This window comes from Bufo bufo, chromosome 1, assembly GCF_905171765.1.
Source record: "Bufo bufo chromosome 1, aBufBuf1.1, whole genome shotgun sequence".
Classification (NCBI taxonomy): Eukaryota; Metazoa; Chordata; class Amphibia; order Anura; family Bufonidae; genus Bufo; species Bufo bufo.
In genome coordinates this window covers 54,366,034-54,438,122 of record NC_053389.1, presented here as the reverse complement: position 1 = coordinate 54,438,122, position 72,089 = coordinate 54,366,034, and the positions used below count along the sequence as shown (strand labels likewise).

The 72,089-nt window shown below is 44.1% G+C and overlaps 1 protein-coding gene across 1 annotated transcript; it reads right to left on the bottom strand.

The window, feature by feature from the left end:
* Positions 1–61,093: 61,093 nt before the first annotated feature.
* ZNF865 (zinc finger protein 865) lies at positions 61,094–67,492 on the bottom strand. Its single transcript, XM_040424149.1, has 2 exons — positions 67,192–67,492; positions 61,094–64,308 (listed from the first exon to the last, which is right to left on the bottom strand). Coding segments are annotated over exons 1-2 (2,838 nt in total). The 5' UTR covers positions 67,194–67,492; the 3' UTR covers positions 61,094–61,472.
* Between the last annotated feature and the right edge of the window lie 4,597 nt (positions 67,493–72,089).

Genomic DNA, 72,089 nt, shown 5'->3' with positions numbered 1-72,089 from the left:
CAGAGGGATTCGGCAAGCAGTTCCATCGCCGGAACTGCCTGCCGGATCCGTCAAACCGCATGTAACCCTACAGTTTTTCATCCCCTGTTGCCGGAAATAAATACCGGATCTGGCAAACCGTATGTAAACGGAGATCGTTTTTACTGGATCCGTCTGACGGATCTGTTGAAATAGCGGATCCGTCTCATCCGTTTTCAAACATAATGACGGATCCGGTATTCAAATTTTCAAATATCAAAGAGAAGCAATTTCATATGCAAATAGTACAGTGGCTATAAAAGACAACCGAAGGTCACTTACCCCTCAGAAACTCCCTCTGAAGATTGCAAAGATGATGCCGGACCACATTCGGTTTGGATTTCAGGCTCTAATCCTTGTTTCCCGCTGGAGAAGACGTCTTAGAGCCAGACGGCGTTGTCAGCGTCGCTATTGGGTGCATCCAATAACTTCTGCAAGAATAAGAAGGGGAGCTTTTGAAATTCTGTTTCCTGAATTGCAGAATTATCCAGACAAGTTTTTTAATTTCTTACGGATGATCGTGGAAAGTTTTGATGATCTGTTACAACGGGTGTCACCTCACATCCAAAGACAGGACACCACTTTCCGTTGCAGTGTTTCCCCAGCAGAACGCCTAATGCTGACCATAAGGTAAATTATATTGTTAATTTTTATATATTGCTAATTTTTTGGGTATAATGTTTAAAAGTTGATTTTCATAGTTTAAAGGTAAAATCTGAAATATTTCCTAACCCCATGAAAAGAAAACTCCTTTTTTTAAATACATTACTCTGCTAAGTGCAGAATTGAGCAGGCCAAGGGCTATGGAGGCTCTGCATTAGTATTGTTCACTGTGACTTAAACATCTTGTATGGTCACGATTTTACCCATATATCGACCATTACAGACGTTAAAAGCATGGTGAGCAATTCTAGTCATACGCATACGCCTATTGTTATCCAAGGAGAGCCTGTTCCATCATTGCTTTGGCCTGTGAAAATTACAATGGAACAAATGAATGGGCAGTTTAAGGTGCCAAACAATTGATATAGCTTGTATAGTATTTTTTAGTAAAGTATTTTAAATATATTTACCCTTTATTTATTTTTATTTTTTAGATGTCTGGCAACTGAAGAAAGTTTAACTTCACTCCATTATCAATTTCGGCTTGGGATGTCAACAGTTTCCATTATTGTGAAGGAGACGTGCCATGTTTTGTGGGAGCAACTGCAAGTGGAATTCGCCAAAAGTGGAGTGAAATTTCCGAATTATTGGGAGGTCTGTCAGTTTCCCAACTGTATTGGTGCGGTAGACGGGAAACATATCAGGATTATCAAGCCCCAAGGCACCGGTTTCGAGTATTTCAACTACAAAAAATATTTTTCAATCATCCTAATGGCCATTGCTGATGCCCAATATCGTTTTGTTGCCGTCGATGTTGGGGCCTATGGACGCACAAATGATTCAATGATTTTTAAAAATTCTTAGATGGGGTTAAGTCTATATAATAGACAATTTGATTTCCCACCTCCCATGCCGTTTGTGTTGGTTGCTGATGAGGCCTTCCAAATGTGTGGAAATCTTATGAAACCATATTCCAGCCTTGGATTAAATATAAAAAAATGCACATTCAACTACTGCTTGACCAGGGCTCGAAGGATGGTGGAATGCATATTCAGGCTTTTGGTTGCCAAATGGCGAATTTTCTCTAAACTCATTCATATAAAAGGTTAAAACGGTCGATAAGGTTGTAAAGCGTGCTGTTGTGTTACACAACTACCTCCTTACAAAAGAACCCCAAAATGTGGAGCAGATGCCGGAGGACAGCGAGATGGCCAGCATTCAAAATTTTGGACTGCGGTCAAGTGTAGCGGTTGCAAAGATGAGAGACTCTTTTGCAGATTATTTCTGCTCTGATGCCGAAAGGGTGGACTGGCAACCTTGATTTGTCTAAATGAAAATTAATGTGATTATGTTTGGTTGCCTGGTTATGTAGGTGGGTACAGTGGGGTGTATTGATCTAGAAAACTTGTATATTCCATTTTTTGTTTAGTAAATTTTTTTGACCACCATACATTGAGTCTTGTTTCATATATTTATGTCCCCACGCTGGAGGAGCAACACATACTTGTGTCGCTCCACCGGCACTAGGAGATTATGTCAGGCCTCTTCGACACACTACTTGTCTACCTAATCTCCCCACGCTGGAGGAGCAACACATACTTGTGTCGCTCCACCAGCGCTGGGAGATTATGTCAGGCCTCTTCTACACACCACTTTTCAATCTAATCTCCCAGCGCTCCGCAAGCGCTGTTTTTTCACGTTAAAAAAAATACAAAAACAAATACATTTTCAAAACAAATACATTTTTTATTAAATAACATTATAGAAAAAATAAATATATACATAAAAGCCAAAAACAAAAAAAACTTTAATAAAGTTGCCTGTATGAAGGCCTGAGTGGAGTAGAAGGTTTGGGGGTGGAGGGCAGATAACGGTTTGGTCCCCCTCTGTCCTGTTCTTGTGCCACTGTGGACATATAACTGCATGTTGGGGAAAGTGCAAAAGAGGGAGTGTGTAATCTAGAGGATGGGGCAGGAGATGGAGTTTCCCGAGCAATTGTAGAGGGAGTGGTCAAAGTGGTTGGAGGAGAGGGAGAAAAGTGTTGAGGAAAGAGCTCGGGGGTTTGGGAAGGGGGGTGGGGAGGCTGGGGGATGCGGAGGTTGGCATGGGGGATAGGTAGTTTGGGAAGGGGGATGTGGATGTTGGGATGGGGGATAGGTGTGGGATGGGGGATAGGACATGGACGAGGGATAGGTCTGGGGCGGGGGAAGGGATAGGGGCGGTGTTGCACTTGCCACAAGACTCTGTTCACTTCTCTTCTGGCCTCAAACAGCCGGTTGGGCGTAAACCGTTCCATCACGGGGAGTAATGATAACCAATAGTGATGCACCGGACCCATCTGCAACGTCAGCACCACCCCCTCCTGCAGACGTCTCACATTGTCCTCCAAAGCGGCAACTCTATTGGTGAATCCCATCAAGGACTCGTAAACAAGCCTTGTGAGATCCTTGTAGTCCGCCTGATGGCTCCTACCAGTCCTCTGGCGATGCATGAGGGCCTAAAATAGCGGTGCTAATGTAGCCATCGTTGTGTCGCTAGAGGGCACAGGTAGGGGAACATTGAGGTCCTGACCAGCTGCTTGAGCAGGACAAGAGGGACCCGCGGTGGACGGCTTTTCAGGGACTGCCTCCTGTGCGACCGCCTCCTGTTGGACTTCACAAAGAGCCTCGGGCGCCCGAGTACTGCTTGATGTTCTGCAAAGCAAAGAAAAAAATTATAGTTTAGCAATTCTAGAACTTCTGAATAGAAGCGAGCAAAGGGACTTGGGATGCTACATGGAAAGTTGCATATAAAAAAAAAATCATACTGTACCCATACTTTCTATTAGTGTACAGAGAAATGTCTATGTACAGTATGGTTTTTTTTTTTTTTTTTTTAAGCAACTTCAAATGTATCATCTGAAGCACACTTTGCTCATCTCATCTCTACTCCACCAAATACTATGTGGATGTCCCGAACAGAGTGCCAAATGACAGTCTACCTGGGCCACACACATACATTGGAGATCATAATTCATAATTTGTATAAACATTATCTTAGGAACCCCAATGCGGCCGCATAACGGTATGGCCGCTTGCGAGTTCCTCCAGACCCACTCGGGCGCTTAACCTCCTCGTTGAAGTCCTTCTTAAAGCGGTCCCTTATTGACCACCACCGCACCAAAATTGTTGTCCCTGGCACAAAGAAAAACATAAAAATATGTAAATTAGTCTTTAAAATACATGATATTTGATTGAACCTGCCACAACAACAAAAAATATATTGTTGTGAACTATCGGTGGCAGTGACCCACTTTAACCAGACGGAAAACCACTTTTGAGAAATAAAGCAGACGTGTATGCTATATACAAATTAAATACGATATACTAACTGCACTCATCCCGTTGACTTTCATTGAGGTCGTCCCAATTTGGTACAATTGGCTACAGATTTGTGAGGCAGAGGAGCCGGGTTGCGTGATGGTCTGTGTTGTCCCACAATGGTGGTCGGTTCCCTACCATCTGGATGAGGAGGTCATTGTCGATCCAAAAACCGCTGATGTCCTCCTCATCCGTTCTGGTGGAGCCTCGGGGACCCCAAAAATAAACATAACATTTTTAACATAATGTTCTATATTTAAGTACTGCGCGATGACCTCCTGTTTCCCTCCCTGAGTAGTAGGTGCCAGAGGAAGACAACAACAGAGTACACTTTGGCTCTACAAGCTACGGATTGGTATTTACCTTTTCCTGGGTTCTTGTCTGTTTGCCTGTGTGTCGATGGTGTCTTCCTTTTTTCTGCTCCTGCATCCAAAGTGAAGGGGATATTGGGAGGCTGGACCCTATTGTGATTAGTTTTATGCTGAGCCTGCCCCGGCCGACGGCAGTGCTCAGTTTCAAACTCAGCTCGCTCGCACGGAGCGCTTGTGTGACGTCACAGTAAGAGCTATGGATAGCTGGGAGGACCAAAAAGTGCCCCAACGCGTTTCGAATAAGATGTTATTCTTCCTCAGGGATACTGGAATGGATTCCTAGTGTTGTTTATATAGGTCCATGTCTCCTCCTTCATTTAACCCCCTCTTGTCCTCTGTGCTTTATAGTGTGTTCACTCAAAGGCAAATAGCTCTATTTCTGAATTTAATCCTACTGGTGCCAGTGTGTTTAGATGAAAAATCCAGCGGGTCTCTGCTCTCGACATTTTTTTAATAAAATCCCCCCCTCTTTTGTCTTTCTTCACTATCTCTATTCCACTGAATGTGGTGCCATCACTATTCCCCCCGTGTTTATCTTTGTAATGTCTTGAAAGGGGGTGACCTTCATATTTCCTCCTGATATTATAAATATGCTCCCCTATCCTTTTGCTTAGAGTTCTTTTAGTACAACCCACGTATAGTTTCTTGCAGGGACATATTATTAAATATATAACCCCCTGACTTCTACATGTGATGTGATCTCTTATCTTCTGAGTAGATACCTTGGCTTTCCATTTATTGTTTATTTGCGTATTGATTTGTTGTTTTCTACTTATTTTTTATTTTTTACATACTCCACATGTGTCGCATGGGAAAAAAACCTGCTTCTAATTTGGTTTTTATGTCCTCAATTTTAGTCTGACTCTCATTGCTTTTACTTTTTTTGCTTACGCATTTATTGGTAGGGGCTATTGGGCTACCCACATTTCTTGCCTTTCTATATATGAATTTTGGATTCTTAGGGATGAAATCTCCTAAAATGTTATCTTCTTTCAGTGTTTCCCAATGCCTCTTAATAATATTCCTCAGTATTCCTGTCTGCCCATTGTACTGTGTTATGATCGATGGCATTTCAAAGGATTCGCCTTCTCCATCCTTTTTTTTCCTGTTTTTTAATCTTTTTGTTCATTAGGTCATGTCTGTTTACCTTCCCTACCAGTTCTTTTTGGTATGTCAATTTTTCTTTATTATAACCTCTCTGTTTAAATTTCTGTTGCAGTTTGTCTGCTTCTGCTTGGTAATCATCCTTTTTTATACAATTGCGTCTAATCCTCATGAACTGGCTTTTTGGGATGTTTTCTAACCATTGTGGCAGATGACAGCTATCCCATGAAATGAAGCTGTTTGTATCTGTGGGTTTATTATATGTTCTTGTCTGTATTTTTCCGTCTTCAATATAAATGGTAAGGTCCAAGAAGTGTATTTCCCTATTGCTGAATGTCGGTGTAAATTCTAAATAAAATTCATTTTTATTAATTTCATTAAAAAACGTCTTTAATTCTTCCCCCCCCCCCCCCCAAATAAATACCACGTCGTCTATAAATCTCTTCCATAGGACGAGATTCGCCCGGAGCTCGCCATTTGGGTGGATAACCTCCTGTTCCCACTGACCTACATATATATTAGCGAACCCAGGTGCGAATCTCATCCCCATCGTGGTACCCCACTGCTGTATGTAAAATGTATCTTCAAATAAAAAATATTTTTTCTTTAAAATAAACATGATACAGTCTCCAATAAAATCAATTTGGTTTTGTTCCAATTCTCCCTGATTCTGTAAGCACAATTTGACCGCATCGCACCCTTTTGTGTTCTCAATAACAGTATATAATGATTTTACATCTAATGTACCCAGAATGTAATGCGATTTCCATTTAATTCCATTTAAAATATTTAAAATGTGTTGGGTGTCTTTTAGATATGTCGGTAGTGTTTTTATACAAGGTTGCAGGAAGCAGTCTATATATCTAGATAAGTTACTTGTTAGGCAATCGACTCCCGACACTATTGGTCTTCGTGGTTCTATAAAATTTTTATGTATTTTTGGGTTGTGGTAAAATGCAGCGATTTTTGGTTGTTTTATTTCCACAAATGGCTTCTTCTTTGCCCCTCTTTACCAATTTGTTCAGTTCTTTCTTGAATACTTCTGTGGGGGTCATTTTTTTAAATATATTATAGGTTTTTTGGTCCCCTAGTATTATGTATGCCTTCTTTAGATATTTTTCCTTGTCCATTATGACAATCCCCCCACCTTTATCGGCTGGTCTTAGAATGATATCTTCATTCTCCTGCATTTTAGTTATTGCCTCTTTTTCTACTTTAGATATGTTTCCCGTATATCTTACTTTCTATTTTTTGGGGCTTTTGATTTTTCGTTACCATATTCATGAAGCTATTCAGAGCCTGTGAATACTCCTGAACTGGGTGGTATTTAGATTTTATTCTTAAATCCGTATGTTTATATTCATCACTGTTACCTGATTCATTATCCTTTATCTTTAGTTTTGCATTTTCTCCGTCATCACATGACTGTTTTTTGTCCTGTTTTTCCTCCTTGTTGCTACACCTTTTTTGTTGTTTTTTTCATAAAGTATTTTTTGAGGGACAGTTTTCTCATGAATTTCCAAACCCCTATAAATGCCTCAAATTTATTAAATGATGTGCTAGGTGCAAATTTTAGCCCTTTTTCTAGGATTTGTTGTTCTCCCTTCGTTAGTATGTACTTGCTTAAGTTGAAAATCTTCTGTCCTACCCCTGATACTACTTCCTTTTGTTTTAATTTTTTCTTTTGGTCGAGTTTCCCTCCTCTACATCCCCTCGTGCACTTTTTATTCTCAAGAAAAAATCCTGTTTTACTGTTTTCTTTATGGTTGTCTTTTTTTCCTTTTTGTTCATTGTGTCCTCTTTCTTGTTTTTGAGGTCTGTCTCTTTCTGTATTGTCTGTTCTTGTTCTCATCCTTTGATTTGATGTACTTGGTCTTTCTTTATTTGCATTATTACTATTGTTCATATCCCTCCTTTCTCCCCTCTCTTTGTTTCTCTCTCTATCCCTTTCTTCCCCATCTTTCTGTGGACTTTTTTCTCATTCTCCTTTCTTCTGTATTTTATTCTGTTGGTATCGTGGAGATGTTTCATTCTTCATTTTCTGTTTCACAATCTGCTAATACCTCATAGCGATTATTCATTTGTATGTCATTGCTGGCAGTATCTTGATCTTGTCTCCTAATTATACTGACAGGGGTTAGAGGTTGATTTAACCCCTCTCTCTCTTCTTCCTCCTCATATTCCTCATGTGTTGTTAAGATGGATTTGAGGTCTTCAGCTATCTCTCCCTAGCTTTCTCTACATTCATCTATTGTTTGAAAAGAATTCTGGGTTGTGTGTCCTGTCGGGTTTTTTGGGAGGACGTCACGGTTAAATTTCCTGCTTTTCTTTTCTCTTATTTCATCCTCTTTGAATTCTTCTTTTTATATTTTCAACTAACTGAAAAATACTAGCATGATCTTTCCAGGGTCTTAGTCTCTCAAATGTTGCCATGATTAATTTGTTTGTTCTTCTTAGCCTTTCTCCTCTTTTATTAATAATTAATTTAATTGCATTGCGGGAAAATTCATGAAACATACGTTCCCATTCATTAGTTATACTATTTTCTCCCATATCTCCTGAGAGTGTTTTTTCAACCTTTAGGCCCTTTGGTATGATGTCCCATTCAAGGTATTTTTCAAGTGAGGTAATCTCCCACAGGTCTTTCATCTCTAAGATCAGGAGTTGTTCCAGGTCCCTCAATATATCCTTGATTTGTGTAAATTGTATGCCATTATCTGTATTGAATACTTCTGATTGTCTTTTATATGATCCAAAAAAGGTTAGCACCTTTTGGATTCTTTCCTTTCTGTCCCACCATAGTTCTGACATCTTATTTATTTGTTTATTTTTATTTTTATTTGTAATTTTTTAGTTTCTTATGCTGCTTTATTTATTAAATGTATGTATTTGATATTCTGGTGTATAAAGATTTTTTGGTATATAAGTTTTTTGGGGGATTATTAGATTTCTTTTTGTTATTCCTATTTACCTTATGTAAAGCTGCCGTTATGTATTGCTATTTAATTGGTTAGTGAATCACTCTTTATTGTTTACACAGGCGCTCTTACACTTTAAAATACTAACGCTGCGGTACTGCAGCGGTATCGCCGCCGCTGCTGTTTCACAAGTGACCAGTATGTTCTATGTTTAAGTACTGCGCGATGACCTCCTGTTTCCCTCCCTGAGTAGTAGGTGCCAGAGGAAGACAACAACAGAGTACACTTTGGCTCTACAAGCTACGGATTGGTATTTACCTTTTCCTGGGTTCTTGTCAACGGGACAAGATGACTGTAATAAAACACACAAAAAAAATTGAATTCACGAACATCCACTAACATGAGAGAAAAAACAAAACAAAAAAAATAACTACCGCTTGCTGTCCTCCACCCCCAACTTCCTCCTCTCCTGCCGTTGCTTGGCCGGGAAGCACCTCCTCCCTAGATGATGACTGCGGAAAAAAAAAAAAACACTGGGGAATGCTTCCCAACTTGACATACTGTATCACGTTGCCGACGTAGTGTAGGAGGAGATCTCCCAGCCTCACTTGAAGATGTGCCTGTAGAAACAAAAAAAATTATTTAGATTTGAACTTTACATAATACAACAGAAGACCCACGAAAATATTACTTACTGGACATTCTGATCAATTATTGACGTCCCAAGGAGGCAGGCTGGCTGGCTTACAGGCAGGCTGGCGTGCAGGCTGTTTAGCGGTAGGGCAGGCAGCCTTCCAGTTCTTTTTTTTTATTTTTATTTTTTTATATTGGGCTACATTAGAAAAAATATATAATAGGAGTGGTTTTCAACATTTTTAAGATAAGACTACTACTCCTGTCATCCACTATGCACTTATACCACCTGCGGTCCCTATGCAAGAGTATATAGGAACTTCAGGTGGTATAAGTACATAGTGGATGCTAGTAGTAGCAGTACCAAGGACTACTAATCCTATCATCCACAATGCACCTATACCACCTGCAGTTCCTATGTACTTTTGCATAGGGACCGCAGGTAGTATAAGTACATAGTGGATGCTAGTAGTAGCAGTACCAAGGACTACTACTCCTATCATCCACTATGTACTTATAACCAGTGTTGGACTGGGGTACCTAGGGCCCACCAGTTAAAATTTATTTTGGGGGCCCACCGTACGCATATATTTGAATATAATAAATAATTTAACAAGTTTTTTATATAATCATCGGCTGGTGGAGGTGCTGTACATGGAATATATGTATGTGGTGCAGTAAATATAATGTGTTATGTACCACTTGTGCAGAGGGTGGGAGACTAGGGGCCCACTTTGCTCAGGGGCCCACCGGGGATTACCCTGTACCCCTGTGGGCCAGTCCGAGCCTGCTTATAACATACAGCTCCTATGTATAAGTACATAGGAGCTGCTTATATTTTATTTTCCTATTCAAAAAATAAAAAAAATAAACTTTATACTCACCTTCAATGACGTGCTCCCTTCTCCCTCGCAGGCTGGAACGAAGAGACAAACCGGAAGCTGCACCACCAGATCCTCCTATATCCTTGCGCAGGCGCAGACTGAAAATCCGGATCCGTCAACGCGGCAAACGATGGAACTCTTTCTAACGGATCCCGCACTAATACATTTCAATGGACATTAATGTCGGATCCGTCATTCCGGCAAGTCTTCCGACATTTTGGCCGGAGAAAAATCCGCAGTATGCTACGTTATTTTCTCTGTCCAAAAAACGTTCAATGACTGAACTGATGTGTTCTGAACGGATTTCTCTGCATGGGGATAAAACTAATCAGTTCTTTTCCGGTATCGAGCCCCTAGGACAGAACTCAATGCCGGAAAAGAAAAACGCAAGTGTGAAAGTAGCCTTAGGGTTGTTTTGAGACTTCAATGCATCTTGGAAAACCTGAACCTCTTTAAAGGTAAGTCCAGACGTAGAGAAAGAAATACAGCTTTTCTGCAGAAGAATGAGCATCCTGCAGATTAGAGAATCAGCGAATGTGAATGCTCTCCTTTTAGTGCCAATTTTTTCCCCAGATAGATTTGTTTGGCATTTTTTAAATAAAAACTGGATTTGCAAACCAAATCTGCAGCAAATTCAACATATCTGAGTTAACTTTTACTGTGTGACATTATACATAGAGATGGCCTTACAGTTCGCCCGGCGGTTGTTTTGCGGCGAACTTTGCTCGTTCGCAATTCGCTGAACATGCGAACATATGGCGATATTCGCACGTGCCATATTTTTTTCATAGCGCCGAATTTTGACTCATGATACATCCATCAGGTGGGACAGGACAGCCAATTGAGATGTTTCAGCACATGGACATACCCCCTACCTTTATAAATAAACTTGATCTGGGCGCCATTTTACATTGTGTTTTGCCAGTGTAGGGAGAGGTTGCTTTGTGGAGCAGGGACAGGCTGTTAGGGACACCAAACGCTAGCTAATAGGGCCACAAAAGTCCTTTAAAAGGACTGATATAGGTGTGCTATCGATAGGTGTGACATACTGAGGGGTGTAATATACTTATAATATACTTTCTAACATAGAAAATAAATTATAGTGCATTTGTATTGTGCAGCAGTTGTGTTCAGTTCTGCTGCGATACTGCAGCTATACAGAGGGGCAAAGGCTATTGGAACAAATAATTTCAATTGGTGTGATATACCAGTTGCCCCCCAAAAAACCTGATTGAGGCAGGGGTGTGATATACCTATAATATAATTTCCATATAGTACATTTGTAATTTGCAGGAGTTGTGTGCGGTTCTGCTGAGATACCCCAGCTATACAGAGGGACAAACACTATTTGAAAAAATTATTGCAACTGGTGTGATATAACATTTGCCCCCTAAAAAAAATGATTAAGGGGTTTGATATACCTGCTTCCACAAATACTGCTCTTCTATAGGGACTTTGTCACAGGGTCATTTTGAAAATGACAGGCAGAGAAAGAGGCCAGCCATTCCGCAGGGGTGGTAGGAGTCGGGCAGGTGCACCAGGCCGGAGCCTAAGTGGGAAGTTGGAGAAGATGCGTGCAATTACGTCAAAGGACGCACCAGAGTTGGTTGAGTGGCTTACTCAGCCTTCCGCTTCTACACCCTCCTCACTCTCTGCTGTGTGCACCCCCAAAGACACTACTAACACCATAGCCCCTCCACTCGAGTCAGAGGAATTATTTTCCCATCCATTCCCAGACCTTACCGATGCGCAGCCATTCTTGGCATCGGATGAGGAAAAGGAGGTAGCAATGGCCGACACCCAGCGGTCTGATGACAGTACCCAGATCAGCCCAAGGAGGGTGGTCCCTGCTGTTGCTGCCTACTCCGAGATCTCTAATGGCAGTGGTGGTGAAGGTGATGATGATAACGTGTCGATGGACGTCACAGAGAGGAAGAGGAGGGGAGTTCAGAGGGAGAGACGGAGCAGCAGATAAGGAAAAGCAGGCAGAACTCGCAGTGCACAGGAGGCAAAAAGCAGACTGCAAATGTATCTGGAGCGAGGACCCCGGCACATGGCTCCGCAGTGTGGGCTTTTTTTTAACTTGTCAGCTGCTGATAATAGTGTTGCCATCTGCAGCCTGTGCTGTCAACGTATAAGTTGCTTTAAGCCCAACACTCACCTAGGGATGACCGCCTTAAGAAGGCACCTGGCCTCCCATCACCGAGCCCAGTGGGAGCAACTCCGTCAGAACCCACAAAGCCACACTCCTGGTGCTCCACGTCCTGCCTCTTCTCCTTCTCCTCTCTCCTCCCATTTGTCCTCCACTCCACCTTCCACCGTGCCGTGTTCACGTTCATCTGGCACAAGGCAGGCTTCCATGGCCCAAATGTTCGAGCATAAAAAGATGATGACGCTAGATATTCCTCTTGCCTAACGGCTGACTGCTGGCTTGTTGGAACTGCTAGCCCGCCAACTACTGCCATATAAATTGGTGGACTCGGAGGCCTTTAGAAAATTTGTGGCTATTGGCACACCACAATGGAAGGTCCCCAGAAGGAAATATTTCTCCCAGAAGGGCACCCCAGAGCTATATGGCCACGTGCAGGCCTAAACTTAGTCATGCAGCGATTCGTTACTAAATACCCCAGGGTCCAGGACGTCTTGCGGCAGGCCGGGAAAATCTCTGCCCATTTTAGAAGATCTTACACGCCCATGGCTTGCCTTGCTGATGTTCAGCGGCGACACCACTTGCCCATCAGACGTCTGATTTGTGACTGCCCGACGCGCTGGAACTCCACCTTGTATATGCTTGATAGGCTGCTCCAGCAGAAACGTGCCGTTAATGACTACCTGTGCAGGACAGGTTCTGGGGAGCCATCGACCCTATGTCAAGATCCTTCTCTTTTACAAGCTTTAAGGATGTGACGGGGAATACCTAAGCCAGTTATCCATCCACAGACAGCTGTTTCGGGGTGTTGCCCCTCATCAGTGTGGAGTAGGATTCTGGCTAACCGGGAGCAATGCCTTGGAGTCTACTTAATATGGTGGATTTGGTGATCTCTGTAATGGGGACATCCCTTTGCTCGGTTTTCCCTCCTTTGAGGGATATCTGGCTTTCACTGTGTTGAAGACCCATAACTGGGGCTCCACTGTTATTTTGCATATCACTGTTTCCCAGGGAGCTTTGCACTTTGGATTGCTGTGTTGAGACTCTTAAATGAGGCTCCACAGTGTTTTCTGTAGCTGGTCTCCCTAAGATCAGCTATTGTTTTGTTTCTGTGGGTGTTCTGAAGAGATCTGTCAGAGTTGCTGCACGTGACTCGATCTGACAGTTTGTTTTGTTGTGGATTTGAACTGAATCCCACCTCCTCCCAGGTGTTGTTCTTTAGGTAATTGGTGAGGCTATTTATTCCTCCCGCTCCCTATAGCCTTTGCGGGTTAAAGTTCTGCCTTGTGTGAGCTCTGGAAGTTTGGTGGATCGTCTGCTCCAACACATCTCTAGATAAGTCCTTTTCCCTTTTTTCTTCTGTGTATGTTTTTACTAGGCCTCTAGGGTGACGCTAGCTCCTTCGGTTGTTGAAGGAGCTGGGTGTCTCTTTCCCTCTTCCCTACAGCTGAGGGTTTGGTTCAGTGTGTTATAGTCTTAGGTACATGGGCATGTGCATATCTACCATCGAGATATGCACATGGGCATAGCAGCTTAGGGAAAGTGTTTTAGGGATTGCTAGGGGGTGACCCCCTTGTTCCCTAGCATTTGGGGCCTAGTCAGTTGTTTTGTTTGCCTTGTCTTGTTCTGTTTCCTTCCCTTATCTTACCTACCGTGACAACTACACTGGCCTGCAGTAAAATTGATATTGAATGGCCGTCTAATATACAGTACAGACCAAAAGTTTGGACACACCTTCTCATTCAAAGAGTTTTCTTTATTTTCATGACTATGAAAATTGTAGATTCACACTGAAGGCATCAAAACTATGAATTAACACATGGGGAATTATATACATAACAAACAAGTGTGAAACAACTGAAAATATGTAATATTCTAGGTTCTTCAAAGTAGCCACCTTTTGCTTTGATTACTGTGCTTTGCACACTCTTGGCATTCTCTTGATGAGCTTCAAGAGGTAGTCCCCTGAAATGGTTTTCACTTCACAGGTGTGTCCTGTCAGGTTTAATAAGTGGGATTTCTTGCCTTATAAATGGGGTTGGGACCATCAGTGGCGTTGAGGAGAAGTCAGGTGGATGCACAGCTGATAGTCCTACTGAATAGACTGTTAGAATTTGGATTATGGCAAGAAAAAAGCAGCTAAGTAAAGAAAAACTAGTGGCCATCATTACTTTAAGAAATGAAGGTCAGTCAGTCAGCCGAAAAATTGGGAAAACTTTGAAAGTAAGGGCTATTTGACCATGAAGGAGAGTGATGGGGTGCTGCGCCAGATGACCTGGCCTTCACAGTCACCGGACCTGAACCCAATCGAGATGGTTTGGGGTGAGCTGGACCGCAGAGTGAAGGCAAAAGGTCCAACAAGTGCTAAGCATCTCTGGGAACTCCTTCAAGACTGTTGGAAGACCATTTCAGGGGACTACCTCTTGAAGCTCATCAAGAGAATGCCAAGAGTGTGCAAAGCAGTAATCAAAGCAAAAGATGGCTACTTTGAAGAACCTAGAATATGACATATTTTCAGTTGTGTCACACTTGTTTGTTATGTATATAATTCCACACGTGTTAATTCATAGTTTTGATGCCTTCTTAGTCATGAAAATAAAGAAAACTCTTTGAATGAGAAGGTGTGTCCAAACTTTTGGTCTGTACTGTACCTCCAGCCACATAATCACTTGATCATTTATGTACGGTGAATGCATAATTTTTGCTGCCTGTAATCTAACTATCCAACAGTAAAATTGTTATACGGTGACCACCTAATGTACCTCCAGCCACATTATCAATTGTTCTTTTCTGTACGGTGAATGAATAATTTTTGGGGCCTGTAGTCCACTGGCCTGCAGTAAAATTGATATCAATTGACCGTCTAATATACCTCCGGCCACATAATCACTTGATCTTTTATGTACGGTGAATGCATAATTTTTGGGGCCTGTAATCTAACTGGCCAACAGTAAAATTGATATTGAATGACCTTCTAATATACCTCCAGCCACATACAGGGGCGTAGATAAGGGGGGGGATAGGGGGGTTCAAACCCCCCCAGGCGTGCCGCTGACCCGAACGCCCACATACTGTATAACTGCGGCGGGGCACGGGAGTGCATAGCTCCCTCTCCCGTCGCCTATCACCGCCATAGGCTTCAGGCCTTGTAGGCCTGAGGCCTATGCAGTAGTGAAATCCCGGCGCAGGCGTGCGTGATGACATCATCGCGCGCCTGTCTCGGGACGCATCACTGTGACGCGCCTGACTCATCCCGCCTTCCTCTGCGAGCTAGCGCCTGGCCCTGGACATAGGTGAGTATTTAGCTTTAAATTTTTGGTTCATTTTTATTTTTTTTATTTCATGTGCCTACTTTGGGGGGACGACGACACACAGGAGGACATATTAGGGAAGATAAATCGAGTAGATGATGGGGGGGAATGTGGGGGCTGTATGGGGCTAAATTATTATGGGAGGGAATACTATGTGGGGACAAATTACTATGTGAGGGCAAATTACTGTGAGAGGGACTACTATGTGGGGGCAAATTACTAGATGGGGCAGTGTAGGGGCAAATTGCTATGTGGGGGTAGTGTGGGGGAAAATTATTATGGGAGGGACTACTATGTGGGGGCAAATTTCTATATGGGGCAGTGTGGGGGAAACTATTGTGTGGGGGTAATTGCTATGTGGGGACAGTGTGGGGTAATTTCTATGTGGGGACAGTGTTGGGAAATTGCTATGTGGGGGCAAATTACTATGTGGGGGCAGTGTGGGGAAATTGCTATGTGGGAACAGTGTGGGGAAATTGCTATGTGGGGGCAAATTACTATGTGGGGGCAGTGGGGGGGCAAATTACTATGTGGGGGCAGTGTGGGGCAAATTACTATATGGGGGCAGTTTGGGGGAAATTACTGTGTGGGGGCAAATTACTATGGGGGGATTACTATGTGGGGGCAGTGTGGTGGAAATTACTATATGGGGGTGTTGCTATTGGGGAGGCACTGTAGGGGCAATTCTATTATTTCTTGGGACACTATACAGGGATTATTGCCTGGAGCACAATATAGGGTGTTATTATTACTGGGGGTCTCTAGGGGACATTATAACTGCTGTAGACACTATAGGAACATTTGGGGTAATTTATCAAACTGGTGTAAAGTAGAACTGGCTTAGTTGCCCATAGCAGCCAATCAGATTCCACCTTTCATATTTGACTTCTCTTTTGGAAATCCAGTTCTACTTTACAATTATGTCTATTAGGTTCACTATTTTTTCAGCAGTATAGTACCTGGGGCATTGGGGGGCACAACGGCACAGTATTGGGGGTGGCAGGATGACACTGTGGGGACACCAGGATGAGGAGGTTGATGGAAAAATTGAGAAATCTAACGTGTCTGTGTTACAAACTGTAGAGACGAGATGCGGCTGAAAGAATTTGCCATGGCGGTCTGGGTCAAATGGAGGAGAAGAGGAAAGAGAAGGTCTGCATGACAGGAGATGTCACTGGATGTAAGAGGTATGTGGTGCTGTATTCTCTATGTCTTTTTTATTACAATTATATGTATTTTAAATTTGGCGACCAAATTTTTCAGTTTAGGACCCAATTTTGGGTATTTTTTTTTAGTCAATGGGGATGTTAAAGTCACCCATGATGATGGTGGGGATGTCAGGAGCCAGGTGTTGACGTGGTTGAAAAGGATTGTGGCCAGGCCTAGGGCGCAGTAGACGCTAGTTGGAGCTAGTGTGACAATATTTTGGCTTTCATAAAGGAGGACACTTTGGTAAGGATGGTGGCATGGGTAATATGAACACCTGTACTTGACGGAAGGTGTAAGTAATTGGTGGCACTATGTCTATGTGCATTGGGTAGGAATGTAAACAAATTCTTCCATAACCATGTAACTATATTATTGAATAAAACCTCATGTCAGCCCACAAATTTATAAAGACCCAAATTGAAAGAGGACATGTCTGGAAAAAAAAAGGATGTATAGTCACCCTAGTTGGAGGGAGAGCATAGTAGATATTGACAGAGTATACTTCAAGTAAAGGGAGCATAATGGAGGGTAGCAGTGGACTTGGCCAGACTGAGCAGTTATCTGATAGGAGAAAACCAACTCCTCCGCCATGTTTAATGCCGGGGCAAGTAGTGTGAGTAAAATAAAATCCACCATAAGAGGGTTCAGCAGGGGAGGCTGTGTCGGAGGGTGTCAGCCAGGTTTCTGTTAAACCCAGTAAGGAAAGTTTGTGAGAGATAAAAAGGTCATGAATGTAGGAAAGTTTGTTGCAAAAAGAGAGGGAGCATTCTATAATGCTCCTGTTAGAGGTAGAGGTGACAGGGACATGAGAAGCAGGGGCCAGGCAAATGGTTTTAAGATTTGAGAGGTTGTAAAAGTTTGTGAGAGGAGGTTGGAACTGGGAGAGAGATATGATAGTGCAGATCTGCTGAGAAAGGTTGTGTCTGGTGCATTGTGCCGTGTCAGCCTTTTTCTGTTGTTTTCTTGATGTAATGAATTTCTCTAAATCCACTATTGTGTGGAATCTATTCATTCTTATATCTGGAGCATGCTTTATAACTTTGTTCCATAGTTCATAATGTGTATCATTCAGTTTTTCTCACTGTTTTTGTTTTCTTTTTTTTGTATTGTCACGTTCTCTTCTTTTTCTGTTTATAATGTTGATTTTCCATATCATATATCTAAGTGTTTATCTTCTGCTACTTTTCAAGTACCCATCAGGTGCTCATAGTACACAATTGTATTGGGTAATGATCATGGTGGCACTTTAGGCACATACATAATTACCATAATTGACATGTACTAGCAAAATGTGCAACAGATAAAAATTGTGAATGATCTAAGGCCTTTGAATTGAGATTAAAAAAAATGGAAGCAAGTACTTGGATTGATGCTACTGACCTGCCCTTACTGTATCTTCAAAAAATCCTTTAGGAGATGTCCCAGTCCTGGAAACATTTTTAGTAATTTAATGCTTCTGAATTTAATTATATAGTGTATGACTCCCATACACTGCACATAGAGAAAACAAGAGATCCTGATCTCCTATCACTATCATATAAAGAGAATCAGAAGAGCATAGAATATATGATAAAGTACTGAGCAGTATGGATGAACAAATTGATTGTAAACAAATCGGATTCGACCCAAATTTAAGTTGCATCCAAATCCAACTTTTTGGTGATTCAATTCGGGTGAATTTTGACAGGAGAAAGCGAGACAGAGAAAAAAAAAATTTGGGGGGGGGAAAAAGAGAGCGACTAGATCAAAAATTTGTTATACACCAATTTTCAGGCCAATTTGAGCATTTTTGATTTACCGTATGTAGAATTGATTCAGATTTAAATCGAATCAGTCGCCCAATTCAGCCAAACTGAATCTGAATCAAATTTTTTGCGGTTTGCTTATTTGTATTGAGTAGTATAGATGTGGAAAGTCTCTCACTCTGCAGCTCACTCTTCCTCATCACTCTATAGAATTCTACAGGCAGCTGTAATTCAGCAGAGAATTTAGAGTGTACAGTCAGGTCCATAAATATTGGGACATCGACACAATTCTAACATTTTTGGCTTTATACAACACCACAATGGATTTGAAATGAAGCGAACAAGATGTGCTTTAACTGCAGACTGTCAGCTTTAATTTGAGGCTATTTACATCGAAATCAGGTGAACGGTGTAGGAATTACAACAGTTTGCATATGTGCCTCCCACTTGTTAAGGGACCAAAAGTAATGGGACAATTGGCTTCTCAGCTGTTCCATGGCCAGGTGTGTGTTATTTCCTCATTATCCCAATTACAATGAGCAGATAAAAGGTCCAGGGTTCATTTCAAGTGGGCTATTTGAATTTGTAATCTGTTGCTGTCAACTCTCAAGATGAGATCCAAAGAGCTGTCACTATCAGTGAAGCAAGCCATCATTAGGCTGAAAAAACAAAACAAACCCATCAGAGAGATAGCAAAAACATTAGGCGTGGCCAAAACAACTGTTTGGAACATTCTTAAAAAGAAGGAACGCACAGGTGATCTCAGCAACACCAAAAGACCCAGAAGACCACGGAAAACAACTGTGGTGGATGACCGAAGAATTATTTCCCTGGTGAAGAAAACACCCTTCACAGCAGTTGGCCAGATCAAGAACACTCTCCTGGAGGTAGCTGTATGTGTGTCAAAGTCAACAATCAAGAGAAGATTTGACCAGAGTGAATACAGAGGGTTCACCACATGATGTAAAACATTGGTGAGCCTCAAAAACAGGAAGGCCAGATTAGAGTTTGCCAAACAACATCTAAAAAAGCCTTCACAGTTCTGAAACAACATCATATGGATAGATGAGACCAAGATCAACTTGTACCAGAGTGATGGGAAGAGAAGAGTATGGAGAAGGAAAGGAACTGCTCATGATCCTAAGCATACCACCTCATCAGTGAAGCATGGTGGTGGTAGTGTCATGGCGTGGGCATGTATGGCTGCCAATGAAACTGGTTCTCTTGTATTTATTGATGATGTGACTGCTGACAAAAGCAGCAGGATGAATTCTGAAGTGTTTCGGGCAATATTATCACAGTGCAGATGGACAATGACCCAAAGCATACTGCAAAAGCAACCAAAGAGTTTTTTTTAAAGGGTTTCTACCACCAAATTTTGACCTATTTAGCTGTCTGACACTAGCGATCTGCTAGTGTCTGCTGTACCTAACCGTGTTCTTGTATTACCTTTGTCTGCTGCGGTTAACCTTAAAAACGTACTTTTATTGATATGCAAATGAGCCTCTAGGTGCTATGTGGGCATTTTTTCAGCACCTAGAGGCTCCGTCTACTCACCATGTCTGCCGCCCATCTCGTCCCTCCAGCCCGCCCCTCTCGTCTAGATTGACAGCCTACTTCGCTGCATCTCGGCCGAATTCTCGCGCCTGCGCCTTGCGCTTCTGTATTCGGCGCAGGCGCAGTGACTGTCGGACCTCTCCCTGCGCCAGCATCTGGAATGTTATGCAATGGCCAAGTCAATCACCTGACCTGAATCCGATTGAGCATGCATTTCACTTGCTGAAGACAAAACTGAAGGGAAAATGCCCCAAGAACAAGCAGGAACTGAAGACAGTTGCAGTAGATGCCTGGCAGAGCATCACCAGGGATGAAATCCAGCGTCTGGTGATGTCTATGCGTTCCAGGCTTCAGGCTGTACTTGACTGCAAAGGATTTGCAACCAAGTATTAAAAAGTGAAAGTTTGATTTATGATTATTATTCTGTCCCATTACTTTTGGTCCCTGTTGAGGAAGGGTGGCAGGTATACATAAATATATATGCATGCCTACTGGGCATGCATATATATATGTATATGTTAGCCCCTCAGAGGGCGATGTGCGCAGATGTGCCCAGCACCTACGCCCATCTGCCTCTGATATTCCCCAGGGGCTCATTCATGCCCCTGTGGGAATTCATATAATGTGCCCCCTGATATATATGCATGTGCCCCCTTAATAGATATATACAGTTGCAAGAAAAAGTATGTGAACCCTTTAGAATGATATGGATTTCTGCACAAATTGGTCATAAAATGTAATCTGATCTTCATCTAAGTCACAACAATAGACAATCACAGTCTGCTTAAACTAATAACACACAAAGAATTAAATGTTACCATGTTTTTATTGAACACACCATGTAAACATTCAAAGTGCAGTTGGAAAAAGTATGTGAACCCTTGGATTTAATAACTGGTTGAACCTTCTTTGGCAGCAATAACTTCAACCAAACGTTTCCTGTAGTTGCAGATCAGACGTGCACAACGGTCAGGAAAAATTCTTGACTATTCCTCTTTACAGAACTGTTTCAGTTCAGCAATATTCTTGGGATGTCTGGTGTGAATCGTTTTCTTGAGGTCATGCCACAGCATCTCAATCGGGTTGAGGTCAGGACTCTGACTGGGCCACTCCAGAAGGCGTATTTTCTTCTGTTTAAGCCATTCTGTTGTTGATTTACTTCTATGCTTTGGGTCGTTGTCCTGTTGCAACACCCATCTTCAGCTGGTGAACAGATGGCCTTAAGTTCTCCTGCAAAATGTCTTGATAAACTTGGGAATTCATTTTTCCTTTTGATGATAGCAATCCGTCCAGGCCCTGACGCAGCAAAGCAGCCCAAACCATGATGCCCCCACCACCATACTTCACAGTTGGGATGAGGTTTTGAGGTTGGTGTGCTGTGTCTCTTTTTCTCCACACATAGTGTTGTGTGTTTCTTCAAAACAACTCCACTTTGGTTTCATCTGTCCACAGAATATTTTGCTAGTACTGCTGTGGAACATCCAGGTGTTCTTGTGCTAACTGTAAACGCGCAGCAATGTTTTTTTTGGACAGCAGTGGCTTCCTCTGTGGTATCCTCCCATGAAATCCATTCTTGTTTAGTGTTTTACGTATCATAGATTCGCTAACAGGGATGTTAGCATATCCCAGAGACTTTTGTAAGTCTTTAGCTGACACTCTAGGATTCTTCTTCACCTCATTGAGCAGTCTGCGCTGTGCTCTTGCAGTCATCTTTACAGAACGGCCACTCCTAGGGAGAGTAGCAGCAGTGCTGAACTTTCTCCATTTATAGACAATTTGTCTTACCGTGGACTGATGAACAGCAAGGCTTTTGGAGATACTTTTTTAACTCTTTCCAGCTTTATGCAAGTCAACAATTCTTAATCATAGGTCTTCTGAGAGCTCTTTTGTGCGAGGCATCATTTACATCAGGCAATGCTTCTTGTGAAAAGCAAACCCAGAACTGGTGTGTGTTTTTTATAGGGCAGGGCAGCTGTAACCAACACCTCCAATCTCATCTCATTGATTGGACTCCAGTTGGCTGACACCTCACTCCAATTAACTCTTGGAGATGTCATTAGTCTAGGGGTTCACATACTTTTTACACCTGCACTGTGAATGTTTACATGGTGTGTTCAATAAAAACATGGTAACATTTAATTCTTTGTGTGTTATTAGTTTAAGCAGACTGTGATTGTCTATTGTTGTGACTTAGATGAAGATCAGATCACATTTTATGACCAATTTGTGCAGAAATCCATATCATTCCAAAGGGTTCACATACTTTTTCTTGCAACTGTATGTATATGTTAGCCCCTCAGAGGGCGATGTGCGCAGATGTGCCCAGCACCTGCGCCCATCTGCCTCTGATATTCCCCAGGGGCTCATTTATGCCCCTGTGGGAAGTCATATATGTATGTGCCCCCTTTAATAGATATATATATATCTATAATGCCCCCTGTATCCTATAATGCCCCCTGTGTGTATATATATATATATATATATATATATCCCCATACCATATAAATTCCCCCCCCCTACATGGACACAGATGCATCAATGTAAATGTGCCCCAAGCATTTACATTGATGTAATCTGGGTGAAGGAGCCAGAATGACCGGACAAGGTCCGGTCATTCTGGTGACCTCAAAAGGATTCAAATTCAATAGAACTTGAATCCTTTTGTTCTAATTATCTGCAGTCCTGCTGGAGATAATTAAGCATAATAGAGGGAGAGGAGATACCTCCGCTCACTCTATTATGCGCATTCTGGCATCGCTAAGAGCTACAGACGGGAGATCAAAGGATCTCCCGCCTGTCAGCAAGTGCACGCGGCCCGGCAGTGCACGTGCAGGGACGCGCGGGCAGGCGCGGTGACGTCATCTCACCGCGCCGGCCCACGTGTCCTGCACTGTGGTGCGGGCTCGCGCGCCGCTGTGTGGGCGGTACGGCAGTGCGGGCGGCCGGACATATAAGTCCGGCAGGCCTGCACTAGTGAGAGAGAGCCGGCCGCCCACCCTGAAGGAAGGAGACCCCCTTGGACGAACGAGCACCCCTAGACGAACGAGCGACCTCTGGACAACGAGCATTAACCCTAAGTATCCTTATATACCCCATCTATATACCCCCCCTGCTTGGTATATATCCCCTGGTAACCCTACACTATATATATCCCCTGGTATATATATCCCCTGGTAACCCTACACTCCCCTGGTAACCCTACACTATATATATCCCCTGGTCCCCTGGTAACCCTACACTATATATATCCCCTGGTAACCCTACACTCCCCTGGTAACCCTACACTATATATATCCCCTGGTCCCCTGGTAACCCTACACTATATATATATCCCCTGGTAACCCTACACTATATATATCCCCTGGTAACCCTACACTATATATATATATATATATATATATCCCCTGGTAACCCTACACTATATATATCCCCTGGTAACCCTACACTATATATATCCCCTGGTAACCCTACCCTATATACCCCTGGTAACCCTACCCCTTATTACCCGTGATAATCCTCACCTCCCGCGGTATATTTATGCTTTGTGGTTGGCTTACACCCTTGTAAGACCACCGTCAACCTTCGTCTACCCCATAGGGATAGTTTATAGTACTAGGTGGGTGGGCTGTTAATATTGAATGTGTGTATCGTATAGTTAGTTTATGGGTGGAATTGGGAACGTGTAGTGTAGTTGAGTACTGTATAATTAGTGCTGTATTGTTAGTGTATTGCGTAGTGTATTGTTAATAAATACGGTTATATTTGTATCTGTGTAACATGTAATTATTGGCGATAGTTAGTAAGGCGCATGCAGCTAGCATAGTGATTAGTGTAAAGCATAGCAAAGGTATTGTTATTATTATATAAAGGTATAAATAGGCGGAGTTATCAATAGACGGTTCCTCCTATTTATGAATATTAATTATCGATATTTGCATAAATATTGGTGATTAATATTCCCCCTTTACAGTCCCTTAACAAGTGGGAGGCACATATGCAAACTGTTGTAATTCCTACATCGTTCACCTGATTTGGATGTAAATACCCTCAAATTAAAGCTGACAGTCAGCAGTTAAAGCACATCATGTTCTTTTCATTTCAAATCCATTGTGGTGGTGTATAGAGCCAAAAATGTTAGAATTGTGTCAATGTCCCAATATTTATGGACCTGACTATGTAATTTTTAGAAAAAGAGGAGCTGATAACTGGAGAAAGAAGCATTTTTTTCTCTGATAAGACATATTGTTACGTTTATATTTTCACCTATATCACAGATTTATGAAAAATTATGGAAAAGTTTGTGAACATTTAAGGATGTTTGGCAACCCTGTGCTTTCATGGCATTCAGGAGTAGGTTAGCAAAAATTCTCTTCCTTCTCAAATCACACATACAGAAATAAACATGCCACTAACACTCAACTAATAGGCATTTTACAGGCATCAGTATCCCCAATCTTTGTCTGTATGTGCCACCACAGACCCATCTAGCGGTTATATTACAATGAAACTCAAAATTGCCTTACTGTACCCCTTATTCTCCAAATCACAGATGGTGATAATCTTACCTCATGTCTCAAACTCGATTTCTTTATTGGAGCTCTTGGTGTGCTAAACATCTGTGCAGGATCTCTCTGATGCAGGGGGAGCAAGTCACAGCTGCGGGCTGTGATTGACGAAAGGCCGAGACAGGAATACCGCTTTAATAGGGTTGCCCAGTTTCGAAAACTATGTATTCTATTATTCTATGTTCTATTATGGAATGCTAAGTTAATAGTAGGGCATCTTCTATAGAAGATCCTCATCTCTTGGCCAGTGTTAGCTCAGCATTCCATGTCGGCACTGCTGCCCTAACCGCAGGCAAGGGCCCCGGTCTCCCTCTGTCATGCCCTGCTCAGGCTATGTGCGGAGGTCTGCCAGGTTAGCAGCACGTGTGTAGCCTTTTGTTTTGGAGTTGAGCTATATCCGCCTCCCTTCAGGTGCACTGGGTGGGGTCGTTGGTTTGAGTTTAAATTACACCCACTCCCAGTGTCCTGTGCGGGTTATAGCTTCTGTCTGGCTCTGTGAAAGGAAGGAAGGAAGGATTTGCTGTTCCTGCTCAGAAAAGATAAGTTGGTTTTTGTTTTCTTGTGGTTGGCTGTCTAGGCTGTTAGAGAGACGCCTGCCCCCTCCCGGTTCTGAGGGAACAGGCTGCCTCTATCCCCCTTTCCCCATCTTAGGGATTTTAGGGAATTTTCAGCCTAGGCACGAGGACACGTTATTCCTACCTTCAGGGTCTGAACGTGGGCATAGAAGTTTAGGGAGAGCTGGTAGGGATTTGTCAGGAGGTGACCTTGATCCCCAGCTTCTCGCCTAGACACTTGTTTGTTTATTTTCTGTGTATCTGGTATCCTGTCCGCCGTGACATTATAACCCGCCAATACTTTGACTGCCATTGCTCAGCTGTTTTGAGATGGAGTCAATTGATGCTCTAGTTGATCGCATGCAGGGATTATCCCTAGAGGTTGCGGATCTGCGTAATTCGGTCACACAGTGTCAGAATGCTCTGGCATCAGGTGCAATAGGAGGAAGTCAAATTTATGGGGAGCCTAAAGTCGCTCTCCCTGATAGATTTGCAGGGGGTGTGGATGACTTTATCCGCTTTAAAGAGTCATGCAAGTTGTATTTTCGGCTGCGTCCATCTTCGCCTGGTGATGAGAGTCAGAGGGTAGGGATAATAATTTCTCTGCTTAAAGGGGACGCGCAATCCTGGGCCTTTTCTCTGCCGTCCGGTTCTCTGGCGCTCCGGTCGGTGGAAGAATTTTTTTAAAGCCTTGGGATTCATTTATGATGATCCAGATCGTGTCTATGGCGGAATCTAAATTGCTTAATTTATTACAAGGTGAGCATACGCTTACTGCGTTGAGTTTAGGAGATGGGCTACCGAGTCAGAGTGGAATGACCCCGCGTTACGTAGTCAGTTTTGTCAGGGGTTATCTGAGAGATTGAAAGATGCCCTTGCTTTTCATGAGTACCCGGATACATTGGAGAATGCTATGTCTTTGGCAGTACGGTTAGATAGACGTATTAGAGAGAGGTGTAAGGGTCCCTCCGCGCGAGGGATCCCTTTGGTGAGTGCTTTCGTCTCACCTGCTCCCCAGGGTGATATGACATGTAACTCTGGGGTAGGGAAGGAACCCATGCAGCTGGGTCAGGTATCTTTCTGTTCTGGAAGTAGGAACTTTAGGAGGTTGCATAAACTATGTTATTACTGTGGAAAAAGTGGTCATTTTATTTTTGCTTGTCCTTTTGTTAAACCGCATGTTGATGAGAAAGAATCACAAAGAGGTTTACTTAAAGAAAAAACAAAAACATCCCTGACTCTTAGTAGTGTGAATGGAGTGGTGGAGCAAGCAGGTATGCAAGCTCCCTGTAATACTCGTTTTCTCCTTCCAGCTATGGTGGCGCTAGAGTAAAAAAAATTTTTTGTTGAAGTATTCATTGACTGTGGTGCTGGGGTAAACCTTATTGATTTTCTTGTTCTTCAAAATCTGGGTCTAAGTACTTGCACTTTAGAAAGAAAGATTCCGGTTTTCGCAATTAATTCTTCCCCTCTTTATCAAAGGAGTATTGCTCATGGTATTCTGTTATGGGTGGGTGATTCACATGTTGAGATTATATCTTGTTTTGTCATGAAGGACTTGCCCGCTCCTATAGTCTTAGGGTTACCGTGGTTGACAAAACATAACCCAATTATAGATTGGCAAGCAAGAGAGATCATTGGTTGGAGTGAATTTTGTTCGGACAATTGTCTTGGCACATCTATCTCTGGTGTGTCTACTACGCTCTACCTCAGTATCTCTCTGATTTTGCGGATGTCTTTTCGGAGGGTGGGGCTCAGGAATTGCCCCCTCATCGTGACTATGATTGTCCAGTTAATCTCATCCCAGGGGCTAAGATGCCAAAGTCTCGGCTTTACAATCTTTCTCAACCTGAAAGAGAGGTCATGCGGAAGTATATTGCCGAGAGTTTGGCAAAAGGTCATATTAGGCCATCTAAGTCTCCGGTGGCAGTGGGTTTATTCTTTGTAAAGAAAAAGGATGGATCGCTGAGACCTTGTTTGGATTTCCGGGAATTGAACCGTATTACGGTCCGTGATCCGTATCCCCTTCCTTTGATCTCCGATCTTTTTGATCAGATTGTTGGAGCCAAGGTGTTCTCCAAATTGGATTTAAGAGGGGCCTACAATCTGATCAGAATCGAGGAGGGGGGTGAGTAGAAAACGGCCTTCAACACGCACGAGGGTCATTTTGAGAATCTGGTTATGCCTTTTGGGTTAACTAACGGTCCAGCGGTGTTTCAGCGATTCGTCAATGACATTTTCCATCATTTTGTGGGGAGGTTCGTGGTAGTTTACTTGGATGACATTTTAATTTACTCTCCTGATCTGAAGACCCATCAGGATCACGTGAGACAGGTTTTGACGATCCTTCAGGAGAATAAATTATATGCCAAATTGGAGAAATGTGTGTTTTCTGTGCAGGAGCTTCCGTTTCTGGGATATCTGCTTTCTGACTCTGGTTTTCGTATGGACCCCGAAAAGGTCCTAGCGGTTCTGGAATGGGACCGACCGGAGAATCAGAAAGCTTTGATGCGGTTTTTGGGGTTTACTAATTATTATAGAAAATTTATCTTGAAGTATTCTACCATTGTAAAACCTCTGACCGATATGACTAAGAAGGGCGCCGACGTCTCTGTCTGGTCGGATGAGGCATTGCAGGCCTTTTCGGCTATTAAGGAATTTTTTGCGTCTGCTCCCATTCTGGTGCAGCCCGATGTGTCTCAGCCATTCGTGGTGGAGGTTGATGCATCAGAAGTGGGGGTTGGAGCCGTGCTGTCGCAGTGTTCATCTCCTGGCAAATGGGTTCCGTGTGCTTTTTTTTCCAAGAAGCTCTCGGTCGCCGAGAGGAATTATGATGTAGGAGATAGGAAATTGCTGGCCATCAAATTGGCCTTTGAGGAATGGCGTCACTGGTTGGAGGGGGCGTCTCACCCCGTTACAGTATATACGGATCATAAGAATTTGGCTTACCTGCAATCTGCCAAGCGTCTGAATCCTAGACAGGCCAGATGGTCACTGTTCTTTACCAGGTTAAATTTTGTGGTTACTTTTCGCCCGGGGGTTAAAAACGTCAAGGCAGATGCGTTGTCTCACAGTTTTCCTGGGGGATGTGATTCAGAGGATTCTGCTCTGATTTTGGCTGATGGGGTGGTGGTCTCTGCTCTGTACCCCGAATTGGAGATGGAGGTGTTGGGAGCCCAGGAGGGGGCTCCTGGTTCTTGTCCCCCAGGGAGGTTGTTTGTTCCTGATGGACTGCGATACAAGGTATTCAAGGAACATCACGATACTGTCCTTGCTGGACATCCTGGTGGTAAGTCCACCTTTGATCTTGTGTCCCGGAGGTCCTAGTGGCCCGGGTTACGTAAGAGTGTTGAGGATTACGTAGCAGCTTGTGAGACCTATGCACGGTCAAAGGTTGCTCATACTCGACCTTCTGGTTCACTTCTTTCTTTGTCTATTCCGTCTCGTCCTTGGACGCACTTGTCTATGGACTTTATTACGGATCTGCCGAGTTCCTCCGGGAAAACAGTAATTTTGGTGGTTGTTGACCGTTTTAGTAAAATGGCTCACTTTGTATCGTTAGCCAGTCTGCCCAATGCCAAGACTCTTGCTCAGATTTTTGTTGATAATATCGTGAAATTGCATGGCATTCCCTCGGATGTGGTTTCTGATAGGGGCACACAGTTTGTCTCCAGGTTTTGGAGGGCGTTCTGCTCTCGGCTTCGCATTCAACTTTCATTCTCTTCGGCTTTTCATCCGCAGTCGAATGGGCAGACAGAGCGTACTAATCAAAACCTGGAGACCTACTTGAGGTGCTTTGTGGCTGAGAATCAGGAGGACTGGTCCTTATTCTTGTCCCTAGCAGAGTTTGCTTTGAATCACCGTAGGCAGGCGTCCACGGGTAAGTCGCCATTTTTTGGCGCATATGATTTTCATCCTCAGTTTGGTACCTTTTCTGGGACTAGTTCCTCTGGGATGCCAGAGGAGGAGAGATTTTCTTCTGCCTTGTCTTCTATCTGGCGGATGATCCAAGTGAATTTGGAGAAGATGGGTGAGAGGTATAAGGGAATGGCTGACAAGAGACGTATGACTGGTCCGGACCTGTGTGTGGGTGATCTGGTGTGGTTATCTACTAAAAATATTAAACTGAGAGTACCATCTTGGAAACTGGGTCCAAGATTTATTGGACCTTACAAAATATCTGCGGTGGTACAATCCAGTAGCGTTTCGTCTGGATCTTCCGCAGACTTGGAGGATCCATGATGTGTTCCACAAGTCTTTACTGAAGAAATATGTGAAACCGGTGGAACCATCACCATTGCCTCCTCCCCCTGTTCTGGTTGATGGAAATTTAGAGTTCGAGATCTCCAGGGTTCTCGACTCAAGAGTTCTTCGGGGTTCCCTTCAGTACAAGGTACACTGGAGGGGATACGGCCCTGAGGAGAGGATGTGGGTTCCGGCTGTGGATGTTAGTGCCAGCCGACTGGTGAGGGCTTTTCACAGATCCCACCCGGATAAGGTTGGGCCGGGGTGTCCGGAGGTCACCCGTAGAAGGGGGGTTACTGTCATGCCCTGCTCAGGCTATGTGCGGAGGTCTGGCAGGTTAGCAGCACGTGTGTAGCCTTTTGTTTTTGTTTTGGAGTCAAGCTATATCCGCCTCCCTTCAGGTGCACTGGGTGGGGTTGTTGGTTTGAGTTTAAATTACACCCACTCCCAGTGTCCTGTGCGAGTTATAGCTTCTGTCTGGCTCTGTGAAAGGAAGGAAGGAAGGATTTGCTGTTCCTGCTCAGAAAAAGATAAGTTGGTTTTTGTTTTCTTGTGGTTGGCTGTCTAGGCTGTTAGAGAGACGCCTGCCCCCTCCAGTTTCTGAGGGAGTAGGCTGCCTCTATCCCCCTTTCACCATCTTAGGGATTTTAGGGAATTTTCAGCCTAGGCACGAGGACACGTTATTCCCACCTTCAGGGTCTGAACATGGGCATAGAAGTCTAGGGAGTGCTGGTAGGGATTTGTCAGGAGGTGACCTTGATCCCCAGCTTCTCGCCTAGACACTTGTTTGTTTATTTTCTGTGTATCTCGTATCCTGTCGGCCGTGACACCCTCTTTACCTGCCGCCATGCTGACAAGCGCGGGCAGCAGATAGCTTATCTGTGTTCCATGCCAGAGTTTCCTTCCTGCTGGAGACTTGTACCTGTATTTGAGTTTGCATAGGTGTGTCTCTCTTCCCCTATGAAGCAGCACATACACGCCCTCTGTCTCACCAGGAGGTATTGCAGGAGGTATTTAAAGGTGCTTCCTACCACAGGAAGATGCCTGAGCAACTCATGGTCTCTAGCTTGTCTAGCTTCATGTGAAAAGGTGTTTCTCTTATCTGCTTCACTGTGTACCGGACTCTGCTTATTGAACTCCTGGAGTTTGCCTGTTTGCCGCCTGCCTCTGACCTCGGATCTCGTTTATGGACTCTGTTTGCCGCCTGCTTCTGACCTCGGACTTTGCTTACTGACCTTTCTTGATCGCTGCCTGTCCCCTCTGTTCCTGCACCCCACTGACTTGGGGACTGCTCTGGAGTGGCACCTGGCAACTACCCAAACGGCTCAAGTCTATCCTCACCATCAGGGGCTGTAGTGAGGACCAGGTAGTTGCTTAGTTACGCCCCTCCAGAGTACAGCCAGTCAGTGGCGCAGTGGGTCCACACCCGCTTGCATTACAGCCAGAGAACGAAAACAAAGATCATCCTCGTTTTAGAGGACCAATCCTGTCCTGAATTATACAGAAAGCTAATTGATTTGACTGAGAACAGTATAGTGCCTTAATTTCTCTTGTGGTAGTGTTGCAGAAAAATTTAACACAGGCTGTTTTACCCACAGAAAACAGCAGCTCCAGTTTTATACTTTCAATAATTTTTTATTGATTTATAAGAAATATCAGCAATAACAGAATTTCATGTTGAGTACATTAAGTACATGTAGGTACAAGTCAGTAATCATATTAGGTATTGATAGAGCAAATATAACTTGTGACATAACAAACAAAAACAAAGAAGCACGTCATAACATAAGGCATGTTCAAAGATTTGTCCATTACCCCTTTTAGTGCGATATGGAAAATTCTCGGGGTTCGATTTAAAAGTAAACAGTTGTTCATGGTAGGTACTGATATGAAAGGGGGTCATTTAACACTCTCCAGTTAAATGAACTAGGCGCATCTTAGTTCTTCTACAATACCCTCTCCGGCAGGGGAGTGGCATGCGAACTCGAGAGCCACGGCGACCATTGGTTCAGAACTCTGGTTCTGAGTTGCAATGTGGGAGCAAAAACCACTTCATGTTGCATATGTTGGTTAATCAAGTTTTTAACTTCTAATATTGAAGGGGTGATATCCTGTTTCCAGTGTCTTGCCAAAACCTTATGAGTAGCGGTAAGCATATGTGCAACCACCCATCTAAAACTGTTGTGGATGCGAGCTAGGCCAATACAGAGTATTGCTAACTCTGGAGTCAGAGAAAAGGGTTCATCAATTACTTCTGAGATAAGAGCTAACGATTCTTGCCACGATGGAAAGATTTTTGGACAGAACCACCATATATGTGATGAGGTCCCTTTTTGTCCACATCCTCGCCAGCAGAGGGCCGGATGCCCTACCTTCATATGTGTCAATCTATCTGGGGTAAGATACCATCGCAGTTGAATTTTCCTATTTTGTTCCGCATGGTTGATACATTTAGAGGGTTTAATTGCAGAAAACAATGCCTTTTGCCACTCTTCGAGCGTAAAGTTAGCACTAAGCTTCTCCTCCCATTTGAGCATAAAAGGGAGTTTAGTTGTTCTATGAGAAGGGAGGAGAGAGGAGTATATAATAGACAGACCTCTTTTTGCATCTGAGGTAAGGTCATAATACTTAGTTAAACTTGTAGGAGGGATCTGAGCGAATTTCAAATGTAGGTTTTCAAATGTAAGGAGATTTGTGCCGTCATATAATTTTCCAAACGTTTCAATACCTTGTATGATCCAGTTTTTTAGGTATAGGTTAGGTATATGATATTCTAAGGATATCTGTAAGATCCTCACCTGTCTCACACTCCGGTGTGACCAAAAAGGGTCCTCGTGGAGCTGCAGGACAGGTTACACGTGTCTCCATTGATACACCAGCTCCGACCCCTTTGCAAACAGACGCAGGGATGCGTTCGCATGTGCGCCGCCGGGGAAGACCGCATGGCTTTTGGGGACAGCTTGGCCGGGCTAGTGGCAGTACGCTGCGGCCGAGCTTGTCTCCGGTGCCTGTTGCGGATTCCATTCCGGTGTCCATGTCGACGCGCTTGCGCACTCTCGCAGAGCCTGTCGTGCATCCGCATTTACGTTTGAAAACGGGTTCGAAGGGGATACGCGGTCGCGTGTACATGCTTCTTATGCGCTTCGCCGACCAGCGAAGGGAATAGCACCAGGCCCCAAGTTCAAAGCAGATTAGGGGGGCCAGCATTGGTCTAATTGACTAATGACCGACCAAAGCCTTGTACACAGGTGTAGGGCAGGATCATGACCTATGGGGAGTGAACACTTGGCGCCCTGGGATTTGTTAGCAGGCACATAAAAGGTGGCCTCCCAGGTCGGTCAGTGCCCACTGTTATCTTTCCTTATCCAGGTCAGTACTGCTAGCTACTGACTGAACTTTGCTGGGACTCCATCCATTCCAGTGGGACCCAGGACCCGGGACTTTCCTTGACGCATCCGTTTACCTGGCAAGTTGTACAGAGACTTATGCACAGATCGGGACTACTCCTGGCTTTCCTTTGTTTTGTTTTTTGCCTGATGTTTGCCCAGTGAAGTTTACCTGGACTTTATTTATTTTGTTAATAAACCCCTTTTACTTCACCCTCACTGGTCTGTTTTATTGGTGCCTTGCATTACAATATCAGAGGAAAGTGGTTTTTATCAAGCCCAACCATGTGGTCCGAGTAAGTGAGCAGGTGATGCCATGCTTCTAAAGCGGCTTTCATTGTGTTCAAAGGGAGATTCCAGTTCAAATTCCTTAGTGCTTGAGCAACAAGGAAGCCCCTGAGAGATGCTCCTTTTATAAGTGATTCCTCAATATTGTAACCACCTTTGAGGACTGGAGGGTTTTGTGCAGCTAAAGATGCCCAATATTATTCTTTCACATCGGGGACTCCCAATACTCCCACTTTTAGAGACGGGTATAGCGCTGTTTTGCAAATTCTGGGTTTAGTGGGTCCCCTTATAAATTTTAGCATGTCCTTTTGAAGTTGATTTATGATGCTAATCGGTATCTTTATAGGGAGGCAGCGAAATCTGTATAGTAATTTTGGTAAGACTAACATCTTTGTAACATTTATTCTAGCAATCCAGGATAAGTTATGTTGCCTCAAAGCTTCATAATCCTTTTTGGTTTTAGCCATCAAGGCTCTAAAGTTCACGCCACCCAGCTCCCCCACCGAGGGGGTCAGCAAAATTCCTAGGTACTCCATATGTTTTTGAACCCATTGGAAGTCACAAGACTGCAATATATTATTTTGGTAGTACATTAGTCTTGGCTACATTTAGCCTCTAATATGAGACTTTAGAGAATCCCTGTAAGACATTCCATATATTTTCAAGTGATTTTTCAGGATTATTAATAGTTAGAATGACGTCTCGTACCATTTGTTATATGGAATGTCCTAGAGAGAAATCCCGATGCTAACACTCTAGCTGAAGGTGTGGTGTATAAACCCATAATACCAGAGGCAATTGGTCCAGAGAACCCAAACTTGTCTAGAACCTTCTCCAGGTACCCCCAGTGAACCCTATCAAATGCTTTTTCCGCGTCTAACGATAGGAATAAAGTAGGGGACCTGGAGAGTTCACCGATTTACATAGTAACATAGTACATAAGGCCGAAAAAAGACATTTGTCCATCCAGTTCGGCCTGTGATCCAGAGGAAGGCAAAAAAAAACCCTGTGAGGTAAAAGCCAATTTTCCTCACTTTAGGGGATTAAAAAATTCCGTCCCGACTCCAATCAGGCAATCAGAATAACTCCCTGGATCAACGACCCCTCTCTAGTAGCTATAGCCTGTAATATTATTACGCTCCAGAAACACATCCAAGCCCCTCTTGAATTCCTTTATTGTACTCACCATCACCACCTCCTCAGGCAGAGAGTTCCATAGTCTCACTGCTCTTACCGTAAAGAATCCTTTTCTATGTTTGTGTACAAACCTCTTTCCTCCAGACGCAGAGGATGTCCCCTCGTCACAGTCACAGTCCTGGGGATAAATAGATGATGGGAGTGATCTCTGTACTGACCCCTGATATATTTATACATAGTAATTAGATCTCCCCTCAGTCGTCTTTTTTCTAACGTGAATAACCCTAATTTTGATAATCTTTCAGGGTACTGTAGTTGCCCCATTCCAGTTATTACTTTAGTTGCCCTCCTCTGGACCCTCTCCAGCTCTGCTATGTCTGCCTTGTTCACTGGAGCCCAGAACTGTACACAGTACTCCATGTGTGGTCTGACTAATGATTTGTAAAGTAGTAGGAATATGTTCTCATCACGGGCATCTATGCCCCTTTTGATGCAACCCATTATCTTATTGGCCTTGGCAGCAGCTGCCTGACACTGTTTTTTGCAGCTTAGTTTGCTGTTAATTAAAATTCCTAGATCCTTTTCCATGTCAGTGTTACCGAGTGTTTTACCATTAAGTATGTACGGGTGACTTGCATTATTTCTTCCCATGTGCATAACTTTACATTTGTCAGTGTTAAACCTCATCTGCCACTTATCTGCCCAAGCCTCCAATCTATCCAGATCCCTCTGTAGTAGTATACTGTCCTCTTCAGTGTTAATTACTTTACACAGTTTAGTGTCATCTGCGAAAATTGATATTTTACTATGCAAGCCTTCTACAAGATCATTAATAAATATATTGAAGAGAATAGGGCCCAATACTGACTCCTGAGGTACTCCACTAGTGACAGTGACCCAATCTGAGTATGTACCGTTAATAACCACCCTCTGTTTTCTATCATTGAGCCAGTTACTTACCCACATACAGATGTTTTCTCCCAGTCCGAGCATTCTCATTTTATATACTAACCTTTTATGTGGTACAGTGTCAAATGCTTTGGAGAATTCCAGATATACGACATCCATTGATTCACCTCTGTCAAGTCTAGAACTTACCTCCTCATAGAAACTGATTAAATTAGTTTGACATGACCGATCCCTCACGAAGCCATGCTGATATGGCGTTATTTGCTTATTTCCGTTAAGATGCTCTAATATAGCATCTCTCAGAAAACCTTCAAACAGTTTACCCACAACAGATGTTAAACTTACCGGCCTATAGTTTCCAGGCTCTGTTTTTGGACCCTTTTTGAATATTGGCACCACATTTGCCACGCGCCAATCCTGTGGGACATTCCCTGTCAGTATAGAGTCTGCAAATATCAGAAATAAGGGTCTGGCTATTACATTACTTAATTCCCTTAGGATACGGGGGTGTATGCCATCCGGTCCTGGCGATTTGTCTATTTTGATCTTTTTAAGTCGCTGTTGTACTTCTTCCTGGGTCAGACAGGACACTTTTAATGGCGAATTTATTTCAACATTCAGCATTTCATCTGACAGTTTATATTCCTCAGTGAATACACCGGAGAAAAAAATATTTAACAGCTTTGCTTTCTCCTCGTCGCTCTCTGCGAATGATTTGCAACAGATCAATTATGTGTCTTGTTCCATCTCTGCATTGCTATCTGCAACAAAACCCACCTGATCCAGTTCAACCAATTTAGGGAGAACTTTGTGTAATCTGGAAGCCAATATCTTTGAAAATAGTTTTCTGTCCGTATTTAGCAAAGTACAGTACAGACCAAAAGTTTGGACACACCTTCTCATTCAAAGAGTTTTCTTTATTTTGATGACTATGAAGGCATCAAAACTATGAATTAACACATGTGGAATTATATACATAACAAACAAGTGGGAAACAACTGAAAATATGTCATATTCTAGGTTCTTCAAAGTAGCCACCTTTTGCTTTGATTACTGCTTTGCACACTCTTGGCATTCTCTTGATGAGCTTCAAGAGGTAGTCCCCTGAAATGGTCTTCCAACAGTCTTGAAGGATTTTTCAGAGATGCTTAGCACTTGTTGGCCCTTTTGCCTTCACTCTGCGGTCCAGCTCACCCCAAACCATCTCGATTGGGTTCAGGTCCGGTGACTGTGGAGGCCAGGTCATCTGGCGCAGCACCCCATCACTCTCCTTCATGGTCAAATAGCCCTTACTTTCAAAGTTTTCCCAATTTTTCGGCTGACTGACTGACCTTCATTTCTTAAAGTAATGATGGCCACTAGTCTTTCTTTACTTAGCTGCTTTTTTCTTGCCATAATACAAATTCTAACAGTCTATTCAGTATCAGCTGTGTATCCACCTGACTTCTCCTTAACGCCACTGATGGTCCCAACCCCATTTATAAGGCAAGAAATCCCACTTATTAAACCTGACAGGGCACACCTGTGAAGTGAAAAACATTTCAGGGGACTACCTCTTGAAGCTCATCAAGAGAATGCCAAGAGTGTGCAAAGCAGTAATCAAAGCAAAAGGTGGCTACTTTGAAGAACCTAGAATATGACATATTTTCAGTTGTTTCACTCTTGTTTGTTATGTATATAATTCCACATGTGTTAATTCATAGTTTTGATGCCTTCAGTGTGAATCTACAATTTTCATAGTCCTGAAAATAAAGAAAACTCTTTGAATGAGAAGGTGTGGCAAACTTTTGGTCTGTACTGTAGGTCGTGAAAACTTGAGTTCCTTCTCCCTGGCTAAGAGCGGGGCGCTCTGATTGGATGCGCTCGCAGCCAGGGAGAAGATAACAGCGCCCAGGAAAACTTCAAGTCCACCCCTAGTATAACCAAGTCGTCTCATTAGCATATAAGGCGCCAAAAGATACGAGGACCACAGCAGACGAACGGGGGGTTCTTTAGAAAAAAAAAGACTTCACTGGGGGGCGCACTATAAGGTAGTATAATAATTAGATTATAGATATCCAGGTGAAAGGTCCTCTTTAAGCTGTTTAAGGAATTTTTTCAATCTGGCAGCTACTTGGAGTAAAAGGCCCTTCATGTATGCTTTCTGGGTGTTCCATAGTGTGGTGATTGAGATATCAGGTGAGTCGTTCAATTCAAAGTATTCCCTTAGGGAGTTAAGCCTCATGCAGACGTTAGTGTTTCACAGACGTGTGCTGTACGTGTACGCCACGGACAGCACACGTCCCTATTCATTTTAATGTGTGTATTTACACATCATTGTTTCAGCACGGTCCGTGGGTCAATTTTTTTTTTACCACGGATGCATGCTCTATTTTGTCCGTGTTCACGGATCCATCACGCCCATTATAGTCTATGGGTCTGTGAAAACCACGGATGCCATCCGTGTTGCACGGATCATTAACAAGAGATTCTTTGACAATAATTTTTGAGTGTTAGTAAAACACGGATGCAACACGGACAGCAAAAAACGGACCCAACACAGATCTGTTACGGGAGAAAACACGGATTGAACACGGTCCGTGTTACCACTGATCCAAAACTGACACCGACGTCTGCATGAGGCATTAAGAAGGGAGTCAACCCTGTCCGAGTGCTTTAGTAGATATGCATTAAGCCTCCACTGAGGAGGAGATGTATGGATCTCCAGTGTTATAGGCGCGTGACCTGACCACGTGGTGATTCCTATTGTAGAGTTAGTCGCTTTATGTAGTAAGTCATTAGAGATTACAAAATAATCTATTCTGAAGTGAGAGAGGTGGGACGAAGAGAGAAAAGTGTAATCCTTTTCACCCCCATGATGATATCACCATATGTCGTGCAAATGGGTTTCTTTCAATAGAGCCTTTAATTCAGGCCTGTGTGATGCGGAGCATCTATTACAGTCCAGCTCAACATCCACTGGGTTATTAAAATCACCGCCAATAATAACTGGTCCAACAGTTAAGGAATAAATATGTGAATGAGGCTCAAGATTCAACTGCCTCACTAATATTCCAAGATTCAACACAAAAGGGCCCACTGAGAAAGGGGGGGAATATGCTCAATAAAATGTAACTTTTAATAAGATATGCAATAAAATACACCACAGGGATGCATCAACATAACAAACAAAGAATGAGGGGGTCCAATCTTGGTACCCCAATACTGGTAGTGAGAAAATAAATCTGCTACACCTGTGAGGGTGCACGCAGTCTTACCAGACCAACCAAACGACTAGGATCAGTGTAGGAAGATAATCCGTTTAACTTGGGTAATGCCTGGACCAGAGGACGTCCCGTGGTGGCGTGGTGTCAAATGGAGGCAGTGATGGAACTGTGGCCTATCTCACCCTAGAGAAAGGGGAAGGGGACTGCTCCCATACTGCCTATCTATACAGACCACCTGCCCCAAAAGGGGCGACCCCGTCCGGATATCTGTCCCTATCTGGGACCTGATCTCTAATACTAAAAATATATACGTTCCTTCAGACCTCCCGACGTGGCGGTTTCTGTCGTGTCGACTCCTCAGGGGAAGATGGTAGACATAGGAAGAACAAAATATGAAACCGCAGGTAAAAAAGACCCCGCAGCAAAAAAGCTCCTGCAGTTTTAGGAAAAACTTGTAGACTGTCACCCCCCGATATTGGGATGCAGTTCTGCAGAGGGATGGATGTTCCTCTGCTAGTCGGTGTATGAGGGTATGGTGGTCCTCACTAAAGGTAGTGTCCCTATAGTTTGGGGGAATATACTAATCATCTACCAACCACACTGATATATACCTCTGTCGGATTTAAATAAGACCCATGCGCGCCCTTCCTAGAAGGACCGCCCTGCGATCATCTGCTCCGGCGTCTGACGTCACACGCATGCGCCGCGCGACACATCAGACACCGGCGCCGACACCACGTAATGCAGGCGGCCAATCACAATCGCGGGGAGGCTGCCTAGAGAACGGTAGGTAGGCAACCATACAGAGCGCTCACAATCTATCACGTCCATAGTTATGCTGCGACCCAAAATCGCAGCAAGGTAACAATGACATTTATTGCACGGATACAAAGAACAGGGTTCATCATAGAGAGGAATAGGACATGAGGCCACATACCATATGAATATGATACCAATTGAGGAGTTAGTATTCCATTACTCCCCAGAGACACCTCGGAGGGTGTTTAAATAAAACAGCCAAAATCAAGCCTCTCATTAAGACCCAGGGGGGCAGAGGTCTTCAAACAAAATATCCAGCGTGATTTGCGCTGGAGAAGATTCTTATCCCAATCGCCTCCCCTGAATGGAGGCTTGACAAGATCAATGCCCATAAATCTCAATTGGGCTCTGCCATTATGGACTGTGTGTACATGCTTGGACACCGGGGTATCCCGTTTGTGTGAGATATCCCCCAGGTGTTCCCCTATCCTCCTCCTAAATTCACGTATAGTTTTAACTATGTACTCCATCCCACATTCGCACTGAATGCGATATATAACTCCTCTGGACCTGCAGTTAATGAAATGTGGGATGGAGTACTGTTTGCCTGTAACTGAACTCACAAATGATTTTGTAGTCTGTATGTGTTTACACCCTATACAGTTGCCACACTTGTGACAGCCCACGATCTTTGACCGCAGCCAGGTGGATTGCGTCACGTTGGAGGAAAAGTGGCTGTGCACAAGTTTGTCACGCAGATTGCGCCCCCGTCTGTAAGTAATCTGGGGGTGTTCTCCTAATACCTCATCCAAGTCAGGGTCCATTTTGAGGACCTCCCAATGACATTGTATGATTTGTTTGACCTGTTTAGACCCCCTGTCAAAGTTAGTGACAATTCTTAACACTTTGGCCTCAGGAGTAGAGGTTTGATTAGGGGTTGACAGGGAGGATCTTGGACGAGATGAGGCTGCCTGAGGACGTGGTCCGGGTATCCCCTTGACAAAAACCTCATCCTCAAGTCATTCGCCTGAGTGATGAACTCATGCTTGTCTGAACAATTACGCCTCAATCGGAGATATTGACCCCTTGGAATCCCCCTCCTGAGTGGGAGTGGTGACTACTCTCCCACCTCAGGAGGGAATTCGTGGAGTTCGCCTTCCTATAGATAGAAGTATCTAATTGACCCCTGTTATTCTTTGTGATCCTAATATCCAGGAAAGGTAGACTAGTGGGGTGCGATTCACAAGTAAAATGCATCCCAATCTCGTTTTGGTTGAGATGCCGCACAAAGGACTCAAAACCCACCTGGTCCCCATTCCAGACAATAAAGATATCATCAATATATCGCGCCCACAGACCAATTTGGGGATTGTCCACCGATTCATCCTCCCTAAAAACCTCCCACCAGCCCAGTCTCCTCCCACCAGCCCAGGAATAGATTTGCATACGATGGGGCACAAGGACTCCCCATCGCGGTACCCCTGAGCTGGTGGTAGATCCTATTGTCAAAGGAGAAGAAATTTCTGGTTAAGGAGAATTGAAGAATACGGAGGACAAATTGGCTGTGGGCGCGATATTGACAACCATGGGACCTGAGGAAGAGTTCAACAGCCATCAAGCCAAGCCTGTGTGGTATAGAGGAGTACAGAGCCTCCACATCAACACTTGATAGAAGGCAGGTCTCTTCCAGTGTCAGACCCTCTAAACGCTTAAGGAGGTCAGTGGTGTCTCACAAATGGTGCTAATACCCGGTCAATATACACCCCTAAGTTCTGATTAAGGTTGTCTACACCAGAAACTATAGGTCTCCCTTTTAGGGGGGTTACCCCTTTGTGAATTTTGGGGAGACATTAAAAGGTAGATCGACAGGGATGTGCAGGGTAGAGGAAGGCATACTCATCTGCTGTAATAACTTGAGCAGCTTTCGCATCGTCCAAAATGGCTTTCAATTCACGTTTATAGCCATCAGTGGGGTCTCTATCCAGGATTTCATAGGTTTCCTTGTCAGAGAACAAGTTTCTACACATATTCCTGTAGTGCACTGAGTCCATGACCACTATATTACCCCCCTTGTCAGCTGGTTTAATAATGACATGGGGGTCATCTGCTAGTGTAGAGATGGCAGTGGAATGATGTGTAGAAACTCTAAGGTCCTCCAGGTCTCTCGTGACCATATTGAGAAAAACGTCAATACAAGACAGTTCATTTGCAGTGGGTGGCATTTTTGTACTTTTTAACTTCAAATTAGTGAAGGGACCGGTGCCCTGGGTAGACTCCTCTTCCATGTTTAGGGAGTGCAGAAGTTGTACATCCCCCAGTAATTCAATAGGGATCCCTAATTCAAGGCACTGACGCCGATCTATGTGTTTAAAGTGTTTATGCCACCTAAAACAGTTAAGGACTGCATTTATTTTTAAAAACTTCCTGAAAAAACTTAGTTGACTTTTGTTAGGTGCATATACTGTTGCTAGAGTTATGGGATTATTGTCAAGTATACCATTTAGGATAATATAGCGACCTCTGGTATCTGTAGTCACTGAAGATAAAGTAAAGGATACATCTCTTTTTATAGCCAGTAGAACTCCTGCGCGTTTCTTCTTTAATGCTGGGGAGTGAAATATATGTGGGAAATCTAGATGTTGACACCTGTGAATGTGTGCTGGTAATAAATGACATTCTTGTGCCATTAAGATATTGCAACCTGACTCCCTTGCATTTGCCCATAATTGCCTTCTTTTATAGGGAATGTTTTAACCCTTCACATTCAGTGAAAACAACTTAAGCCCCATTATAGTGTTGAGCAATCAATTCTATATCTGGCTTAAGCTGAATCTGCATAACCTCCCGCATAGAAATCAAGGGTGAGTAGTGACATGCCTGCAAGGTAAGTTTTACAGAACAGAGGGTAGAACTGAACATAAAAAGAAGATAAGGCCATAACAGTAAACATTAAGAAACTGAATAAGTCCAGAATGCTTCAGACCTATGAAGCTGTAGGTGGGACGGACACCCCTATGTAAACGGGGTTAAAAAAGTGAGCCATGATGTTACCTAACATCGCGTATAACTATACACTGCGTGCAGAATTATTACGCAAATGAGTATTTTGACCACATCATCCTCTTTATGCATGTTGTCTTACTCCAAGATGTATAGGCTCGAAAGCCTACTACCAATTAAGCATATTAGGTGATGTGCATCTCTGTAATGAGAAGGGGTGTGGTCTAATGACATCAACACCCTATATTAGGTGTGCATAATTATTAGGCAAAATGGGTCAAAAGAAGGACTTGACAGGCTCAGAAAAGTCAAAAATAGTGAGATATCTTGCAGAGGGATGCAGCACTCTTAAAATTGCAAAGCTTCTGAAGCGTGATCATCGAACAATCAAGTGTTTCATTCAAAATAGTCAACAGGGTCGCAAGAAGCGTGTGGAAAAACCAAGGCGCAAAATAACTGCCCATAAACTGAGAAAAGTCAAGCGTGCAGCTGCCAAGATGCCACTTGCCACCAGTTTGGCCATATTTCAGAGCTGCAACATCACTGGAGTGCCCAAAAGCACAAGGTGTGCAATACTCAGAGACATGGCCAAGGTAAGAAAGGCTGAAAGACGACCACCACTGAACAAGACACACAAGCTGAAACGTGAAGACTGGGCCAAGAAATATCTCAAGACTGATTTTTCTAAGGTTTTATGGACTGATGAAATGAGAATGAGTCTTGATGGGCCAGATGGATGGGCCCGTGGCTAGATTGGTAAATGGCAGAGAGCTCCAGTCCGACTCAGACGCCAGCAAGGTGGAGGTGGAGTACTGGTTTGGGCTGGTATCATCAAAGATGAGCTTGTGGGGCCTTTTCGGGTTGAGGATGGAGTCAAGTTCAACTCCCAGTCCTACTGCCAGTTTCTGGAAGACACCTTCTTCAAGCAGTGGTACAGGAAGAAGTCTGCATCCTTTAGGAAAAACATGATTTTCATGCAGGACAATGCTCCATCACACGCGTCCAAGTACTCCACAGCGTGACTGCCAAGAAAGGGTATAAAAGAAGAAAATCTAATGACATGGCCTCCTTGTTCACCTGATCTGAACCCCATTGAGAACCTGTGGTCCATCATCAAATGTGAGATTTACAAGGAGGGAAAACAGTACACCTCTCTGAACAGTGTCTGGGAGGCTGTGGTCGCTGCTGCACGCAATGTTGATGGTGAACAGATCAAAACACTGACAGAATCCATGGATGGCAGGCTTTTGAGTGTCCTTGCAAAGAAAGGTGGCTATATTGGTCACTGATTTGTTTTTGTTTTGTTTTGTCAGAAATGTATATTTGTGAATGTTGAGATGTTATATTGGTTTCACTGGTAAAAATAAATAATTGAAATGGGTATATATTAGTTTTTTGTTAAGTTGCCTAATAATTATGCACATTAATAGTCACCTGCACACACAGATATCCCCCTAAAATAGCTAAAACTAAAAACAAACTAAAAACTACTTCCAAAAATATTCAGCTTTGATATTAATGAGTTTTTTGGGTTCATTGAAAACATGGTTGTTGTTCAATAATAAAATGAATCCTCAAAAATACAACTTGCCTAATAATTCTGCACTCCCTGTATGTCCCTTCAGGTCTGGATCCATTCAACAGGGACCTTGTCTTGTTTCTGCTGCAGTCCTCCAGAGAGTAATACTTCTCCTGATATTAGGCCCAGGGATCGTAGCTTCTGCAGGCCACTGATGGAGTATTGCACACATGTATGGCGCCATTTTGCAAATTAACAGCTTCACAGGAAAACCCCACCTGTTTCTCCCTCAGCATTTTTGTGATTGCTGCAAATTCTTTTCTTTTAACCAATGTCGCTGTGTCACGACCATGGTTTTGGTCGTGACTCTTTGGTCGCATGCAGTTGTCAGCGGTTTGTTCTTTGTTGTCAACCACAGGTGAGGGCTCTGTGTATGTTGCCGTTGGCAACATATGGTTGTTGGCAGTGTAGCAGCTGGAGCTGGTGGCTAGGCTGCTCGCTGTCATGGCATGCGGTTGCCTCTGGCAATGTGTAGTTTTATGTGTGCACTTTGTTTGTTTGGTGTGCACGGGATTTATTTGTATGTTCACTTCCCCTTTAAGTAGTGACACTTACCTTCTCTGGTGATGAAAGGGTTATCTCCTTTCCTGGTGTGGGTGTGGCTACTTGGGCTATTTAGCTCCAGTAGCTGAGGGGTACTCCAGCCATGGTGTTTGCTGGAGTCATCCTCCTGGTCTCATATACCATCTGCCCAGTGTGGGCCACCCTTGTGGTCATAAGTTATGTTTAGACATTGATCTTCTTATGTTATGCTATGTCTAGTGATGTCTCTATGTTTATTGCAGCTTATGGTTTCTGGGTTCCTGTGTGCTTTGTGTGTGTGCTGTGTCTTTTTGTGTTTGGTATGGACATTAGCACTTCTGCACGGGTTCCAGTCTGTGTGTCTGTGACAGGTAGGTGTTGTACTAGTTTCACTACCTGCCATTGCCATCTGCTGTATATGTTCCCCATTCCTTCCAGCTTGGCCAGTGAGACTCCTGTTTGTCCGTGCCTGGAAGGAACAGGTGGTCTTACCCTGCTCCTAGTTCCAGGGCTATCCTGAGGGCTAGTAGGGACCCTAGGTTCCGGCGTATGAGCCCTCCTACCATCAGGGTTGGCTCATACAGCTAGGAGTCAGGGTCAGATTTAGGGATGCTATAGGAGGTGACCTGCTCCCTGTTTCCTGTCCTGGCCTAGCAGCTACCCTTTATTATTGACCCCGCACGGCTGAGGGTTTCCCCCACCCTCAGCCGTGACACGCTGCTGATAGATCAGGAAACACTGCAATGCCTTTGAATAACTCAGAATGTTGTGGTTCTTTTCTCAAGGCACGTAGAAAAGCATCTTTAACGTGGAAAAAATTGATCCTTGCTAAGACGTCTCTATGGATGGAAGGGTCCAATCCTGCAGGCTTTGGTATGCGATGGATTCTGTCAATCATCACATCTAACTCTGATAGTCCTGGTAAGACTTCTTTTACCAGGTTTTTGAGAAGCGGACTTGAGTCATCCTCCCCTACTGACTGATTAACCCCTCTGAGGCACACGTTATTACGCCTGTTGCGGTCCTCCATGTCATGAACTTTTGCTGTAAGCTTGCCATTCTCCTCTTCTAAAGCTTCATTGGCGTCTATGAAAGAATTGTGTGAAGCCGTGAGCTCCGCCATCTTCCCTTCTAGGTGTGATGTGCGCTCCCCAAGTTGGAGATCTCTATATGCACTTCCCTAAGTATATTATGCATGTCCACTTTTGAAGAAGTGCGCAGAGATTCAAGCATATTTCTCATTGTACCTTCAGAAATCCCTTGTGGCCCTCCAGCTGGATGATGTGGAAGGATTGGATCCGATGCCGACGTTACCCCCGGGGAAGAAGACGGTGAGGTTGAGCAAGATGGCGGCGTCCGCTTCGGGCTACTGTTTTGGGAAACTGTTTTCTGGAAAAATTCTGTCAGCTTTGCTGACATTTCCTTACACGCCCCATGGAAGATCGATCTTTAGGAGCAGTTTCCTTCATGAGATCCGACACTGGGGAAGCAGATGTAAGCCGAGGTTCGGTGTTGCGTGTGGAGCTCTTAGTTTATGCGACCGGCGCCATCAGCTATCAGGCCACGCCGCAGCTCCAGTTTTATAGGGCTCAAGTCCTATCCTGACAGATCCTGTTTACAAAAAGTGTTGCACTTTTCAATTTTTAATAGGCAGAAAAGTGCAGAAGACTACATGGTTCTAGAACTGGACCATGCCACCATTATGAGTATAGCCTAGTGAGGATTGATTCAGAAAGTATTCATAAAACTAAATGTGTGGCTAGCAATACTTACCCTACTTTCTGTTCAGTTCTTTTCCACTTCTGATGGCGTTAGAAACCTGTAAGCGGTGGTGTCCAGGAACCCAGGAGCAAGGAGGGTTGATTTGTTCTGAGGTCTGAATTTCTAGTCTGAAGCTGGAATTAATTTTAGGGGTCTGGTCTGAGATGTGAATAAACTTAGTGGTCTGGGTTGGGGTCAAAATGAATAGATTTTTAAGGGCTATGTTAATGTAAAGGTCTTGTCTAGGATTTGACTTTATTGATGGGGCCTGATCTAGGTCTGAATTAATCTAGGGGTCAGAATATTTATTAAAGGTTTTTTTTAGATTCTTTTTTTAACTGATGATAGGCCATCAGTATCTGTTCGATGAGCTTCCGACACTGAGAACCCCTGCCGATCAGCTGTTTGAGAAGGGACCAGCGTTCACAGTAGCTCCATGACCTTCTCACAGCTTTGCCTAGGTCATGTCACGTCACGTTCATCGGTCACATAGCGTAGGTGCAGCTCAGCCCCATTGACGTAAATGGGGCTGAGCTGCGATACCAAGCACAGCAACTATACAATGTACGATGCTGTGCTTGGTGAGCTTAGAGACGGCCACAGCACTACTGCGAGCGCCGATGCCTTCTCAAACAGCTGATTGGAGGGGGTCCTGGGTATCGGACCCCTATCGACTAGATACTGATGACCTATCCAGAGGATAGGTCATCAGTAGAGATGAGCGAAGTTTAGAAAAATTCGATTTGGCCGATTCGTCGATTTTCACCCAAAAATTGGATTTGCTCCGAATTTATTCATAACGAATCGCTATAAATTAGGTATACCCTGGCCACTCTGCCAAATCATATTCTTCCCATTTGGAGGCCCAATACAATCCCAAGTTAACCCTTTCCCGACCACCGACAGGCCGCCGGGTGTCTGATGCCCACGACCAGGGTAATTCCGGCCGCAGACTTTTAACCCTTCAGATGCCGTGGTCATCCTGGTGTGCTCTGGCTCCCCCTGGCGAGGATCGAGAGAGCTGGAACATGTATGCAGCAGCCCCTGTCCTCCTGTGTGATGGTGTCACGAACGCTCCTGTGACAGGTGCCAGGAGATCAGAGAGAATGGTAACACGTGGGTTAATCTGACTGGCTCCTTATGGATCATTTGAGTCTGTGTTTTTGGTAATAACCACACCCATTGCCTTAGGTGTTGTTGGTATAGTCATTTAACCTCCCCTATTTATTACTGCTTACCCCTTCTGGGGGTGCGGTTTATAGCTTCAGTTTCTGGACTCTGGGCTAGCTGGTTGCTGGATCTCCTGGCGCTGCCTTTGCTCCACGTGAAGTTATGTGTCGTCTTCCTTATTTGTATTTTGTTTGTTGCATTTCCCTGTCTTTTGGATCTAGGCCTGAGGGAGACTCCTGCTCATGCTTATGGTGGAGGAATAGGTTGTTTCAAGTTCTGTCACTATACCAGGGCCCTACAGGGTGTGTTAGGGCTCTAGATTTCTGTGTATAAACTTCCCTACCATCAAGCTCAGTTCATACTGATAGTCAGGACTTGGATTAGGGTTGTTCTAGGAGGTGATTTTCTCCTCTACCCTAGTTTCCAGGCCTAGTTCCTGTCCCCTTTCCTCCTGTGCTCGGTGTGGAGTTTCCCACCCACACCGCATCCGTGCCAGATGGTACCAGAGATGGTACATAGCATTTAGGAGGGAAAATCTTCCTCAAAGCAATAGAATTGAGGGATTCACAACAGGGATGACCATAATCCCATGTGGATCTCTCCATGAGATCCGTGATCCCTCCCTACTATGAACCTAATGGTATTTTGATTTTAAAATTAGTAGGGTTAAAACTAGATACCGAACATGGTGGATGTGTCAAACATGGCCGCTGGATTATTGCAGCAACATTGTCCCTTGCCCATGAGCGCTTGCTACATGTCTTCCTATGTTCAGCTCACAGGACAATGGCAGAGACCACACAGGATGAGGCCTTTATAGGTCTGTGACATCAGAGGGGATGGCTAGCTGCACTGATTTATGGGTCATCTCACGTTCACGGGCTTCTTACTTTTACTTTGTAACACGTGCAGCAACTATTGTAGAAAAACCTGATTCGTTACCATGAAATTCAGCTTTGTTGCGAACCGAAGTTTTCCTAAACTAAGGACCGAATTCTGCGCTTCGCTCAACACTAAGTCATCAGTTAAAAAAATCTAGGAAAACCCCTATAATCTAGGGGTCTGAATTTACTTTGGGGTTTGGTCTAGGGTCAGGGTTAATTATACAGTCCAGAATGAATTATTGGAATTATTTTTTCAGGTATAGTCTGGGGCCTGAAATTAGGGGTTTGGAAATAATTTAGGGGCTTGGTCTAAGCTCCAAATAAATGTTAGTGTCTGGGCTAAAGTCTGTACTAATTTCAGGATTTGTGCTGAGTTAATTTAGAGGACTGGTCTGGGTCTGAATTAATTCAGGGGTATTTTTTAGGTCTGGATTATGTAAGGTTCTGGTGTAAAGTCTGGATTTATTTTATGATCCATAATCACAATTCATTTGGAGGTCTCATCTGGAGTCTGAATTTATTTAGGAGTCTGTTCTCATGACTGAATTAATTTTGGGGCCAGGTTTGAAGTCTAAATTAATGTGTAGGTCTGGTCTGAATTTATGTATTTTTATGTATTATGTATTTTTTTTTTTTTGTTCTGTTATGGATGGTGTCATTCAGAAATATAATCTCAAATTGTTAGTTTGGACAAGACTGAACTACACCAAGACTTTTTGTAATGTGAGTGAGAGCTGCAGTCCACAATACTCGATGTGGTACTTTAGACTACAGCTAAAGCTCAATTAACCCCAAATATGAACCCTGTTATTCTCCTGTGCATTGCCGAATCAAATGTGTATACATCCTCTACACTATGATAATGCTACAGCACCAAGGACAAAGATTCCAATTTTATTTACACCTCCCTTCTCTTGGCTTTAGATGCAGCCTCTGGGGAATAATCATTCCGTGACAAAATATTTTTTTGTGGAAATGCAACAGATAGTCTATGTGATGCGAATGTATCAGTTACTTTTCACTTTTTCGTGCCTGCACCGAAGTGGATATAGCCAGCGACAGCCCAGGAAGTGGTCATGTGGATAAATCATGTGATTGCTGTCATCTTACGGTACCTTTAGATGGGACGATACATTTCTTCCCGTCAATCGCCTGCTCGTCAGCGGAGAAGATCGCTACATTTACATGCAACGATCACCTCAACAGTATGGGGAGGAGATATCGCTAATGCCATCGCTTATGCCCATAGAGACTCGTTGTGTGCCGGCAGCAAATGCTGCACAGCACGATCTGCTGCCGGCAAACGTCAATTATTGTGTCCTCATAAATGATCTATTACCTGATGAACAAGCGTTTCGCTTATTCACTGTTTAACCCCTTAAGGACCGGGTGATTTTTCACCTTAAGGACCAGACTGATTTTTGCAAATCTGACATGTGTCACTTTATGTGGTGATAACTTTAAAACGCTTTTACTTATCCAAGCCATTCTGAGACTGTTTTCTGGTCACATGTACTTCATGACATTGGTAAATTTGAATCAAAATATTTATTAAAAAAATACCAAATTACCAAAAATTTGAAAAAAAATTCCACTTTCCATATTTCAATTTCTCTGCTTTTAAAACAGATAGTGATACCTCATATAATAGTTATTACTTTATATTTCCCATATGTCTACTTCATGTTTGGATCATTTTGTGAATGCCATTTTATTTTTTGGGGAAGTTAGAAGGCTTAGAAGTTTAGAAGCAAATCTTGAATTTTTTCAAAAAATTTCCAAAACCCACTTTTTAAGGACAAGTTTTGGTCTGAAGTCACTTTGTGAGGCTAACATAATAGAAACCACCCAAAAATTACCCCATTTTAGAAACTGCACCCCTCAAGGTATTAAAAACTTATTTTACAAACGTTGCTAACCCTTTAGGTGTTCCACAAGAATTAATAGCAAAGCAAAGGTTAACAGCCAAACTAAACTCAATATTTATTGCCCTGATTCTGTAGTTTACAGAAACACCCCATATGTGGTCGTAAACTGCTGTATGGCCACATGGCAGGGCGCAGAAGGAAAGAAACGTCATATGGTTTTTGGAAAGCAGATTTTAATGGACAGATTTTTTGACACCGTGTCCCATTTGAAGCCCCCCGATGCACCCCTAGAGTAGAAACTCCAAAAAAGTGATCCCATTTTAGAAACTACCCCTCTCAAGGTATTCAAAACTGATTTTACAAACTTTTTTAACCCTTTAGGTGTTCCACAAGAATTAATTGAAAATGGATATGAAATTTCACTTTTTTTTTCACATTTTCCAATTTAATCATTTTTGTCCGCTATCAAAGCCAGGGTTAACAGCCAAACAAAACTCAATATTTATTGCCCTGATTCTGTAATTTACAGAACCACCCCATATGTGGTCATAAACTGCTGTATGGCCACATGGCAGGGTGCAGAAGGAAAGGAACGCCATATGGTTTTTGGAAGGCAGATTTTGCTGGACTGGCTTTTTGACGCTTTGTCCCATTTGAAGCCCCCCTGATGCACCCCTAGAGTAGAAACACCAAAAAAGTGACCCCATTTTAGAAACTACACCCCTCAAGGTATTCAAAACTGATTTTACACACTTTGTTAAACCTTTAGGTGTTCCACAAGAATTAATGGAATTTGGAGATGAAATTTCTGAATTTCACTTTTTTGGCAGATTTTCCATTTTAATCATTTTTTCCGCTAACAAAGCAAGGGTTAACAGCCAAACAAAACTCAATATTTATTGCCCTGATTCTGTAGTTTACAGAAACACCCCATATGTGGTTGTAAACTGCTGTACGGGCACATGACTGTCACAGCGAGACAGCTGAGAAGCGCTCACAGGAGCTTCTCAGATCCTCCTCCTTGAATTTCTTTGTTTTGGTTTAGTTTCTCATCTCGTTAGTCTATCTCAGCTGTCATGCAGTCAGACTGATCGCTACCCTTTAAGTTCCTCCCCATAATGCAGTAGTGTGCGGCTGATACAACTTCCTGGAGTGTGTGTGCATGCAGTTCCCAGTCCTCAGTCGTCTGCAGATAAGTGCTGTTTATGTATTTATGTTTTTGTCTTTTCTGGATCCAGGTGACCCTGACTCCCTCCGTGTCAGTGTAGGGAGCCGGTGGTCGTGTCCCTTCACTATTGTAGGGTCTTCAGGTAATAGATAGCCGAGGAACGTGGATATGCGGCCATCCACCTTTGGGGTGTTCGCATAGGCTGAGCAGTGAGGGAGAGCGGCAGCTCTATTGCAGGGGTCTCCCTTTGTTCCTTAGTTGTGGATCCAGAGAGACATTGTTTATATGGTATTGTCTTGTTTCCTGTACACCATCCGTGACATTATCAGCCGCCAAAACCGTCTCAAGCATGGATCCGGTTTCACTTTTGGCTGAACGCCTCCAGGGTCTTTCATTGGAGGTAGCTGATCTCCGTAAGACTTTTTCTCAGTTTCAAGTGACCGGTTCAGCTTGCGTTCATGGAGTTTGTGCTGAGCCCAAGGTCTCGCTCCCGGATACGTTCTCTGGGGGTAGTGAGAATTTTGTGCGTTTTAAAGAGGCTTGCAAACTCCATTTTCGCCTTCTTCCCCATTCTTCTGGTGATGAAGAACGGAGGGTGGGGATCATTGTATCGCTGCTCAGGGGTAACGCTCAGTCTTGGGCCTTTTCGCTACCGGAGGGGGCACGGCCCCTCCGCTCAGTGGATGAATTCTTTTTAGCCCTGGGTCAGATATATGATGATCCGGATCGTATTGCTCTGGCTGAGTCTAGACTACGTCTGTTATGCCAGGGTAAACAATCCGCAGAGATATACTGCTCCGAATTTCGGAGATGGGCAGCTGATACTGGTTGGAATGATGCTGCACTCCGAAGTCAATTTTGCCATGGTCTTTCAGAGGGATTGAAAGATGCATTTTCCTTTCATGAGAGGCCTATCTCCTTGGACTCTGCTATGTCTCAGGCCGTTCGTATTGACAGGCGTCTTAGAGAGAGACGAGAGATCTCTCCTTCCTGTCCTACTCAGTCTCGGAACAGTGCAGCGGTCTCATTCTGTGCGCAGGAGTCTCAGTCGCTGTCAGCCCCTTCTGAGCAGGAGCCCATGCAGCTGGGGTTGATTGCCTCTGACAATAGAAGATTCAGCCCGCATGGGAGGGTTTGTTTTTGTTGTGGAGGTATAAATCATTTGGCAAATGTTTGTCCCTCAAGGAGATTCAGGCAGTTTTCTGGGAGTAATAAAGAGACAAAAAGGAAAAAATCTTTTAAAAATGTTCCGTCTGTTACTATTGGCAGGGTTGAGGCGGAAATTGAAGGTTTTCCGTTTGCTTGTAGTTCCCGTTTTGTCCTGCCTGCTAGGGTGGCGCTAGAGAGCAAGAGCATTTTTTGTGAGATTTTTGTGGATAGTGGAGCAGCTGTCAATCTCATTGATAATCAATTTGCAATAACTCATGGTTTCCAGGTATGCACTTTGGGAAGGGATATTCCTGTTTTTGCTATTGATTCAGCTCCACTTTCTCAGAAATCATTAAAGGGCATAGTTCACAATATCCGTTTAATTGTGAGTGATGCTCATGTTGAGGATGTGTCATGTTTCGTCCTTAGCGGTTTGCCTACTCCTCTAGTGTTGGGGCTACCCTGGCTCACTAAACATAACCCCACCATTGATTGGCAAGCGAGGCAAATAAATGGTTGGAGTGACTTTTGCAGAGAGAATTGCCTCATAACATCTGTTTCTGAGGTTTCTACTAAGACTGTACCACCTTTCCTCTCTGAATTTTTGGATGTCTTCTCTGAGAGTGGAGTTCAGGGTTTGCCTCCGCACAGGGAGTATGATTGCCCTATTAATCTCATCCCAGGCGCCAAGCTGCCTAAATCTCGTTTATACAATCTCTCCCAACCTGAGAGGGTCGCTATGCGGGCTTATATCTCTGAGAGTTTGAGAAAAGGACACATACGACCCTCGAAGTCACCTGTTGCCGCTGGTTTTTTCTTTGTTAAGAAAAAAGATGGTTCTTTAAGACCTTGTCTGGATTTCAGGGAGCTGAACAGTATCACTATTCGTGATCCTTATCCGCTTCCTCTGATCCCGTACCTGTTTAACCAGGTTGTTGGGGCTAAAGTCTTTTCCAAATTAGACCTAAGAGGGGCATACAACCTGGTTAGGGTTAGAGAAGGAGACGAATGGAAGACGGCTTTCAATACCCCTGAGGGCCATTTTGAGAATTTGGTTATGCCTTTTGGTTTGATGAATGCCCCAGCCGTTTTTCAGCATTTCGTCAACAGCATTTTTTATCATTTAATGGGAAAATTTGTATTAGTGTATTTGGATGACATTTTGATTTTTTCTCCTGATTTCAAGACTCATAAGGAACACTTACGTCAGGTCTTGCTCATTCTGCGGGAGAATAAATTATATGCGAAACTGGAAAAATGTGTGTTTGCGGTTCCAGAAATCCAATTTCTGGGGTTTCTTGTCTCCGCATGGACCCCGAGAAGGTCCGCGCTGTGCTTGAGTGGGAGCTTCCTGAGAACCAGAAGGCGCTGATGCGTTTTTTGGGCTTTGCCAATTATTACAGGAAATTTATTTTGAATTATTCCTCTGTTGTTAAACCACTCACTGATATGACCAGAAAGGGGGTAGATTTTTCTTCCTGGTCGGTAGAGGCGCGTAAGGCCTTTTCTAATATCAAGGAGAGTTTTGCTTCCGCTCCCATCCTAGTACAACCTGATATTTCGTTACCCTTCATAGTTGAGGTTGATGCTTCTGAGGTAGGGGTGGGTGCGGTCTTGTCTCAGGGTTCCTCTCCTGCCAAATGGCAACCGTGTGCCTTTTTCTCAAAGAAACTCTCCTCCGCAGAGAGAAATTATGATGTAGGAGATAGGGAATTGTTGGCCATCAAGTTGGCTTTTGAGGAATGGCGCCATTGGCTAGAGGGAGCCAGACACCCTATTACCGTGTTTACTGACCATAAAAATCTGGCCTATTTGGAGTCAGCCAAGCGTCTGAACCCGAGACAGGCCAGATGGTCTTTGTTCTTTTCAAGGTTTAATTTTGTTGTTACGTTCCGCCCTGGGGTTAAGAATGTGAAGGCAGATGCCCTGTCACGTTGTTTTCCAGGAGGTGGGAATTTTGAAGACCCGGGTCCCATCTTGGCTGAAGGTGTGGTGGTCTCTGCTCTTTTTCCTGAATTGGAGGCAGAGGTGCAGGCAGCCCAGTCAGAAGCTCCTGATCTTTGTCCTCCTGGGAGGTTGTTTGTGCCTCTCGCTTTGAGACACAAGATTTTTAAAGAACACCACGACACGGTCCTTGCTGGGCACCCGGGGGCAAGAGCCACACTGGATCTCATCGCTCGGAGATTCTGGTGGCCTGCGCTTCGTAAGTCGGTTGAGGGTTTTGTGGCAGCTTGCGAGACTTGCGCTCGTGCCAAGGTCCCTCATTCACGGCCATCAGGTCCTCTCCTTCCTTTGCCCATTCCTTCCCGTCCTTGGACACATCTGTCCATGGACTTTATAACGGACTTGCCTCGTTCCTCGGGGAAGTCTGTGATTCTGGTGGTGGTGGACCGTTTTAGCAAAATGGTGCATTTTATCCCTTTCCCTGGTTTGCCCAATGCTAAGACGCTGGCGCAGGCATTTATTGACCACATTGTCAAATTGCATGGGATTCCTTCAGATATAGTCTCTGATAGGGGCACGCAGTTTGTTTCCAGATTCTGGAAGGCTTTCTGTTCTCGCTTGGGGGTTCGGTTGTCATTCTCTTCTGCTTTCCATCCGCAGTCGAATGGCCAGACAGAGCGCGTCAATCAGAATCTGGAGACATATCTGCGCTGTTTTGTGGCGGAGAATCAGGAGGATTGGTGTTCTTTTTTGTCCCTTGCTGAGTTTGCTTTAAATAACCGTCGTCAGGAGTCCTCTGATAAGTCACCATTTTTTGGTGCATATGGGTTCCATCCGCAGTTTGGGACTTTCTCGGGAGAGGGCTCTTCTGGTTTGCCTGATGAGGACAGATTCTCCTCGTCTTTGTCATCTATTTGGCAAAAGATTCAGGATAATCTAAAGAGCATGAGTGAGAGATATAAGCGTGTGGCGGATAAGAGACGTGTGCCTGGTCCGGACCTGAATGTTGGTGATCTGGTGTGGTTGTCTACCAAGAATATCAAATTGAAGGTTCCCTCCTGGAAGTTGGGTCCTAGGTTTATTGGGCCTTACAAGATCCTGTCTGTCATCAATCCTGTTGCCTACCGTCTTGATCTTCCTCAGACTTGGAAGATCCATAATGTTTTTCATAAGTCCTTATTGAAACCTTATGTACAACCTATTGTACCCTCACCTTTGCCTCCTCCTCCGATTATGGTTGATGGAAATCTTGAATTTCAGGTCTCTAGGATTGTGGATTCTCGTCTTGTCCGCGGTTCCCTCCAGTACCTCGTTCATTGGGAGGGTTATGGTCCTGAGGAGAGGATGTGGGTCCCAGTGACGGACATTAAGGCCTCTCGTCTCATCAGGGCTTTCCATAGGTCCCATCCTGAGAAGGTGGGCCCTGAGTGTCCGGAGTCCACTCCTAGAGGGAGGGGTACTGTCACAGCCAGACAGCTGAGAAGCGCTCACAGGAGCTTCCTGACTCCCTCCGTGTCAGTGTAGGGAGCAGGTGGTCGTGTCCCTTCACTATTGTAGGGTCTTCAGGTAATAGATAGCCGAGGAACGTGGATATGCGGCCATCCACCTTTGGGGTGTTCGCATAGGCTGAGCAGTGAGGGAGAGCGGCAGCTCTATTGCAGGGGTCTCCCTTTGTTCTTTAGTTGTGGATCCAGAGAGACATTGTTTATATGGTATTGTCTTGTTTCCTGTACACCATCCGTGACAATGACAGGGCACAGAAGGAAAGGAACCCCATATGGTTTTTGGAGGGCAGATTTCACTGGGATAATTTTAACTTGCCATGTCACATTTGAAGACCCCCTGAGGCACTCCTAGAGTAGAAACTACAAAAAAGTGACAACATTTTGGAAACTACGGGATAAGGTGGCAGTTTTGTTGGTACTATTTTAGGGTACAGATGATTTTTGGTTGCTCTATATTATACTTTTTGGGAGGCAAGGTAGCAAAAAATAGCAGTTTTGGCACTCTTTTTGTTTTGTTATTTACAATGTTCATCTGACAGGTTAGATCATGAGCTATTTTTATAGAGCAGGTTGTTACAGACGCGACAATACCAAATATGATTTTGGTTGCTTGTTTCAGTTTTACATAATAAAGCATTTTTGAAAAAAATGATTTTTTTGTGTCTCCATATTCTGAAAGCCATATTTTTTATTTTTTTTTGGGCGACTGTCTTTTTTTTTGATCGCTTGGTATTACACTTTTTGTGATGTAAGTTGACAAAAAAATTGCTTTTTTGACACAGTTAAATTTTTTTTCTTTACGGTGTTCACCTGAGGGGTTAGGTCATGTGATATTTTTATAGAGCAGTTCGTTATGGACGTGCCAATACCTAATATGTATACTTTTTTTTATTAAAGTTTTACACAATAACAGCATTTTTTAAACAAAAAAAATCATGTTTTAGTGTCTCCATAGTTTGAAAGCCATATTTTTTTTTATTTTTTGGGCGATTGTCTTAGGTAGGGTATCATTTTTGCGGGATGAGATGACGGTTTGATTGGTACAATTTTGGGGTGCATATGACTTTATGATCGCTTGCTATTACACTTTTTGTGATGTAAGGTGACAAAATGGCTTTTTGACACCGCTTTTATTTTTAGTTATTTATTTTTACAGTGTTCACCTGAGGGGTTAAATCATGTGATATTTTTATAGAGCAGGTTGTTACGGATGCGGCAATACCGAATATGTATATATTTAAAAAAATGTTTACATTTAACACAATAAAAGCATTTTTGAAACAAAAAAATCATGTTTTATTGTCTCCATAGTCTGAGAGCCATAGTTTTTTTTTTTTTTTTGGGAGATTGTCCTATGTAGGGGCTTATTTTTTGTGGGATAAGCTGACGGTTAGATTGGTACCATTTTTGGGGGCATATGCCTTTTTAATCGCTTGGTGTCACACTTTTAGTGATGTAAGGTGACAAAAATTTTTTTTTTACACCGTTTTTTTTTTTATGGTGTCTCTCGGACGGGGTGGATCATGTGATATATTTATAGAGCCGGTCGTTACAGTTGCGTTGATACCTAATATGTGTGTTTTTTCTCTTTTTTTCTATTTTTTTCTATTTCTTATTATAAAATCAGGGGAAAGGGGCGTTTTTTTCTTTTTTTTTTAACTTGAAACTATATTTTATTATTGAAAACACTTTTTTTTTAAACTTTATTTCTGTCCCACTCTGGGACTTCAACTTTGGGGGGTTTGATCCCCTCTGCAATGCATCACAATACATCTGGATTGTAATGCATTACCTGTTAGAGTAATACACTAGTAGGTTGCCTAGGAGACGCAGCCTGCCATACAAGCCATTGGGCAGCCTCTGCGCGGCATCTGGCTGCCTTGTCACACATCGGGTCCCCGCCATAGCAGCACGGGGACCCAATGCGCTCCTTCACCCACCGCAAACCACCTCTATGTCGCGGTCAGCGCTGACCGCAGCATAGAAGGGGTTAATCCGCCGGCATCGCTGTAAACAGCGATGTCGGCGGATACAGCAGGGGCCCGGCTACCAGGGACTGCTGGACCCCTGCAGTGATCGGGTTGGTTCAGCTCCTGCACCCTCCTGATCAGCCCGCCGTGCATGTACGGCGGAATACGTTCTGGCACAGCATCCCCCGCCATACATGAATGGCATTTTGCGTTTAGGGGTTAATCGGTAGCACCTTTACACCACCAGATAATCGTACAAAAGCGCGTTAGAGATTATCTTGTGGATTCTCGACCCATGTAAAGGGCCCTTTACATCCTATAGATGTCACTCTCTGATGTTTACATAACCCATACGTGGGCAACAAGGAGCCATCAACTGAAAAGCTGGGGTAAGGCATAATGTTGCTTACAGTTTATTGTGCCACAACGTAATCATTTAGAGCCCTTTCCCATGAAGTGGGCCATTATATTGCAATATTAACCAGAGAAATAAACTCAGAATGTGCACTGACTTAAGGCACAATGAATATAATAGCAATATTTAAATATAACATTTAATGCGTATAGTACATTTTTACAGGTACATGTACATATTTATCTCACTCATTAAAAGCTATGTACACCTTTGCACATATTTTTCCTTGTTCAGTTGCTTCCTACATGCAAACAAGCGACCTTCTTAATAGCATTTGATTTCTTACCACTTGTTAATGCTGCCTGGGCAACTACTTCACAGTTGGCTATGCTGCTTTTGCCATAGTGGCCAAAAGCATATAGGTCCTGGCAGCTTAGGCCTGAGCCTGTGCCCTCCATCCTCTCAGGGAAGCACACTTTACAATCAGTGGGAAGTGCCAACATAGAGGAGACTGTACACAACACTGCTGGATAGAGGAGGCAGAGCACTGATAGCAGAGTCTTTGGGGGAGGCATCACACAGAATGTATCACAATGTAGAGTAATGATGGCAGAGTCTGCAGAGGGAGGTATTAAAGAGTCCTCTTCAGTGTCTACAAAGGGAAGCGATCGGTCTGTATCCGTGTGAAGGGATTTGCAGTATAGGCATGAAGCTGAGCTAGTAAAGGCAGCAGCATTCTGGATTCACTGGACACATGGTCATTTCAGCCAAATTTGAAACTAGGTGCAGTATAAGGGTGTCTGGAAAAGGACTAAGATAGTAGTCTGAAACTAAAAAACATTTTTATGCAAGATAATCATTAGCGACTTAAAAATCCTTTGTTTTCTCGCCAAAGGTATACATAGCCTAGAAAAAAAATGAAATTTAAATAGTTGCATGCTTTTGTACTTGCAGACCTAATTCCAATCATTTAAACTTTTCTTGCCAAAACAGTTGACAAATGATTTACTGGCCTACAGTGGCTTGGAAAAATATTTCTTCTGCAATTGTAAATTTTTTCTTTGGCGATCATGTTGTGTTTAGAGGCACTGGCGTTTTCCTTATAGAACAATTGCTTTAATGTTGGCAGCCTGAGCGCAGGATCTGCACGCAGATTACAAGCTAATTATTTGGATGTACTGCCAGTCTGAATGATAGCAAGTACAGGTGTGCAGCAGCAATTAGTTCTGTTCTGTAATCCGCATCCAAATCTCGTAGTCAGGTTGCATCACGTGCAGCCACCATTAAGATATTTGTTCTTTTTTAGCTTAGGGGTTACTGGTTCTCCTTAAGGAGACCAAATGTGTATGGAGACTTAGTGGCAATGCTCCTTGGGAAAATAATATGCAAAGAGGTATCTCCCAGAGAAAGAGAACCACTAGTGCCACCTTCTGGAAGCCTTGGTAAGGGAAAAAAGCCACACCAAATATGTTCCATCTTCCAAGACTTCTTAAAAAGTTGGATATTGATTCATAAGGAGCCATTTCCACTGGCGAGACAGTTCTCTTTCTCTGGAAGTACCTCTTTGCATATTCTTTTTAAGCTAAAATGAGTCACATGGAGTAATACTATAAGGCTATACAATGACTTCAAAATTTTCATCCCTGACATTACAAAGTAATCAGCATTTACTTGGTTAGCTTACATAAAAGTGTTTGGCTGTTATTATCTTAACTTGGGCTCTGTTCACTATTTTGGACAGTATGTTAAACAGTAGGTTTCCAGGCTCCTGATATTGATGTCCTATCCTCAGGGTCTGTGAAGATCCAAAACCCGCACCCCCACAATCACCCATTTCCAGCAGCCTCTGGTGCTGAAACTAGCACTTTGAATGGAACAGGAAGCACAGCTCCATTCAAATTGTAGTGACCCAGAACGGCCACTACACTTTCTATGGAGTATTGCTTCCTGTTCCATTCATAGTGCTATTTATTTTTATTTTTTAATTATACTCACTTATATGGCGCTGGCATATTCTGCAGCGCTTTACAGACATTAGCATCACACTGTCCCCAATGAGGCTCACAATCTAAAGTCCCTTGCAGAGGAAGGAAACCCACGCAAACACAGGGAGAACATACAAACTCCATGCAGATGTTGTCCTTGGTTGGATTCGAAGTAAGCCACCAATGCTTACTACTGAGCCACCGTGCTCCACCATAGTTCCTGCGCTGGATGCTCGAGGTGATCGTGGGGGTGCGGGGTTTTGGACTTTTACCAGTCGCATATTAAAAATCTGTCCTGAGGATAGGTCATCAAAATCAGGAGCCTAGAAAACCCCTTGAAATGGCAAAGTCTGCGGTACTATTTAGTTGTCAAAAATATTAGAACTCTGATCTACCACCTTATACAGTAAGGCCTCTTTCACACAGGCGTTGCGGGTGCGTTGCGGGAACATGCGCGATTTTTCAGCGCGAGTGCAAAACATTGTAATGCGTTTTTCACTCGCGTGAGAAAAATCGCGCATGTTTGGTACCCAAACCCGAACTTCTTCACAGAAGTTCGGGCTTGGGATCGGTGTTCTGTAGATTGTATTATTTTCCCTTATAACATGGTTATAAGGGAAAATAATAGCATTCTTAATACAGAATGCATAGTACAATAGGGCTGGAGGGGTTAAAAAAATAAATAAATAATTAAACTCACTTTAATCCACTTGCTCGCACAGCCCGGCTTCTCTTCTGTCTGATTTTTTGCTGTGTGCATGAAAAGGACCTGTGGTGACGTCACTCCGGTCCATCACTATAGTAAAAGATCATGTGACGGACCATGTGATGACCAGAGTGACGTCACCACAGGTCCTTTTCCTGCACACAGCAAAAAAGAAGACAGAAGAGAAGCCGGGCGGCGAGAGCAAGTGGATTAAGGTGAGTTTAATTATTTTTATTTTTTTTTAACCCCTCCAGCCCTATTTTACTATGCATTCTGTATTCAGAATGCTATTATTTCCCCTTAAAACCATATTATAAGGGAAAATAATAATGATCGGGTCCCCATCTCGTCTCCTAGCAACCGTGCGTGAAAATCGCACCGCATCCGCACTTGCTTGCGGATGCTTGCGATTTTCACGCAACCCCATTCATTTCTATGGGGCCTGCATTACGTGAAAAACGCACAGAGAGGAGCATGCTGCGAAATTCACGCAACGCACAAGTGATGCGTGAAAATCACCGCTCGTGTGCACAGCCCCATAGAAATGAATGGGTCAGGATTCACGCATCACATCCGCGCGGAATACTCGCCCGTGTGAAAGGGGCCTAAGTCATAAGGGTTTGTCTGGAGGTCGGTAAAGTGGAAGCCATGATACTACTGTGAACAGAGCCTTGGTTATATTTATCACTACAATCCAGCGTGAAATAAAGTTCAATCTGAATATGTATATTCATAAATTAAACTAGGAAACACTGAAAAAATATTAATACATCTAAAAAAAAAACCCCTGTAAACAGCAGAATTCACTGGATTCAAATGACTTCACATATAATGTTTCATCAGAAGGTGCTCGATTCCTTGAATACTTCATTTACATATAGCATAGACTTCACTACAGTGAAAACTGGAACCACAACTAACTACAGAATGCGATAATTATTCTGCTTCTGACGAACGTGAGAGCGGCCTCATGAGTAGGCAGTATGTTTACGATGCTTAACCGTTCTGTCCTCCTTCGGCAAGTGCAGCTACAGCTGCAGCAGCAGCAAACTTTTCTGCTTTATGTTCCTGACGGTGTTTCTTTAGTCCATACGTATTACTAAAAGCTTCACCGCAGGCTCCACATTTAAAGGGACGCCCCCCTTGATGGGTCTGTATGTGTTTGTTGAAATACTTTGGATCTTTGAAGAGTTTCAAACAGCAAGAGCACCGAAGATCAGCCTTAGCATCGTGAGATCTCTGATGCCGTAAAATGGATGAAATGTAAAAGAAACTCTTGCCGCACTGATCACACCGATAAACCTTTTCGCCAAGGTGCACTCTCTGGTGTTCTATAAGATTGGATCGGTAGCGAAAAGTCTTGCCACAGGTTGGACAACGTTGTGGACGAGCCACAGTGTGCAATCGTTGATGCTCAGCTAAACTGGATGACTGGGCAAAACGTTTGTTGCACAAAGCGCACTTGTAAGCCCGCTCACCAGTATGCACTACTTTATGTTGACGAAGATACCAAGAATGTAAGAAACCCCTTCCACAAATAGTGCAGCGGTAAGGGCGTTCTTCTGTGTGACAACGCTGGTGTCGCATAAGAAGAACGGCTTCCCAAAAACGCTTGCCACATATCGAGCATGAGAAGTGTCTCTTCTGAAGGTGGCTTCGACGATGAAGGAGCAGGTCATATGCTCCTGTAAAGCTCTGCCCACAAACATTACAGGCCATAGTGCGTCTAACCAAGTGTACATATTTATGGGTGACCAAACCCAAAAAGTGCTTGAAACTCTGACCACAAATAGTGCAAGAAAATCTCTCACCACTTGGAATCATAGGATGCTCCTCGGAAGTAAATGTCAAGGTGGCAGCATCTGTTGCCGTAACTCCATTTGTTGTCGCCACTGTGCCGATCAAACCATTCTGCATGCAGTTCATTTGACTGGTTTCTGTTGTCTCTTGACACTGGTTTACCGGAATCAGACATTCTGGAGCTGTTTGGTGAACGAGTTTATGCCACATTAAATTTTCAATGAAGCCAAAGCATTTTCTGCAAATGTCACAAACATAGGGCTTGTCACTCATATGAAGTTCTTTGTGGTTCATGAGGTGAAAAGAGTCTGGAAACTTCTGACCGCAGTCTGTGCACCCAAAAGGGAGATGTTCAGGAGTAAGGACTCCAGCCTGTACGGTACACGGCAGCTGAAGCCGATGGATTTGTTTGTGCCTTGTTAGGCTTTGGGGGTAGCCAAAAACCTTTCCGCATAACTCACATTTGTAAGGACGTTCTCGGGTGTGAACGACATGATGTTTGGTAAGATGAAAGGATTCTCGAAATCTTTTTCCACAAACTGGACACTGGTGTGGTTTTTCTCCAGTGTGAATGCGTTCATGGCGTTTTAGTGTTTCTCTTCTACCAAATCCACGGCCACAAATATTACAGCAGAAGTTTTTGCTTGTATTGGTTGAAAGAGATGATTGCCTCCTGACAGAAGAAGAATGTCCCATCGCTGACCCGATTCTTTCAACAACGCTCATGGCCCCTTGGTCAGTTGAGATGACATCAGAAAAAGGTAGCGATGTTGTCTCCAATGAAGCTGAAGCACTTGGTTCTTTGGTGGTCTCATTGAGTGAATTTTGTGGAAGTGTAGGCTGTAGCAAAGGAACATTTTGCTCGTGTGACTGCTTATGTCTTAAGAGGCTCTGAGTTGTGGCATATGACTTCCCACATACATCACAATTATACTCTGGCTTTCCACCTGTATGAGTTGCCTGGTGTTTCAACAGATATGTGGTGTCACGGAAAGCTTTACCGCATACTTCACAATAAACCTTTAAAGAATCCGAGTGTGTTTTTACATGACGTTTCAAGCTTTCACGACGATTAAAACTTTTTTCGCATACAGTACAACTAAAAGGCTTCTCACCGGTATGAATAATTTGGTGCTGATGGAGGTGACTTTGCTTTTTGAATACTTTCCAACACATGTTGCATGTGAATGGACCATCTTGCCGTACTGTTATGTTTGCATCTACCTGAGCTACAGGCATTTCAACTGAATTTATGTGCGACTCTGACATTGCCGCAGCCACTACCGCCGTCGCTGCCGCTGTTTCAGCGTCCGTTGGTAACACTGTGCTGGCACTTTCATCTTCTGTGCCCTCTTTATGGCAGCGTCTGTGTCTTATCAGACTAGATATATGATTGTATGAGCGACCACAAACATTACACTCATACGGTCTCTCTCCGGTATGCACGAGCATGTGCTGCATTAGGTGTGAGGACTGTTTAAAAGATTTTTGGCATACCGTACAAGGAAAGCGGCGATCGAGTAGATACTTCAAGCGTCGGAAATAGTTTTTATCATCTTTAGAGTCTTTTTCGTCTGGCACTTCTTGAGTCGCTGGAAGGGAACGCTTTATGTTATTGAAAAGAAGCTGGTGGCTAGAAAGACCTACTATTCCCCACTGTTGTGTGTTCAATGCTCCATCAAAGATAGCCTGAGTACTGGGTGCGGAAGTATGATTGCTGCATTGTATATGTACAGATTCCGACTTTTTAGGCGTAGAGATGGAAGATGGAACTTGTAATTTGAATTCTTTAGGTTTCGAAGCATTGTCTGTAGTAGCCTGAATATTACTGGTGTGGTTTTGAGGGCTACATTCATATGAAGGTGAAGTGCACGGGACAACAGCTGCAGGCTTGCCGTGATCATGGTGGTTGTAGAATTCCATAGGTTCAAAGCGCTGATGATTGAGAAATTCTAGGAAATCGAATGGGTAGCTTTGAAAGTGAATCCCTTCATCTCCTGCATTAGCTTCCATGTCATAAGTGCCCACTTTCCTAAAAATGGAAAAGATAAAAAGGGTTATATTCTGGATTCACATGTCGTCTTTTGTGTGACCATTGTATTGCTCCAATGCATTAAAAATAAAAAATGAAGCAACTTCAAAAATAGTTTTGATTTAATATATTCTACGATTTTGTTTCTACAGCTACTAAGCAGATCTACGTGTCTCAATGGTCACAGTCCTTACAGTACTTTCTTCCATCTGTCCACTACTTTTTTGCTAATTTATCAAATAGGCAGGTGTGCATAGGTCCCGTCGACACCCAATGGTGTGATATTTTGGATCAAGACTATTTGCAAAGTTCTCATTTTTTATTTTGATGCATTGGTGCAAAATTCGCTAAGTTGTACATTGCCGGACAACCCCTTTAAGGGCTTTCTGGTTTCAGTATAAAACCAAACCACACTAGAAAATGGGCTGCAATAAAGAAGTAAGTTGTACTTACCAAACGGATCCAGCGCTGCCACTCTGGTTCTCTAGGCCAGACTCTGTTTACTTGACTGCAGCAGTCGCGTCACGTTGACAACAGGTGCCCGCTGCAGCCAATCACTGGCCTGTTCGTTGAACCTCTGATTGGCTGCAATGGTAACGTGGTGTCGATGTGATGTCCCCACTAGTTAAACCGAGCCTGGCCAGGTGGACTGCAGCAGTGGTGCTGTAACTACTAGGTAAGTACAGTTCACTACTTTTTTGCAGCCTATTAACTAGGGTTGTACTGCATGCTGGGAGCTGTTGTCCCACAGCAGCATTGGTGCTGTATCTGCTAGGAGGGTAAAGCTGACAACTTTTTTGCAGCCTACTACTCAGTGTAACGCATTTTCTTTCCGTGTCCGTTCCATTTTTTTGGGGACCATATGCGGAACCACTCAATTCAATAGATCCACAAAAAAAACGGAAGCTACTCCGTGTGCATTCCGTTTCCATGTATCTGCATGTCCGTTCCACAAAAAAAATAGAACATGTCCTATTATTGTCCGCATTACAGACAAGGATAGGACTGTTCTATTAGGGGCCAGTTGTTCCGTTTCACAAAATACGGAATGCACACTCAGGTCATCCGTATTTTTTGCGGATGCGTTTTTTGAGGACTTCAAAATACATACGGTCGTGTGCATGAGCCCTTATACTGCATACTGGGAGTTGTTGTTCCACAGCAGCAGGTACAAAGTCCTCTGCAGGTGACTAATTTGCATATGTATTGCATGTATTCAGCAATTAACATAGTTGGATCCATATCTATTTAGGTTATAATGAGTGGATAATAAATTCAGTCCAGGCAGTATAGTAACGTAATTGTAATATAATAAGTAGCCTTTATTAGCAATACAATCTGTATGAAATAGGTAGGCACGAAAACAGCACTGAGCATCTGGGGCACAAGCTTCAAATTTTTAGCTTGGAGCCCCAAATCCCCAGGTAGGCGCCATCTACAACTGTAATCATGTCTCTTAGATGTGTTTCAAGCTGAATACTAAGCCAAAGGTGGGAGCCAGTGCTTGTAGCCAACAAGAAGCCAGAATAGGCACCAGTGCAACCTAGTACAATAAAGTGATGCCATGATGCCACCTGCAGGAACGGGTCATGAGTGGCAAGAGGGTGGTAGCCTAACTTGCTCCGTTCATCAAGGAACTGAGCTACTTGAGTACTATCGATTATTTTCAAGGGCATTATGACTGTGTGGGGGCACTATTCAGGTGCACTGTTACTAAGTGGGATGCACAAAGGGGACAACATTACACAGTGGGGCACTATTTTTATGTAGGATTAAAGGAAAGCACAATTACGTTGTGGGGCATTTAAGGAGCATGTAGTGGATCTCTGATACTAAATATAAAAATGAGATTCCTTAGTGGCAGGGGCATAACTACCATAGTGGCAGACCATCCGACTGCTATGGGGATCATCCCCTCTTCTACTGAGGGTGAAAATTTGGTCAGGACTCTACCCTCTAAAGCAGGCATCCTCAAACTGCGGCCCTCCAGCTGTTGTAAAACTACAACTCCCACAATGCCCTGCTGTAGGCTGATACCTGTAGGCTGTTCGGGCATGCTGGGAGTTGTAGTTTTGCAACAGCTGGAGGGCCGCAGTTTGAGGATGCCTGCTCTAAAGGAACAGCTTTTAGCAACGAAGCAGTGCAAAAATGGCCCAAGGGTCATTGAAAAGGGTTTAGGCAGAAGCCCTTATGTCCTGTGTGGGGGGCCCCTTACTTCTCTATGTACGCTACTGTTGACACCCTATTTAATGGCTAACTGAAAAGATGATGACAAAACTGCAAGCTTTTGAGACGACTCAGGTCTCTTCTTTTTTACTGTTCTCTGTTCGGCACTATTATTTTCAGGGGCATATTATTTTCTGCACTCTGCAGAGATGAGTCGTGCCCAGAGAAGCCATTATGTTGGTCTGGGCCAGGTGAAAAATAAAAAATAATGTAGACTATAATCAGGGAACGTGTCACCTGGGGGTCACCGTATTCACTCCACTGTACTCACAGCAAGCCTATGGTGGCTGTATGGTTATATGGTCTTTGTCATGGTTATATGTAGTCATGGTATTGAGGCATTACTTAAGGCAAGTCTATGGCAGAATTATTCCAAGGTCTACTGTCCTGTAGATATGAATGTTTACGATAGGACTAATCATTTGCAGGGGCAGGGCTGGTGCATCTGATTGATTTTCATGATAAAAGTAATATCTACGGACAGCGTACTGCCGAGCTGGGATAACTAGCCCCACCATATGTTCTGAAAGTTGTCAGCTATGCTTTCAATACATTTTTTTTTTTTTAAGGGGGAGGGTGACGGTGCAAAACAAATGCCCTGGGGCTTTTTCCCCTGATCTTTTAGAATTCTATCAACGTTCCTGCATTATAACTTACATTCACTTCTGTTCCAGGGGGGGTTGAATTTCTCTCCTCTGCAGCCCTTCCCTCCCCCTCTCCTTCTCAGCTGCCTGCCGTCTTGGGAGTCATCTCCTCTGTGCAGCCCTTCCCACCCCCTCTGCTGGCTGCCGAGTCCTCTACTCTGGGTGCAGCCCCTTATCTCCCCCTCTTCTTCTCCTCAGCTGGTTGCTCGGCTGTGCTGTTTGCAGCCCTTCTGTCCCTTTCTTCTGATCAGATGATTGCAGAGTCCTCTCTATATGGAGACCTCTCCCTCTCTTTAAGAGATACTTCAGCTATGAACCAGAAGCACCAGAAACTGACTTCTACTGCTTCCGGGTCAGCACTGCTCGGCAGCATTTGAGCATGCTCAATGGAGACCCTGGAGGATGGAGAGGAAAAAGCAAGGCAACAATCTACTGGCAACCTGTTTCTATGGCACTGTGGGTGTCCTAAAGCAAGCTAGAGAGCTGTGACTCCTCAAGCAAACAGTAAAGCTGGTCCTACAATTAAGATAGCTGGAGCTTTCGGCTGACATCTGTCTTTCCTGAACAACCCCCCATATACATAGAGGCTGAGCCCGAATGAGGAAAATCGAGAATACCGCTGCCGGAATCCTCCGGTGATGGCTTATATCCCCTAAGAACAAAGATTGGGCATGTTGACATGCAACAGCACAATCCTTCTCTCCCCTGACATCTGCCTTTGGAAGAGTTGGAAAACCCTGATACACATTAGATGGTCTGCCAGTCCAAGTGAAATTGTCTTGCTCAATCAACATTAATTTAGTAATGTATGACCAGCTGCCTTTACACGTAGACATATCTGACCAATTTTTGGCCATGCAGACCAAAAAGGGAGCCGACCATCAAAAAATTTACTGGTAAACCAGGCACAATGTCTTGTAGGGCTAGCTCAGCTGAATGTAATGATACCTTTCACTTAGTAATCTGTGGCTTCATTCTGGAGAACAAAAGTACGTTTAGTCCATATGCAAAGGAGCAGTTAATTGCACCGAGGGTGGACCCCGACCACTCTGTGCGTCTTTGGTCCTTCTCTTTCTGGATGGACAGGGTCAGGTGAGATGACTATGCAGGAATCTGGCTCTGTCAAAGGAGGAGAGGGAAGGGCTGCCAGAGGAAGCAGGAGGAGCAAGGGTGCACAAAGTGGCTTTGGCCCGCCCTTGGTGCACTTACCTGCTCATTTGCATTGAAAGTATATTTTTTTCTCCAGAATGAAGCAACGGATCACCCCCGATGCTAGGGAGGCTCGGTCGCGTCCTGCTATTGGCTGCCCCTTCCCCCCCGGATGTTTTGATCTGCACAACGGGGAGATGCAGCGGCAGCCATGCGGAGAGCAGGAGCATTGTGGGTGCCAGGGAGTGGGGTAAGTATAACCTGTGTCCTTTTACACAGATCGATAGGCAGATTGTTGGTAATGAACTAAACAATCTCGATAACTGCCTGATCTTCAGCGGAGATGAGGGCTGTCCACTGTATGGGGACAAGCGATCACTATAGCCATCGCTTGTCCCCATAGAAAATCATTATTGCTGGGCAGCAGATCGCTGTTTAGCCAGTAACAGACAGGAACAATGATTTTTGGTGCTAGCAGGACGACACGATCACCTATGTGATCACCGGCACTTTTTACACAGGCCAATTATCGGGAACAAGCATTTATATGAACGTTTGTCCCCATAATCTGCCTGATTCAGCCCTGTGAAAGGAATATGCAAATTTTGTAGGCAGCAAACTCAAAATACCAAAAGGTGCTACAATGAAGATTTGGGACAAGTACACAAGGCCCAAGTTCACAAAAATGCAGAGAATCATCTGGCTACTTCTTTTGGACTAAGTGTAACATCCCAGAGTATGTCACTAAAATCTCTGTATCCCTGCTACAATAATGTCAAGTGTTAATGTATTGTCAACTAGTGTAATATAACTGTGCATTGCCATTTCTATGTCTGTATTTTATATATTTGCTGTAATTCTTGATGTACACCAGCAGGTGGCAGCAATATGTAGGCAGAACATAGCTAGTTAATAGATCTAGCTGGAACAGACCATTCCAGGCTAGCTCCCCGCTATCTGAGGAGGAGTGGAATGTTCCCATGCCATGCTTTATGAGGAGGAGAAGGAAAGTTCTAGTCAGAGTAACCAGCCCCCCTGCTGGGGTAGGCTGTGTTAGTAGGAGCTCCCAGAAACAGGGACCCCAACCAAGTATTCAAGCCTCCCGGAGGCCCAAGATCAACCTTCCCAGCCTGAGTCCCCTACCTCAGTGCTGGTGGACAAAGCAAGCAGCCACCTCCAGCTCTACAGATCTCCAGGAAGCCATTCCCTGCGAGCAAAACTGTGAGTACAGATCCAAATACAAATAGAAACCAAATCCCTCATCAGCTAGTCAGACCCATACTAAGCAGACTAAAGACAGAGCAGAAGATAGATACCGGCCAGACTCTAATAGGCGTATGTACCAGATGCAGAATATATATATAATTCCTGCCACATATTGCCAATACCTGCTGGGATCCGAGACTATTGCTGTAAATTGTATGGATCTAAAGCTGCATATAATAACATCAAGTAAAGACAAGTTGGACCCTATTTTCTGTGTGGAATTCCATCATTCCTCAGTTACTCCTATTGACAACACTCAATTTTGTTGCATGTGAGCCAGGATACAGGAGTCCAGCCGTACTATAGGTAGGAGACACCGTTGACACAATACAGAGACAATCTCCCCCTCTGGCATTCCTTACCTAGTACGTGTGCTCATACCATCTTAAAGGGCCCTGCTATAGTACCTGCGCAAGCTGCAACTGGCGTCACGAACTTATACACACCTAAATCTGACCCACTGCATAGCAACCCCACTGACCCAGTGTCCTGCTCATTGCATTAAAGTGGCGTCACCGAACAGGATCGGATTGTATTCTGTGTCCATCCCTAACAACAGAATCGCATCTAATTGTGTGCAAAAAACGGACTTAAAAACCGCATGTTTCACAGTATTGCAAGCGCTATCGCTTGTACCAAGATCGCTAAAAAGTAACTTTCTTACTTGTGTTGCTGTGCCAGGAAAGCGCTGCACTTGCGCTGCTGCATGCAAGGAGTTAATTCGATATTGTGGAGATTCGCCATATTCGTTTCAAGATAGCGCTGCATCTTTATGCCAAAAGACAAAGAAACGCCCTCTCAGGAGCGCGAAAATGCCGTCTACGCCCCCCAGAAGCGGGAAAATCTTGTAACACCCCCTAAGGAAAGGCGCGAAGATGTCGAATACGCCCCTTCAGGAGCGGGAAAAATAGAGAACACCCTTCATGGACTTGTCACTGAGCTAGCCCGAGGTGATAAAAGCTCCACCCTCTGCGCCCCTCCTTTAGTACTAGCAATCAGTGTATGCATGAGCGCAGCAAGAATGGCTTACCCGCGTCCCAGGTGGAATGAAATGGCCATCGACGGAGAGGACGTCTACCCTGAGCAGCCGCTGGAGATACGAGTCTCCCAACTCATACAAAGACGTGGACCTTCAATCTTTGGCGCCATGCCGGAGACTGTGGATACCTCCGCGCCCGAGAGCTCCGCAGTATCTACCCTGTCTAGCCTACCGGAGATGCCAGAAAGGATGACTGCTGAAGTTCCAGCTCCTGTCAACGATGTTCCGGACCTGATGATCGAGTTCCAGGAGGCCATGGATCCCTCCGCCTCGTTCAGTGCACCAGCGGAAGGCGACGCACCCTTTGAAGATGGAGGTGGATGTCGTGCCTGCTCCCGCGGAGGACGCCGTTGACGTCACTGCACCAGCTGGAGAAGCCCATGAACCAGATGGCGCTCGAATCCCGAGAGGACCAGGAGAGGACACTGGAACCGGCCGCGACAGCAGGTAGGAGCAACCCCGCTCCCTGAGGCCCAGGCCAGGTCCGTGTCCGTCCCTCCGCCACGTCCAGAGACCCCAACGCCGCTCATCAACCTCAGGCCCACCAAGCCACAACCGCCTACTGGTGCGTTGGAGGCGGCTGGAGATTCCACATTCCACTCCACCGCCCAGCTACAGCCAGTTAAGCAGCCTGAACCCTGAGGTCCCGCACGAGATCACAGCATTCGCCCAGACTGCATGGGAATATAAGTCGGCTGTAGAAGAGTGGGTGAAACAGGTCACTGACAGCCCCCAATCTGGAGACCCCAAGCTGACTAGGAGGACCGGAACCGTCCTATGGTTCTCGGTAGAAAGAGGTGTGGGATTCCTCCAGGACAATCACTCTGGCACAGAAGTATTTGTAGGCCGCCGGTCTGTAAAGAGACACTATCTGCCCCAAGAAAGGCACAACTTGTATATTGGGGACCAGGTGGAGTACACCCCCATGCGGTCTATGCAAGGACTGTTTGCGGCTGGAGTCACCCTGCTCCAGAAACCACTCTCCCCTGCCATCACCCCAGAGACCTGGCAGGAGGATCCAGGCTCTGCGGCTAGGACCAGGTGCCTCCAGGAAACCCCAGATGGCCGACTGATCTTCAAGGAAAAGGCTCAACTAGCCCCTGCTCCTTTGATCCCTGATTTATCACCGCCACCAACCCTGAGGGTAGGACAAATTAATAATTCGGTCCTCACGTTCAACCCCAAGGTGCAGCCGTGTTTCCTGCCACCTTATACGCTCCCTTGGAAGCAGCCTCAACAAACTGCTCCAGGCCTCCCTGAGCCTTTGCAGCCAGAAATTCTGCCCCTTTCCACACCGGCTGTGGATCCCGGTCTGTGACAAGCTACAGCCACATTCTCCAGGTTGGCTGTACAGCCAATCCCTACTGTAACCGGTAGAGGGCGCTGGCGCACCACCACTAACACTACTCTCAGCTACCAGCAGAGGCAGGAATTACCTCTGATGCACTTTAGCAGCT